Source organism: Leucoraja erinacea, chromosome 3 (assembly GCF_028641065.1).
Source record: "Leucoraja erinacea ecotype New England chromosome 3, Leri_hhj_1, whole genome shotgun sequence".
Classification (NCBI taxonomy): Eukaryota; Metazoa; Chordata; class Chondrichthyes; order Rajiformes; family Rajidae; genus Leucoraja; species Leucoraja erinaceus.
Window position 1 is genome coordinate 90,985,175 of NC_073379.1, and position 72,089 is coordinate 91,057,263.

The 72,089-nt window shown below is 43.6% G+C and overlaps 1 protein-coding gene across 1 annotated transcript; it reads left to right on the top strand.

Moving 5' to 3' along the window:
* The first annotated feature begins 19,054 nt into the window (after positions 1-19,054).
* Positions 19,055-49,999, top strand: LOC129695821 (cysteine dioxygenase type 1-like). Its single transcript, XM_055633172.1, has 5 exons — positions 19,055-19,356; positions 31,784-31,861; positions 34,806-34,960; positions 42,515-42,684; positions 49,355-49,999. The coding sequence occupies exons 1-5, from the start codon at positions 19,187-19,189 to the stop codon at positions 49,382-49,384; spliced, it is 603 nt and encodes a 200-aa protein (XP_055489147.1). The 5' UTR covers positions 19,055-19,186; the 3' UTR covers positions 49,385-49,999.
* Positions 50,000-72,089: the final 22,090 nt, after the last annotated feature.

Below are 72,089 nucleotides of genomic sequence, written 5' to 3' on the forward strand. Positions count from 1 at the left end.
TACTTTTGTGCATACCTTTCATTCTACATCTCTCGTTTTCCTTTCCCCACCTTAAAGCCGCAGGATGGAGATGTCTTCTTTAACACTGTTGCTTATTAAAACAGACCTTCATTCAACCTTCATGAGCGGTTGGCGCAAGAGTAACTCGGGAGAGGAGCTTAGTAACTCAGGAGATAAACTTGGATGTTCGCAGAAATGACAAGTAAACGGCAAACTTAGTCAAACCCGTGGGAACTCGGTTAAACTCTTGATCATATCCTTGGAATCTCGTACACAACCACGAGTCTTTCGCTCGGGGTACCTCATGGGTCAGCTCGCACAGTGTGACAGGGCTATAAGTCAGCGTGTCAGACAGCATCTCTGGAGAAAATGAGGTGACGTTTTACTTTTACTTTCAGTTCCCTCATCCAAATCAGTGATAGGTATTGTGCACAGCTGTGGCCCAAACACGAATCCCTGTGGTACCACAAGATGTAATGCCTGCTTCTGCAAAAGAGGACCAATTTTTGTCCCATAGCCTTACTGTTAATAACATAATACACAGGAAAAATAAGCATAATTTGATTCTAATTGCTACTTATTGCTACTTGTCACAACAAGTCAGCATGCAGGTACAGCAGGCAGTGAAGAAAGCTAACGGCATGTTGGCCTTCGTAACAAGAAGAGTTGAGGATAGGAGAAAATAGGTCCTTCTGCAGTTGTACAGGGCCCTGGTGAGACCATACCTGAAGTATTGTGTGCAGTTTTGGTGTCCAAATTGGAGGAAGGACATTCTTGCTGTAGAGGGAGTGCAGCATAGGATCACGAGGTTAATTCCCAGGGTGGCGGGACTGTCATATGTTGAAAGAATAGAGCGACTAGGCTTGTATACACTGGAATTTAGAACGATGAGAGGGGATCTTATTGAAACAAGATTATTAAGGGATTGGATATGCTAGAGGCAGGAAATATGTTCCCGATGCTCGGGGATTCCAGAACCAGGGGTTTAAGAATAAGGGGCAAGCCATTTAGTAGCAATGTTACAAAATTTTGAGATTTAAAAAATCAAGCCTGCAATTTATCTCATCAGATAAAGCATAAGAAGAAGTTTAATTTGACACCTAATTCACTTTCATATCTTCAGGATTAAAAACGTTATGGCCATTTTCATACTCGGAAATTAGCATCTTGTTCCCTATTGCTTTTCCATTGACTTAACACAAAAGCTGTGATCGAGGACAGTCAAAAGCCCATAACTTTCTTAAAAATTAAGAGAACTGAATGACATTTTCAGTTATTATAGATTGAAGCATTCTGAAACAAATATAAAACATCTTCCTTGGATGACCTGAAATTAAAGCATATAATTAGTTAATTACCTAATTGTAACTAATTACAAAATTGACCGTTGTGACGGAAATAGTAATCAACACCCAGACTGCCTTGAAAATTCATAAATGTGATATTCTCAAGATCACAACGTTAATATTATTGTATAATGTGCTGTAAGTCCATAACAGATAGGTAAATAAATTACAATTTCTAGCAATAGACCAAGTCTTTATGGAGAAGATCAGTTGCTAGCTGGTACATTGGCATAATCAGTAGCATCATCATACTCCTCAGATTATAACCAATAAGCAACTCAGTACACCTTGTTTTTCCTCAACTTTTCAATTTTGACATTGTAAACTACAAGTTCTTGCTCTTCAAACCACACATGACATGCCTTTCTGCCCACTACTTTCCCATTAACAATGTCCTGTAGATTCCATTTCTTAAGAAAAGGATGTTTTTTAAAAATAGCCTAAGTATCCAAATAACAAACTAATCCCATTCACACAAGAATTAACAATATAACATGATATTAAAATCTCACTGTCATGTATTTATATCCCAGATGGAAGGAATTTAATGTTTTTTTTATTTTTATTTATTAGAAGCAGTGTACAAAAATATAAACAGCGGCATATGACATAATACAGTTATTGTACAGATTCACTCTTAATTTTTAGCTTTATGGGAATTTAATGTTTAATTCCCATAAATTAATCTAGAAACATCCACCCAAAATATAATCAAATTATTGTTTTATGCACAATACATGTGACTCAAACTGTTGTGAATATTTAGTTTAAAAATAATGATCATGGAGAGGGAGAATAACACAAAATATAGACAATTTAGATGGCTCCAAAAAAAATGGGCATTTTAATAATCTTGCTTCTGGAACACGATCGATTGGAACGTTGCATTTGCAGTAAAATTGAACCCAATATCGGCAGGAAAAACACTGCCGGTTCGTATCGGGCCCAAATCACATTTTCGCGACGTAAAATTAGAGTAAGGCCATCCCAAGAAGCAAGATTATATGGAAAATATACGACTTACATTTTGTTTCGTCCCCTGCTTGCGATCCCCTTCCTGCGTTAAGGGCGTTCAAAGTCGTTTTTTTATTTTAATACAAATATCAAATTGTCCAGCGATTTAAAAAAAATATATAGCCCGAATGGGAGGCAGATCGATTTTTCTCCAGCAGCTTAGCAGCCCGAGGATGTCCGCCTCCGATAGGCAGTACAAAACGGCATTTTAATATCGCCCCCCCCCAAAGGCGCCAAAAAGTCGCGCACGCGGCCAGTGGCAGAACTGCAGCGCGGCTGAAGGTAAGTATTGTAACATCGCTACATTTAAAGTATAAGATGAGGAAAAACTTTTTCACACAGAGAGTTGTGAATCTGTGGAATTCTCTGCCTCAGAAGGCAGTTGACGCCAATTCTTTGGATGCTTTTGAAAGAGAGCTAGATAAAGCTGGTGGGTGGGTGGCGCCCTTGAGTATGGCTGCCCCACCTGCAGCTGTTCGTCCTTTCGTCCTTTTTAAAAAATTTTAGTCACGAGGTAGACACAAAATGCTGGAGTAACTCAGCGGGGCAGGCAGCATCTCTGGAGAGAAGGAATGGGTGATGTTTTGGGTCGAGACACTTCTTCAGACTGATGTTGTTATTCCGGTCCTAAACTTACCCCCCTTAGTCTGGTTCAGTCAAACACCAAATACGAGCACTGGAAATCCAACTCTCTTTTATTACACAATACCAATGCCAATACAACACGTAATCCAATACTGCGGGTCCGATCCTAGTTTCTACTTATTCGAGCCCAACAGCCTCATGCAAATAGAACAAACAAAATAGAACAACAGAAGATCAGCACACACCAATGTGCTCTCCCAGAAGATCGGCACACCTCAATGTGCTCCCTCCTCTTTTATACCTTTACACACCCTTGGCACACAAATACATGGGGTGGGGGGGGGGCAACCCCTACAAGCCAATTATCGATAAGGGTTACAAAATGCATTGACTGACAGTTCCCTAACCAAATCAAAAAATATTACATAACATAGTTTCAATGTAAAGCACTTAGAAACATAGAAACATAGAAAATAGGTGCCGGTGGAGGCCATTCGGCACTTCGAGCCAGCACCGCTATTCATTGCGATCATGGCTAATTGTCCCCAATCAATAACCCATGCCTGCCTTATCTCCATATCCCTTGATTCCACTAGCCCCTAGAGTCCTATCTAACTCTCTCTTAAATCCATCCAGTGACTTGGCCTCCACTGCTCTCTGTGGCAGGGAATTCCACAAATTCACAACTTTCTAGGTGAAAAGGTGTCTTAAATTGCCTCCCCTTTTTTCTAAAGGGCCTGTCCCACGAGCATGCGACTCCATGCGGCAAGCGCGACCTAACGTTGTCGCTTGAGCCGTACGACCTAGCGAGGCCGGTCCCACTTCGTTTGCCGGAGCCGTATCGAGTTGTGCGGGGCTCCGAAAAACTGACCGTGTTCAAAAATTCCGCGTGGCAACGGCCTGCCGGCCCGCAGCCACCTCGATGCCGTACGCACCGCCTCGACGGGCATGCGCAGCATCTTGACACCGTACGCAGCGTCTTGATGCCGTACGTCATGCGCAAATGTCCCGCGGACTTCACTCGAACTTCACGTCACTCCCTCGACCTCCGCGCGGCCCCCGCTTCCGGTTTGGTCGCGCTCGCCGCATGCAGGCGCGTGCTGGTGGGACCGGCCCTGTACGGGGATCACTCGACCTCCGCGCGGCCCCCGCTTCCGGTTTGGTCGTGCTTGCCGCATGCAGGTCGCATGCTCGTGGGACAGGCCCTTTAGACTGTGGCCCCTGGTTCTGGACTCGCCCAACATTGGAAACATTTTCCCTGCATCTAGCTTGTCCTGTCCTTTTATAATTTTATATGTTTGTATAAGATACTCCCTCATCCTTCTAAACTCCAGTGAAATCTTAGGGAGAAACAATTCTGTTAGGTAAAGAAACATTCTCCCAGGTAAAGTAAACATCTTGGGTAAGGCCCCTCTCCTGGACCAATCATAATTAGCGGCGGGAAGACTATGCAACACAGTCTGCAACATTATTGTAACCCATCATTTCCCATCCAATCCCAAGCATGCATTTGCAACAGGACCTAGCTCCTTCTGCAAAATCTCATACATATTAACAATTAATGACCATCTGGACATCAACCTCAATTCAACCCCCTCCCAGGCCATAGACTCTCTGGAGGCATGATCCTCATGGTCTTTTTTCATATATGATAACAAACAAAGTTATACCATTTAACAATGATGGCAATGTAATTTATCGGAACTCAGTAACTACCTGGGTTTACATAGGCATAGTTTCATGATTTCTGACTGACGAGTCTCCATTTCCCGAGTTTGGGCATGAATCCTCTTTGTCCATCACGTCAACTTAATGTACTCTTGACTCTCGATGGGTACGATGTTCCTATACTAAGAAATTCCTTGAAGAAAACAAGTTAGCAGCTCAAACTCTTCCACTAATACTCTTGCAATGATGAAGATGGACCCACGCAATCCTTTCTTCTACCTTAACAGCAGTTGGGGTCATCAGGAGAACCAGGTAAGATCCCTCCCATCGAGCCTCCAAACCTTCCCTTACCCAATTCTTCACCATCACAAAATCACCAGGCTTGACCTTAATGGATGAAACCAAAGGAGGTAATTCACTATATGCTGCTCGCACCCTAGAATGCAAATCCCTTAGTGCCCGAGTCTAGGTCATCTATGTAGTCATGTGATGGAAACTGATGAACTTTGTGGCATTTTGGTTCCACGGGGTTCTTCAAGGACGTCCATAAACAATTTCAGCTGGGCTTAGTCTCGATTTCCCTGCAGGCAGCATCTGAAACAAAGCTAGAATGTAATTTGATCCAATAATTCCTATCTCCGCCTTTAATTTAGCTAATTTAGTTTTCAGGGTCTGATTTTTCCTTTCGACAAGTCCAGCAGCCTGTGGTCGATAAGCAAGTGCAGTTGCTGCTGGATGCCCAGATGTTCACAGAATTCTTTGTTAATTTGCCCAATGAAATGAGGATCGTTGTCAGAGCTAAGCCTAATTGGAATACCAAATCTAGGGATAATTTCTCGCATAAGCATCTTGACAACAGTAGCCACATTGTTATCAAGTGTTGGATAGGCCTCAATCCATTTGCTGAATACATTGACAATCACAAGTACACACCTATATACTTAGCACTACTCTATCTCGATGTAATGAGCTACAATCACAGCGAGTCGCAAAATGCATACACTCCACAACCCAAACTGCAAGAGGATCTGGTATACAGGTCTGCCCTGCTGGAGTGACCCACAATCCTGGCATGCAATCTATTGTACATCCAATCTGTTTCCATAATCTTATATCCCCTTCAGGAGCTTCTTCCTGCAACTGAATAATTTCCTGGATGGTTGGCATTGGCTTTTCTGAAGGAGACTTGTTCCATGAACTTTTTATCTGCCTCATCATTCTGGGCACCACCACCTTGCATTCCTGGGATACCTCCTTTACTGCTTGGTCAGCACAACAATTCCCTATGACTGTCAGGGTCTGGGCCTTTGTGAGCGCGCTACACTTCATTACCGAAATTTGTCTGGGTAGCAGCAAAGTCTGCAATAAATCAGTCACCAATTGCTTATGAGGTATTTGAGCTCCTGCTGAGGTTAGGAATCCTCTATTCCTCCACAGCTGTCCAAAGTCATGTACCACCCCGAATGCATATCTAGAATCTGTATATGTGTTTACTTTCAGATCTCTTCCGACAATACATGTCTAATTAAAGCGAACAGCTCAGCCTGTTGGGCTGAAAAGGGTGATTCGAAGGCAGCTGCCTCTACACTGTTCCCATCCTGGTCTACAATAGCGTACCCAGAAAGTCTCTCTCCCTGGGGCCCAATGGATGCGTTTCCATCTACATATAGTGTCATATCAGGGTCTACTATCGGAGCGTCCTTTAGATCTTCCCTCACAGATATCTCTTCTTGTATAAATATCATATTTTCTTTGACGAGCCATTGTCAGATGCTGAGTTTACAGTTGTCCCAACAAGGCTGCCACCGAATGGGAACTGTACACTACTATCTCCTGCTGTAAGTTCAGGTTTGCAGCAGATGGTAGACCATTATAGATTGCTGTTAAGATCTGGGTGAACATTGGGTGTCCTCTCGCTACTGAGTCAAGCTTTGAAGAATAATAAGCCACTGGTCTGTGCCAATCCCCATGCTTTTGGGCGAGGACTGCAGTTGAACATTTGGAAAGGATGGTACAGTAAAGTTAGAAGGGTCTATCGTAGAGTGGCCTTCCTAGTGCTGGAGCCTGCATTAAAGATCTCTTTAAATTCTCAAAGCTTTCTGAGCTTCTTTGGACAACTGAAACTCGCCTTCTAGGCTGGTATAAGGAGCCAATTCACTGGTGTCTAGTGCAATATTAGGGATCCATGGTCGGCAGTAGTTCACCATACCGAGCCACTGTCTCATCTGCTTCACCTCTTTTGGAACAGGAAATTTGCAAACTGGTTCAAGTCTACCGCTCTCTAGACGAAATTATCACTCCCAGAAATGTTACTTTTTGGTGAGCCATTAATACTTTGGACTGAGAGACCACATATCGTAAGGTTGCCAATTGGTTCAATAATTGAGCGGTATTCTCATGATTGCTCTGCTTATCTAAACTAGCCATCAACAAGTCGTCCACATATTGAACTTGAGTGGATTTTCTTTTAAAAATTAAGGTGCTTAACTGTCCTTGAAGACATCGGATGGCGCCGTCGCGGCAGCCACGCCAGCAGTTACATAGAAACATAGAAATTAGGTGCAGGAGTAGGCCATTCGGCCCTTCGAGCCTGCACCGCCATTCAATATGATCATGGCTGATCATCATATTGAATGGCGGTGCAGGCTCGAAGGGCCGAATGGTCCGTCCTTTCACCCTTTTTGTTATTTTTAGTCTTAAAGTACGTTTTTGGAGGTTTCTTAGTCTTTTTTTATGTGGGGGAGGTGGGTGGGAAGAGGGGAAACTGTTTCCCAGTCACTTCCTGGTCGAGGATGCGCCTTTTCTCCGAGTCGCATCCACTGCAGAGTAGCGGCGACTGCAGAGGGCTCAAAAGGCCCCGACCACGGGTGAACACGAGGAAGATGACTGAACTTTATTGCCTTCCCTCACAGTGGGAAACATTGATTTCGCTGTGTGGGGATGTTTATGTTAAACTCTATCATGTATTATGTTCTTTTTATTCACATGGCTGCATGGTAACTCAAATCTCACTATACCAATTGGTGCATGTGACAATAAATGAACTTGAACTTGAATTTGAACATCGAGAAAACAAGGTAGGCGCAATAATGAATCCCTGAGGTAGTCTTGTCCATGTATATTGTTGTCCCCTGTAAGTAAAGGCAAATAAATACTGGCTGTTTCTGTGCAGAGGTAATGAGAAGAAGGCATGCTGCAGGTCTACGATTGAAAAAATCTTCCCTTCTGCAGGAATCAAGGCTAAAATATGAGCCGTGTTTGGCACCAAGGCATGGAGCGGTTCCACCACTGCATTGACAAATCTTAAGTCCTGAACCAGTCTGTTCTGGCCCTCTTCCCCGGCCTTGGGCACTGCAAGGATTGGTGTGTTGAAAATAGACTGGCACTTTACTAAGAGGTCTTGTTCCAGCAATTCCTGAATCAGCTTGTCTACACGAGGAATTGCCTGCTGTTTCAATGGGTACTGCTGTATCGAAGGCAGTGTTACCCCTTTCTGGAGAGCTACCTGGATGGGATCAATGCGAACACATCCTACCTGAGTTGCCTCTTCTGCCCATGTTGTGGGTCCACACACTCACATACCTCACTCCCCAGATGCTGGCATAGCTGGGCAACAACTGTCCTCGGGGTCTGATAAAACTCAACAGTACATTGGTTCAACAAGCTCTGTTCTTCATATATATTCGGATCTGCCAGATCAATTACTTTCTTTACCATAGCTCCCGTCCTTCACACTTGCTGGAAAATTCACCTTCCTCGTTATGTGTGGAGCAACATCTGAAGCTCGTTTCCATAAACCTAGGGGTATTTTAATGTACTCTGCAGTTCCTTCTTGTCCTGTTACCCATGCCAAAATATTCACATTCCCTTTTTTTCCTTCTTGAGGTCTGAAAAAGGTTTCTAATTCTTTATTTTTGCCACTTCTATCAAAGGCCAATGTGATATGAATCAGAGGCTCATCTTCTAAGTCTAAGGACCACCATTGGGGTGTCACTGTTAAATAACACTGCTTTGTGGGAGCCCATGGGGTTACTAATATTCCATCGTCGCTGCATTCAATTTTCAATTGAAATGCGCAGAGCAAATTTCTAGCCATTAAATTGCAATTCAATCCAGTTGTTATTACGAATCTATGTTTTATTGCCTTGCTTCGATACACCACTTCAACTGGCTTAGAGATGGGATACTGGCAAACTTGTCCCTGAAACCCAGCCAGGCTCTGAACTTCACAAGACTTGGGAAGGTTATACATGGATGCCCTTGTATCTACCAAAATGGTGCATATCCTTCCTTCTACTTGCAATGATAGTACAGGTTCTTGATCAGATTTGCATCCGTTCACCACCGTTAGCTAATCAGGAACGTGAGAATGGGTTATTTTGCGAGAAGGGTGTTTGTCTTCTCTGTCCCTGATTTATTTGCCAGTCCCCTCTCTGCTCGCTCTATTGGCCCCCTCCTTCCTGTCATTTTCGTGTCAGGCACTCTCTACTCCAGTGACCTTGTCTGATGCAAGTATAACATTGGTCTGGTCCCAATACTCTATTCCCTTTCCAATGGTGTCTTGGAGAAATTGGTTCTCGGGGAGGTGGTTCATCAGGGTAACCGGGATAATCCAGTTCTGGCGCCCTTGTCCAATCTGGTACATCATGCCTTGCTCTTGTCTGAGGACTATTCCATAAGTCTAAATTAGATCTTGGCGCCTCCTTTATCGTTACACTAGACTAAGTGGGACGCGTTGGGTCCCAGCATCACACGGGAGGGCTGGTCACCCAACACAATATTCCACCTCTACACCAATTCCAATATTGCTGGCCAGTGGGGGGGCGGGGTGTGGGCTTTCTGTTGCACTAGTTTGTACTATTTGTTATTTGTTGATCACACACACCCTCACACACACACACACACACACACACACACACACACACACACACACACACACACACACACACACACACACACACACACAAACACACACACACACACACACACACACACACACACACACACACACAATACTAAAATGCCAAATAACATCAGAACGTGTTGAATATAGTGTGTAAAACAAATGTTTAAAGCCTCCTGTAGAGGCTGCTGGCGCTGAAGCAAAAACATGCTTTAAATAACATCCAACAAACACACTTACCATAGACAGAGCAGTCAGCTATCTTGAATTATTCAACGACGCCTGCACTCGGCGCCATCTTGACGTCACCCTCTCGCTTCTCGCCACGAACCGGAAATTACGCACTCAGCGCCAGCATGCCGCTAACCGGAAATGACGTCATCGGCGCCATCTTGCAACTAAGCGAAAATCATAGAATGAGCACCAATTTTGAAATTAAACACAGTCCTGATCTAATAAAATGTTCATTCACGCTTTATCCATCCAAAAACTGTTGCAAGCAAGCCCTTTAAAAACCAAGCTAATTGGACAAAAACACTTTGCAAGCCAACAAAACACGTTTGCTGAAAGCCCTTTAAAAAGCCAACCCAATGTCGTTGGGCCTAACATCGAGGAGCCGGCAGCGGCCTCCGGCCGGAACCAACCTGAGGGCTCCAGTCGCGGAGCCTGTGGACTCGCCATCGTGGAGCTGGTCGACTTCGAAACGGGAAGATCTGTGGTGGCGCGCGCCTGCGACCCAACGTGGGAGCTTCGTAGGCTCCGGCTGCAGGCCCGGTGGACAGGAACATCGGGAGCTCGCAAGTCCCTGGTGGGAAACCGCTTTTCGGAGCTCCCGCAACGGCAACTTCTTCCGCTGAAATCGCAGGGGTTTAAATGACTCGGAGAGGGGCCTAACATTGCCCGGCGCGGCTAAAACGGCTGCAGGACTTACCATCGCTCACCGGGGGCTTTAACATCGTGAGCCCCAGTCGCCTCGATGCTGCAGTTGGACTGCTGGACCGCGGGAGAAGAACAAAGGGAAGAGATAAGACTTTTGCCTTCCATCACAGTGAGGAGGTGTTGGAGATTCACTGTGATGGATGTTAGTGTAAATTGTGTTAAGTGTGGGTCTTGGGTTTTTTTGTAATGTAAAAAACTGTAGAAATGCAATTTTGTTCAAACCTTGTCTGTATGAAAGGCAATAAAAGGCATTCTATTCTATTCTTCTATTCTGATACCCAACTGCATGGGCAATTTGACATGCACTAATCTCTGACCAAACCATGTTGTTTGTCTTGATTGCTTCTGCTACATTAGTTGGCAGACAGTTTAACAAGATTGCACAGTGGTGAGGAGAATTTGTCCCATTCCGAAAATTAAAATCTCCCGACTTATCCATATATCGTTCCGAGAACCTTTCTAAAAACTCATCTGCTCCCTCTCCTTTCTTTGGTCTAACATCCTGAATCCTAACGATGTCTATTAGCTTTTAGAGAGTAGTGACAAGGGCACTTAAAACTGCATTGTCAGTGGCGATTGCATTAGCCAGTGCCTCATGAGTTGGATGTCCTAAAGTGGCTAGCAAGTGGTATGCTCTGTAGGAGTTATGATCTGTTGTATTACAGCCCACAAATCTCTCGAATCCGTGTGATACACACGCATAGTAGTCCGGAGATAGTCCACAAAAGAAGCAGGTGATTTCTTTCTGTCATGTATTTTACTCAGTACTGCCATCATTTCATTTGGTTTCCATGGAGAATAAACATCAATAGTTTGAGGATTGTTGGCACCAACTGCATTAGGCGGATCAAAGGCTGGGTTAGGCCATCTCCCTAACTGGGAGCTGGCGGCGGGATAATTGCTCTGCCTTCATGATTTATCCTATGTCTGACACTCTCAGTGTCCCCAGAGATGACTTCTCCCTTCGATGTATCATCCTCATCACTAGGGGGAAGTCGGTACTTTTTAACGACATATCTTTGCTCTCTGGGTGGTCGTCTTATTCTCCCGGGCTTAGGTGCGTAAGCTGGTTCTGGTTCTTTCACTCCGAATACGGGCACCAATTTCTTTGTCTTGCTCCTTGTACTGAGCGCTACTAGAATACCTGTTAATGCTGGAGTTGTTGGGGTCAAGGAACTCTGTCCTGGTGCTGCTGTCTGGGGAGCAGGTGATACTACAGGATCACCATCTGCAGGGGGTGTGAATGGTGCTGCAGGCACAGGAAGTCTGTGAGGTGCTAGAGGTGGAGGTGGCAAATAGGGAGTGCAAAGGGAATAATGTGGAAACTGCAAACTTCTCTTAATACGAAAACTCTCCCAATCTTCCAAATATTCTTATCTAATATACTATCTAAATGGCGTCAAGTTGGGAAAAGAGGAAGTACAACGGGATCTGGGGGTCCATGTACATCAGTCTATGAAAGTAAGCATTTAGGTACAGCAGGCAGTGAAGAAAGCAAATGGCATGTTGGCCTTTATAACAAGAGAAATCGAATATAGGAGCAAAGAGGTCCTTCTGCTGTTGTACAGAGCCCTAGTGAGACCACACCTGGAGTATTGTGTGCAGTTTTGGTCCCCTAATTTGAGGAAGGACATTCTTGCTATTGAGGGAGTGCAGCGTAGGTTTACAAGGTTAATTCCCGGGATGGCGGGACTGTCATATGCTGAGAGAATGGAGCAGCTGGGCTTGTACACTCTGGAGTTTAGAAGGATGAGAGGGTACCTCATTGAAACATGAGATTGTTAAGGATACTAGTGACCACGAGTTCTGTGCCTCAAAAAATAACGGGTTTGGACACGCTAGGCGGTAGGAAAAGATGTTCCTGATGTTGGGGGCTCCCCCTGAAGCAGTCCCCCAGAACCCTGGGGGGACAGTTTTCAGAATAAGGGTGGTAAGCCATTTGGGGAGAAGAAGGGGCTGCCGGGGGGAGACTAGCGAAACACGCTTTTCTCACAGAGAGTGGTGAGTCCCCCGTGGAATTCCCCTGCCTCAGTGGCCAGGGTGGAGGCAGGCCCCCTTTGCTGCAAGAGAGAGCCCAGATAGGGCTCTTAAACCCCCACCAGGGGGATCCCCAGCTGCAGGAAGGCAAGGAACGGGGGCATTGATTGGGGGATGATCAGCCATGATCGATAGGCATGAATGGCGGTGCCCACTGGCTCTCAAAGGGCCGAAGCCGCACCGTCCCTAGCCGCCTACTCCCCGCCTGAAGCCGGTATTGGCATATTGTCTATTGGCAATAAACCAGGGCACTCAATTTGGTGCTTTGTAATTCTAGCAACACAGAGACCGCAACAACAAGAAAGAATGGACTGAATAAATCAATCAATCAATCAACCTTTATTGTCATCTTGCAAAGCAACAATTGTACAATGCAAAATGAGAAGACGTTTCCCAGGGAATACCAGAGCATCACATATAAAACTTAAACTTAAAACATTTCACACATAATAACAGTAAAAACAATCCAGTCCCTGATGAAACAGTATAGATAGTTAAAAGCTGGTAAAACAGCAACATTAAAATACAGTAAAAACAGCCATTAAAATGTCCAGGGCAGCTGATTTGACTGGCTAGTGCAAGAGTTATTAAATTGTCAGTGCAAAGCAGCAGAATCAGATGGAGTGACAGTTTAGCAGCCTCACAGCCTGTGGCAGGAAGCTGTTTAGCAGTCTGGTAGTATGGGCTTTGATGCTACGGTATCTCTTGCCTGATGGCAGGAGATCCAGATGTGTGTGGAGAGGGTGCAGTTTGTCCTTAGCTATTGTCAGAGCTTTTTTCAGACAGCGGCTCTGGAACAGTTCTTGTACCGAGGGTAGGGAGACGCCAATGAACCTTTCTGCTCCCCTCACTACCCTCTGTAGAGACTTCCTGTATGATCAGTTATAGTTGGAGTACCACGTGTTCATGCAGTACGTGGGTACAGACTCCACCGTGCCCCTGTAAAAAGTCCTGAGGATGTTGGTAGGGAGTGAGGCCTGTTTGAGTTTCCTCAGGTAGTGCAGTCGCTGATGGGCCCGTTTGACAATCCCCGTGTTGTTCCTGGACCAGGTGAGACTGTCTGTGATTTGCACTCCGAGGAACTTTATGCTCTCCACTCTCTCCACTGTGGTGCCACTGATGTTGAGGGGTGTGTGTTTTGGCTGCGCCCTCCTGAAGTCGACAACCATCTCCTTTGTTTTGTCGACATTTAATGCTAGATTGTTGTTGCCGCACCAGTCCACTAGTTGTTTTACTTCCTCCCTGTACATTGATTCGTCATCTCCGCTGATGAGTCCCACCACTGTTGTGTCATCTGCGAATTTTATGATCTTATTGTCCCTGAATCTGGCAGCACAGTCATGTGTGAGCAATGTGAACAACAGCGGGCTGAGCACACAGCCTTGAGGGGAGCCGGTGCTCAGCGTGATCAAGCCTGAAGTGTTCTTGCCAACACGGACTGACTGCAGTCTCTCTGTCAGAAAGTCCAAGATCCAGTGACACAGGGTGGTGTTGAGGCCCAGCAGGGTTAGTTTCTCCACAAGTCTCTGTGGGATGATGGCATTAAACGCTGAGCTGAAGTCAATGTACAGTATTCTGGCGTATGTGTTCTTGTGTTCCAGATGCGCGATTACTGTGTGCAGCGTGGTGGAGATGGCATCCTCTGTAGAGCGGTTGGGGTGATAGGCGAACTGGAGGGGGTCTAACGATGAGGGGAGGCTGGCAGTAATGTGGGGTTTCACCAGGCGTTCAAAACACTTCATTATTATTGGGGTCAGGGCGACAGGGCGGTAGTCATTTAGGCAGGCAACAACTGGTTTCTTTGCTATTGAGATTATTGTGGAAGTTTTGAGGCATGTGGGGACAATGGCCTGACTAAGGGAGATGTTGAAGATGTCTGTTAGCACTTCTGCTAACTCATCAGCACATTCCTTGAGCACACGTCCTGGGATGTTGTCGGGTCCAACTGCTTTCCACGGGTTGACCTTGGACAGGGTTCTCCGTGTGTACATTGAGTCCATGATCAGGACTGGCTGGTCGGTTTGTAAGCAGGGGCTGGCTCTCCCCTTGGGTGTGGTGTTAGCTGCATCAAAACGTGCAAAGAAATTGTTCAGTTTATCTGGAAGAGAAGTGTCGGTGTCAGTTACCTGCTGCCTTGCCTTGTACCCCGTCAATGTTTGGATTCCTTTCCACAACCTCCTGGTGTCTCCTGTGTCACAGAGGTGCGCCTGGATTTTCTCTGCATAGGCACGTTTCGCTGCCTTGATTCCTTTTTCCAGTGCAGCCCTGGTAGATCGAAGAGCGGCTGTGTTACCGGCTCTGTTGGCTGCATCACGAGCCCTCAGCAGCGAGCGCACCTCTGCTGTCATTCATCCATGGCTTTTCATTTCCACGTGCAGTGAAGGTTCTAATGGCAGTGACATCCTCGGTGCACTTGGCAATGTAGCTGGTTACAGTCTCTGCGTACTCCTTGATGTGAATGAGGTCATCATAGAATGCTGCTGTCCTGAACACATCCCAGTCAGTGTGCAGGAAGCAATCCTGCAGTGCTGAGGCTGCCCCCTCTGGCCAGACCCTGGTGTGTTTTCTCTCCGCTCTGACTTGTTTTTGCAGAGGTCTGTAGGCTGGTGTTAAAAACACTGAAATGTTGTCGGAGTGGCCCAGGTGAGGGCGTGGGGCTGCCTTGTAGGCCTCTGGGGTGTTGGTGTGAATTTTGGGAGCACAGTCTTAAGGCTGGTGTGATTAAAATCTCCAGCCACCACAATAAAGCTATCAGGATATTTGGCCTGGAACTCACTGATGGCATCATGCAGGGCTCCCAGTGCTTTGTTGGCCTTAGAATTTACATTTGCACTTGGAGCAACATATACAGCCACAACAAAAACAACGGAGAATTCCCTCGGCAGATAGAAAGGCCGTCATTTCACGATGAGGAATTCTATCAGCGGAGAGCAGTGTTTCCCGGCTATCGTAGCGTTCACACACCAGTCCTTGTTTATGTACAAGCACAGGCTTCCACCTCGGCTCTTACCAGAGCTAGCTGCCTCTCTGTCTGCACGGAACAATGTCATTCCCTCCAGCTGTATCGCCAAGTCCGGGATATTGCCGTGGAGCCATGATTCCGTGAAAACAAACACACAGCAGTCTCTTATATCCCTGTATGTTGTTTTGAGAAGACGCAGTTCGTCAAGTTTGTTGTCCAGGGAGCGGACATTAGAGAGGAGAAGCGAGGGCACTGCAGGTCGGGTGGGGTTAGCTGTTAGCCTAGCGTGAATGCCTGCTCTTTTCCCCCGTCTCCGCCTCGTGTAAGAGCCTGCTCTTTTACCCCATCTCTGCCTCCTCTCCCACCGATTGCGTCTCCTCCTCCTCCTCTCTCTCCTCCTCTCTCCGGTCGTATTCGGCTCTGTGGCCGATATCTTTGGCTTCGCAGCCGGTAGTAGTAGTCCATAGCGGCGTATTTGGTCCATATCGCACCAAAACGCGCCCGTACTACCAACGTAGTTTGCCCTGATGTTTAAGGTCCCTGCTTGCTTCAAAGTCTCCACTATTGTCCCTGTACCCAAAAAGGCAAGGATTAATTGGCTTAATGACTACAGGCCTGTCGCACTGACCTCTGTAGTCATGAAGACAGTCGAAAGGCTTGCGCTGGCCAAGCTGACAAAATATCACAAACTCCCTGCTGGACCCTCTGCAGTTTGTATATTGGGCCAATAGATCTGTGGATGATCTGGGCCTGTACTTCATCCTACAGCACCTAGACCGCCAGGGGACCTATGCGAGGATCCTGTTTGTTGATATTAGCTCTGCATTCAACACCATTGTGCCAGAGCTACTACACTCCAAACTTTCCGAGTTGACTGTGCCTGAACCCCTCTGTCAGTGGATCACCAACTTCCTGACAGACAGGAAGCAGCATGTGAGGCTGGGAAAGCACATCTCGGACCTGCAAATGCTCAGCATAGGAGCACTGCAAGGCTGCATACTCTCTCCTCTCCTCTACTCTCTCTACACCAATGACTGCACCTCCACAGACACCTCTGTCAAGCTTCTCAAGTTTGCGGATGACACAACCCTGATTGGACTGATCCAGGAAGGGGAGGAATCTGCCCACAGACAGGAAGTGTCACAGCTGGCATCCTGGTGCCATCGCAACAACCTAGAGCTCAATGCTCTTAAGACAGTGGAACTGATTGTAGACTTTAGGAGAGCCCCGCGCTCCCCTCTCCCCACTCACCATCAACAACACCAGTCACATCTGTGGAGTCTTTTAAGTTCCTGGGAACCATCATCTCCAAGGACTTTAAGTGGGGGGCTACCATCAACTTCACAGTCAAAAAGGCACAACAGAGGATGTACTTCCTGCGGCAGCTGAGGAAGCACAACCTGCCACAGGCAATGATGGTCCAATTCTACACGGCCATCGTAGAGTCTGTTCTCACCTCCATCATGGTCTGGTTTGGCTCAGCCACCAAGCACGACACCTGGAGGCTGCAGCGAATCGTCCGATCAGCAGAGAATGTTATTGGCTGCAACCTTCCCTCCATTGATGAACTGTACACTGCAAGGGCCAGGAAGCAAGCGGGCAAGATCATCTCTGACCCCTCGCACCCTGGCCACAAACTCTTTGAATCACTTCCCTCTAAAAGGCGACTCCAGACTGTCAAAGCTGCCACAGCCAGACATAAAACGAGTAGTTGCTCTACTCAACAGCCAAAAATCTGTAGCCTCCCTTTGATCTGGTATTTTGTTGGTTCACATGCTTGATCAATGGTATTTTATCATTAAAGGCACATAAAAATGCTGGAGAAACTTAGCGGGTGCAGCAGCATCTATGGAGCGAAGGAAATAGGCAATGTTTCGGGCTGAAACCCTTCTTCAGACTGATAGGGGGTGGCAGGGAGAAGGAAGGAAAAAGGAGGAGGAGGAGCCCGAGGGCGGGGGGATGGGAGGAGACAGCCCGAGGGTTGAGGAAGGGGAGGAGACAGCAAGGGCTAACAAAATTGGGAGAATCCAATGTTCAATCCCGCAGGATGCAGACTCCCCAAGGTGCTGTTCCTCCAATTTCCAGTGTTGTTCACTCTGGCCATGGAGGAGACCCAGGACAGAGAGGTCGGACGGGGAATGGGAGGGGGAGTTGAAGTGCTGAGCCACCGGGAGGTCAGGTAGGTTCTTGCGGACCGAGCGGAGGTGTTCGGCGAAACGGTCGCCCAACCTCCGCTTAGTCTCCCCGATGTAGATCAGCTGACATCTAGAGCAGCGGATGCAGTAGATGAGGTTGGAGGAGATATAGGTGAACCTCTGTCGCACCTGGAATGACTGCTTGGGTCCTTCCTGAATGGAGTCGAGGGGGGAGGTAAAGGGACAGGTGTTGCATTTCTTGCGGTTGCAACGGAAAGTGCCCGGGGAGGGGGTGGTTCGGGAGGGAAGGGAAGAATAGACAAGGGAGTTGCGGAGGGAGCGGTCTTTGCGGAAGGCAGACATGGGGGGAGATGGGAAGATGTGGCGAGTGGTGGAGTCACGTTGGAGGTGGCGAAACTGATGTAGGATTACTTGTTGTATGTGACGGCTGGTGGGGTGAAAGGTGAGGACTAGGGGGACTCTGCCCTTGTTGCGAGTGCGGGAATGGGGAGAGAGAGCAGTGTTGCGGGGTATGGAAGAGACCCTGGTGCGAGCCTCATCTATGGTGGAGGAGGCGTTCCACACCACGAGCCCTGGTGTGGAACGCCATCCTGGGAGCAGATGCGGCATAGACGGAGGAATTGGGAGTAGGGGATGGAGTCCTTACAGGAAGCAGGGTGGGAAGAAATGTAAATCATTTTGTGTTTTATCATTAATGTTTTATTATTATTATTAATATTTAGTGTTTTCTGAGTCATTCATAACTGTCACTGTATGTCATGTTGTTACTTGTGGGCGGAGCACCAAGGCAAATTCCTTGTATGTGAATACTTGGCCAATAAACTTACTTACTTATTTAGAGAAGTCAATGTTCCTACTGCTGGGGTGTAAGCTACCATAGCGAAATATCAATGGTTCATTCCATTTCCTTTTGTATTTTAGTGCAAGACTGAAACATACAACTGTTGACTTTTCCATATTCATTTCATAAATATTAGCCATCATCAATACAGTATCGTTTTTTTTAATTAGGTCGCCAACAAAGCCAACTCACTCCCCCAATCCTTCACTTTCCATTTTAATGCGGAATTCTTTCATGGTGTGGTGATGTCTGTAGACCTTGTGAAAAGTGAGACAAGGATCTACAGATGCTGGAATCATATCAAAAACAAAATGCGGGTGGGAGTCAGCGGACGGGCGGGTTAAGACCTTTCTCCTAACTCAAAACAATCAAAGATCTTAAATACCTCCGAAGGATTTTATTGCATCTCAAGCACGTTAAAAAATATCTTTCATCGCAAATTAAAGGGGGCGGTTATGTTCAAGTTGTTGATTAATTCAGCCAAATAAGATAACTGTTCACTAAATATGCCAGTGCGCACATACATTGTTTATCTGCTTGCAACACTCCTATGCGTTCAAAGTAAAACCCGGAAAATATAAACTGCTCAGGGAACGTAATTTAAGATCCCCCTTACGTGGCTGTTGGTCCTTCCCCGGCGTATTACTCGACTCTATAAATAGCTGGCATTAGGCAGCCGGCGGCTGGGGGAAGGAAGGTGTTTGGTTTGTGTCGCAGTATTGGAGAGCACTGATCATGGAGCGGACAGAAACACACAAATCTCACAGCTTGACGGATGTAATTCAAGGTTTGCACCAGATTTTCGCCGGTGACAAAGTCGATGTGGACGAAGTGCAAGCTTTGATGGAATCCTACCAAAGCGACCCCCGCGAGTGGCTGAAATATGCCAAATTTGACCAATACAGGTGAGAGTTTTGTCGGGTGAGATGTGGATTCCACCGTGGGTAAATAAATCACTGCGCTCGCTGACGGCTGGGTAAAAGGGATAGCCTGTGTTCTGCACACGCAGGGACTGAACAACCCAGTGGACAGTGGGGAAAGAGTCAGCCGTATCGCCCTAGCCTAGTGGGGAGTGAAGCGGCTAGAACAGCTTGTGGTTGTGTATGAACATTGTCCGGGCCACTGGGGCCCCTTGCAGGATTCTTTCCTGCAGTTGTAGAAACATAATCAACTGCTGACCGAATATAAGAACTTAAAATTCTGTCGCTAAAATAGTCGCGTACACAATACATAGCTGGTTCTACTTAATTAACACAAAATTTGTCCCCCTTAAATCGCTTTAAAAAAAAAAATCCTTATATGTTATGTTTCATTAATTTCTAACAAGGATTTAATATCAATGGAGTTTGTTAAAGTTCAATCCAGTTAAAGTTGGTAGAGACGAGTTGGTGTTTTTAAAAAAAAAAAAATCGTGTGCTGAGGTATTTGTGGAACGTATCTAAATTGCTAATACGTTGCTGCCTGGCTCTTGGTAACTGATCGCTTGCAGCTCGCCGGGGACTGGAAGGCTGCTGCAAAATAGAATTTCACAATGTTAGAGTCTTGTATTCAACTTGCCAGCATGCTATGGAAACGGTTCAAAACACTTGGGAAATGTTTAACAAGGCGATAAGCAATGCCAACCCAATTAAAAACAAACCCCGTTTCAAGGTTTTGATCTATTTTGCTTTTTGTAGCTTTTGATCCCATCCCAGCTTTAGCAGCCATTTCCCGGAATTTACTGTAAGAAGGGTAAACTGTATTTCAATTTTGGTGGGGATGATATTCTGACCTGTTTTTTCCACTGCTAGCCAGTAGAAGGGAGGCAAAAGAACGGTTAACGTAAATAATTACGGCAAAAATGGACTACATTTAATTGCAATAGATTAATTTTTTTAACAACATTTCTCCTTGTGAATTTCACTAGATTGAATACTTTAAGGCAAATGTAGGTATTTGATTATATACCAAAAAAGCTTTAAGGCATGATGATGTACCCTAAAAAGTCTAATGTTTCACTTGTAAATACTAACAGAATTGAAGTTACTTTTAAAAACATTGATAGATACCTGATGAACATTTTCAATTAAAAACTATACACTGTGAAAGCTGAAATAAAAAGACTAAAAAAAAAAACAGAAAATGGTGGAATTACTTTGATGACTTGGGGGTGGTGGTGGAACCAGATACAATTGTGGCATTAAGAGACTTTTAGATAGGCACAAGGATATGCAGGGAATGGAGGGATATAAGTAAGTAAGTTTATTGGCCAAGTACTCGCGTACAAGGAATTTGCCTTGGTGCTCCGCCCACAAGTAACAACATGACATACAGAGACGGTTACGAATGACTCCGAAAACATTAATAATAATAAAGCATTAATGATAAAACACCATTGAACAAACATGTGAACCAACAAAATACTAGATCAAAGGGAGGCTACAGATTTTTGGCTGTTGAGTAGAGCAACTACTCGTGGATAAAAACTGTTTTTATGTCTGGCTGTGGCAGCTTTGACAGTCCGGAGTCGCCTTCCAGAGGGAAGTGATTCAAAGAGTTTGTGGCCAGGGTGAGTGGGGTCAGAGATGATCTTGCCCGCTCGCTTCCTGGCCCTTGCAGTGTACAGTTCATCAATGGGGGGAAGGTTGCAGCCAATAACATTCTCTGCTGATCGGACGATTCGCTGCAGCCTCCAGGTGTCGTGCTTGGTGGCTGAGCCAAACCAGACCACGATGAAGGTGAGAACAGACTCTACGATGGCCGTGTAGAATTGGACCATCATTGCCTGGGGCAGATTGTGCTTCCTCAGCTGTAGTAGGAAGTACATCCTACGTTATGTCTTTTTTTGACTGGAGTCGATGGTAGCCCCACACTTAAGGTCCTTGGAGATGATGGTTCCCAGGAACTTAACTCCACAGATGTGACTGTGGTGGTGTTGTTGATGGTGAATGGGGTGAGGGGAGGGGGAGCTTTCCTAAAGTCTACAATCAATTCCACTGTCTTAAGAGCACTGAGCTCTAGGTTGTTGCGACGCACCAGGACGCCAGCTGTGACACTTCCTGTCTGTAGGCAGATTCCTCCCCATCCTGGATCAGTCCAAACAGGGTTGTGACGTCAGAAGCTTGACAGAGGAGTCAGTGGATGTGCAGTCGTTGATGTAGAGGAGAGGAGAGAGTACGTAGCCTTGCGGTGCTCTTATGCTGAGTGTTTGCGGGTCCGAGATGTGCTTTCCCACATAATGTACAGGCAGATAAGGGTTGATCTTGGCATATGTTCTGCACAGACCTACTGGGCTGAAGAGCCTATTCCCTTCCTGTAGTTTTGTATGTTCCATTTTTTTCAACAAACGCTATGCTTTTCATGGCAAAGTTTCAAAGTGAAACAAATTTGGTAGTTGTGATATATTAACACTTGCAATACATTAACACTTGCAATACAGGAAACACAACTACTTTGAGCTCTACAAGCTCCCAGACAGAACAGTGAAATTTGCACCGTGATGCTCTGGACACTGGAAGTAAATTCCTACCCATAGTGGAGCCCAGCTACCTAATACCAGCTGATGAACTTTGCATCTAACTTCAACCCAACACCTTGTATGCATTGCCAGAGAATTTGGGGTGTGATCAAGTAAGGTGATCTTTCTTTCCTGCTTTTATACAAAGGACAATAGATTACATATGTAAGAAGGAACTGCAGATGCTGGTTTACACCGAAGATAGACACAAAATGCTGGAGTAGCTCAGCGGGCCGGGCATCATCTCTGGAGAGAAGGAATAGGTGATGTTTTGGGTCGACCCTTCTTCAGACTTTAGATCACGCTGGATCTGTGGAGAAGTTGTGTGTAGGGAGGCACAGAGACAGACTACTTGAGTCATGTTCAGGTTGGATTTTAACTTTGTACCTTTAACTTTGTCTCGTCTACCAATGAGGCTAGCCAAAGCCATGGGTTAATGTCTGAAAGATGGCAACGCAACATTACAACAGTGTGGCACTTACAATCTATATTTTTGCATTCACATCTTTAGGACAGGATATGCTGACTGAGGAGAGGACGCTGCACATTGATCCACTGATGAAATTGTGTATTAATAACTCTAGAATCTTGTAGTGGGATGGATTTGGGTCAAATAAATCATAGAAACATAGAAAATAGTTGCAGGAGTAGGCCTTTTGGCCCTTCGAGCCTGCACCGTCTTTCAATATCATCATGGCTGATCATCCAACTCGGTATCCTGTACCTGCTTTCTATCCATACCCCCTGATCCCTTTAGCCCAAGGGCCACATCTAACTCCCTCTTAAATATAGCCAATGAACTGGCCTCAACTACATTCTGTGGCAGAGAATTCCAGAGATTCACCACTCACTGTGTAAAAAATGTTTTTCTCATCTCAGTCCTAAAAGATTTCCCCTTTATCCTTAAACTGTGACCCCTTGTTCTGGACTTCCCCAACATCGGGAACAATCTTCTTCCATCTAGCCTGTCCAACCACTTAAGAATTTTGTAAGTTTCTATAAGATCCCCTCTTCTAAATTCTAGCGAGTACAAGCCGAGTCTATCAAGTCTTTCTTCATATGAAAGTCCTGACATCCCAGGAATCAGTCGGGTAAACCTTCTCTGTACTCCCACTATGGCAAGAATGTCCTTCCTCAGATTAGGAGGAAGGAATGGAATGAAAAGATTTTTAGAAGTGGAATGCATAAACATGATTTAAAGGGACAATTAAATACTGAATAAGAACAAGAACAGCCATGAAGGTATACAAGAACAAATTCAGTTCTAGCAAAAATGTTCTCTTTATCTTTCAGTGCACCAGTTGTAACTCTATTCTTTGTTTCTAAACAAGTTGTGTATTTCCTAATTATTCAAAAATCTATTTTGGAGTTTTGATCTCACCCCATTAAGTTTTCTCAACTTCATTTCGAGTGCATTCACAAAAGTTGCACAGCATTTACAACTAAATAATATCAAATCTTGAACAATTATAGTATTACGAGAAGCTAAACATATTTTGAACAAAGGCAACATATATTCACATCCCAATTTAAATGTTAACAGGAAGCATTGGATTGAGATGTTGTGGCAATTTAAATTGAGTTGTATCAAGAATCTTCTTTAAAAATGTACTGTTTCCTCGTTCATTCCTTCCCCATTCCTGCACCTCAATCCCCATCCCTACCGGCATGGCCCAGCAGAAAAAAAAACTGCCTTAGACTTATTAGATTTGGCACATTAAGAATGAAACACAGTATTTTCTGACCTAACCTCCCATATTCAGAAATAAATCTGTCCACCATGGCCCTGAAAATACCCAGTATTTTCCTACCCTACTTGCTGGCTAGGCTAGGCATGAGGCAGAAGGATTGGAACTGAAATATGTTCAGGCAGTCGGAAAAAAGGTTCTGACCCGAAATGTCACCCATTCCTTTCTCCGGAGATGCTGCCTGGCCCACTGAGTTAACCCAGCACTTTGAGTCTATGTTCAGACTCTAGGTTCTTGAACTTGTATATTTTTAGGATTTGGATTGGTATATTTTAGGTTGCCTTATGGGATCTTGCAGCCTGAAATTGGGGGGGGGGGGGAATGAGGTTAAAGCAGGGAAACGGTTTACAGTTTAGTTAATTGTCAAGTGTACAGATGTACTGTGAACAGCTTTTGTTGTGTGCTTTCCAGTCAGCAGGAAGACTATACATGGTTACAATCAAACCATTTACACTATGTAGATACATGACAAGCAATGTGTAGGAAGGAACTGCAGATGCAGGTTTACACTGAAGATAGACACAAAATGCTGGACTAACTTATTCGGTCTTAAGAAAGATCTCAACCCAAAATGTCACCCATTCCTTCTATCCAGTGATGCTGCCTGTTCCGTTGAGTTACTTCAGCATTTTGTGTCTATCTTAATGAAAAGGGAATAATGTTTAGTGCAAGGTAAAGCCAGCAAAGTCCGATCAAGGATAGTTCAAGGGTCACCAAAGAGGTAGATAGTAGTTCAGCACTGCTCTCCGGTTGTGGTAGGATGATTCAGTTGCCTGATAACAGCTGGGAAGAAACTGTCCCTGAATCTGGAGGTACGCGTTTTCACACTTCTATACCTTTTGCCTGATGGGAGAGGGGGAGAAGAGGGAGTGGCCATTGTCCTTGATTATGTTGCTGGCCTTGTTGAGTCACCATGAGGGATAAATGGAGTCAATAGAAGGGGAGGTTGGTTTGTGTGATGATCTTGGCTTGTGGTATTGGATGGAGCTGTTCCCAAACCAAGTTGTGATGCATCCTGATAAAATCCTGAAGACTGTGGAGGCCAAGTCAGTGAATATTTTATAGGCAGAGATAGATAGATTCTTGATTAGTACAGGTGCCAGAGATTATGGGGAGAAGGCAGGAGAATGGGGTTAGGAGGGAGAGATAGATCAGCCATGATTGAATGGCCGTGTAGACTTGGCCTAATTCTCCTCCTATCACTTATGACACTTAACATTGCCTTTTGCAAGAGGATTAATGGAACATCTGATTAAGTTGTAATCAATGTTTAGGGTGTCTGATCATCTGTTTTTCAATCTTTGAGATCTGAACAAGTAAACATACCAGGACATCTGCCAATCTTTATACCCTTGTCTGAGAACTGTTTTTGCAAATGTTATGGAAGCAAGAAGTGTTATAGCAACCGTTCCTCAAATGTTACCATTCAAGGATTATGCAAACATTTAACATTTTTTGATAGCTGGGACGATTATGATAACATCTCCTGTGGTTCAATGTATGGAATGTTTTATGAACGATTTGTAATCAATTGTCTTAACATTCGCTATGCATTAATTTGTGCAGTTTCTCTTCATTCTTTCACTTTAGCCCTATTAAGGAGGTGGCGAGGGGTAGCGTGGGAGAGGGAGGGAACACAAACGCAGTTCAGGGCAGCTTTAAGGTGAAGGGGACGATTTGGTAGGAACCTGAGGGGTTACTTTTTTACACGAAGGGTGGTGGGTGAATGGAAAGAGCTGCTGGAGGAGGTAGTTGAGGGAGGTACTATTGCAACATTTAAGAAACATTTTACACAGGTACATGGATAGGATAGGTGTAGAGGGATATGGGCCAAACGCAGGCAGGTTGGACTGATGTAGATGGGACATGTTGGTCGGTATGGACTAGTTAGGCCAAAGGGCCTGTTTCCATGCTCTGAGTCTATACAGGAAATGTAGTAGAATTTTGATGAGGTGGTGGAAAAATACACGGTTGACTAATTCTTGCACACTAGGGTTAGTACAAAGGGAAGGACATGCTGTAATCAATTGTGACAGCACTGGTTGTGGTGCAGGAATTTTAGCTTTAACAATCAATGTATCACTGAGTCATTTACTGAGTAAACACGGTTCTGCCTCGTTGGGGTGGTGATCCTGGGCAACCCCACTTATCTCATGTACAAAGTTCCAGTCTCACCAAATTGGCAAAACACAAGCAAAGCATCACAGGCACTTCAGCTCAAATCACCACCAGATGCTAGAATTGAAACAATGGCATGTTGATCAGCATTTGTAAAGAAGTATCGTCTGTAGGTGGATACCATAAATGGATAGATAAAGGATGAGTACTCAATGTCAAAAATTAAACAGGAGGAAAACAAAAATAAAAAAATGCTGGAAATCTGAAGTAAAAACAGAGGGCTAAAAATACTCAGCAGGTCCATAAGAAAGATAATTGACCTGAAATATGAACCCTCTTGCTACAGATGATGCCAGACCCATGCCTTTCACAGCATTTTCTGTTTTCATTTCTGATTCACTATCTTCAGTTTATTTGCTTTTCAATTAAATGAAAGTCTTTAATCTGACTAATTGTTTAAGGCAGTTTGAAAATCCATGAATATTTTCCATTGCCCTGTACAATCTTTCTAGTACTTTATAAAATAGTTTATTAAAGTTAAATATACCTGACATTTCATAGTATTGCGTAGGTTTAGTTGCTTGTATTTTCAAAGTCTATTGATTTATACAAATCACAATGAAAGAATAAACATTGAAAAATAACTGTGAGGCAGTTGTCTTCAATATGTTGGCAGGTCAGTCCCTTCAGCCAAATGCCTTCAAAATATTTTGGATTGAACACTTGACATTCTTTTATGTGGCAATTTTGGAGGATGAGCAGATGAGGATTGTGCCACATACTTGGAAGTGGTTACCATTGTGTGGTAATTTTAATTATATGGCCTCGGATGACAATTGTAGTTTATTACCTTCAGACGTGTTATGCAATATTTGGGTATTCTACAAATGTAAAGAAAGGCAAATTTACTCTGGAGAGAAGGAATGAGTAACATTTTGGGTCAAGACACTTCAGACCAGTCTGAAGAAGGTCTTGACATGAAACATCTCCCATTCGTTCTCTCCAGAGATGCTGCCTGCCTATCTTCGGCTTAAACCAGCATTGCAGTCCTTCCTGTAAACAAGAGCCAGAGTCAGTGTGTGATTTAAACACATCTTTAATGAGCACTTAGCAGCGTTGAGGACAACTGGTTATGCTGGGAACGGGTGTTAGTATTAAGTGTTATAGAGGGGTGGAGTTAGTGATGCTGGCTTGTGTGTGATTGACTCACATGCATCATCAATCTGCACTTCCTACACGAATACCAATTACAAATGCTTTGCATTGAGAAAAGTTGGAACCACCATTATAATCGGATGCGTCATCTGTAGACTGGTGCCTTATGCTGGCGTGTTTTATGTAAGGTGCTGCCTAAGCTTAAAGGCTGGCCCTGGCTAAAAGACACCACCAGAGCCCTAAGAGTACAGAAAATCAGAACGGAAATATACATCTGATGCTTCAAATTTCCTTTGAACTTCTGAGAATCAATCTTCTCAAATACCAGGAAGCAGTAAAGTCTGTGAGAACACAATACTTTTCCACCCTTATTTCCAAAAACACCCATGACTCCAAGGTCCCTTTTAATACCATTACCTCTATTATATGTCCTGCCCCCAATACCAGCTTAACTGGGTCCCCTGCTAAGTGCAAATAATTTACTACATTTTTCACGAGCAAAGTTAAGAACATCAGAACAAATATTTCCCCTCCCATCTGTGACCTGGCTGTCTCATTGGTCTGTTCTTCAAAATTAGACTGTTTCCAACCCGTTACTCTACCCTCCCTTGTAAAGCTGGTCACCACCATGAAACCTACCACCTGCCCCCTCGACGTTGTTCCCCTCTGTTCTTCTGAAGGATGTCATTGCAATAGCCGGTCCCAGCATCCTCGCCATCTTCAACTGTTCTCTGGCCACTGGCACTGTTCCTACCTGCTTCAAGCATGCGGTGGTCTAGCCCCTCCTGAAAAAACCTAACCTAGACCCCACCTTACCAAGCAACTACAGACCTATTTCTAAACTGCTTTCAAAAGTCCTTGAAAAGGTAATTTTAAGCCTTACCTTCACCAAAATACCATCCTGGAAACTTTCCAATCAGGTTTCAGGGTTCCACAAGGCTTCATCCTAGGCCTCATTCTCTTCTCCCTATATATGCTCCCCTTAGGCCAAGTCATTCAAAGGCACGGCATTTCCTTCTACTGCTGTGCAGACGATACACAACTCTATCTCCCCCTGAAACCTAACAACCGATCAAATCTACTTAACCTTATCCACTGCCTCGAGGATATAAAGTGCTGGATGACCAATAACTTCCTCCAACTAAACAAGAGTAAGTCTGAGGTCATCCTACTCGGCCCCTGGGACTCCATCAAAATGATAGCAGGCAGCCTTGGAAGCCTTACCCTATTACTCAAACCTCACGCCAAAACCGTGGCATGATATTTGACTCTGCGTTGAAATTTGACAAACAAGTCAATGTTGTGGCAAAAGCCAGCTTCCAGCTTCAGACGATAGCTAAAATAAAACCGTTCCTCCAATTTGACGACCTCGAAAAGATCATCCACTCATTTATCTCCTCCCGTCTTGATTACTGCAACTCCCTTTTCACTGGCATCAGCCAATCATCTCTTTCCCGCCTGCAACTGGTCCAAAACGCTGCAGTGAGACTCCTGATGGGCACCCGAAAAAGGGACCACATCACCCTGATTCTGGCCTCTCTCCACTGGCTCCCTGTGCGGTTCCGGATCAACTTCAAGCTCCTTCTTTATGTTTACAAAGCCCTTAACGGGCTTGCCCCCACTTACATCAAAAATCTGCTAACCCATAACACCACCTCCTGGTCCCTTAGATCAGCGGACTTGGGGTTACTGACCATCCTGCGGTCTAGGCATAAGCTCAGGGGTGACCACGCTTTTGCGGTTGCAGCACCTAGACTATGGAACAGCATCCCTCTTCCCATCAGAACTGCCCCCTCCATCAACTCTTTTAAGTCTAGACTTAAAACATATTTCTACTCTCAAGCCTTTCTTGAGGTCCTCTGAGGGAGCGCTGTATGTATGTATTGTTGATCTATATACCACTGTTTGTAGCACGCTGGTACCTGCACTAATGTAAAGCACTTTGGTCAACGAGAGTTGTTTTTAAATGTGCTTTAGAAATAAAATTGACTTGACTAACAGGTAAAATTCCATTGACAAATGAAAGGTGGTGAAAAAACAACTCTGGTTAATTAAGGAGCCAGTCCTGGCACATTCTCACTCTCTCCCTACGCTGGTGAACCTGCTGGGTATCTCTTCAGCATTTGCTCTTTTTTCTCGGTTCACTAACTGAACACTGGTCAAGGATTCTTTCTGCTTGGCTGCAGAAATTTGTTGTGCGTAGCAAATGGAAGCAGGTGCAGGTCATGTAGTCTGAAATCTGCTCTGCCAGGACTGATCTGTTCTTGGTCTCAAATGCACCTGGTTGTTCCCCGTAACCTAATCTCCCCTTTTGAAAAATCATTTGACTACCTCAGCTTTGAATATAATCAGTGACCGCTTCTGAAGATCTTTGGTTTATTGAATTCCAAAGATGGTCCTCAGAAGAAATTGCTTGTCCTGTCTTAAATGGGTAACCTCTTATTCTGAAGCTCCATTGCCTAGTTCTAGATTCTCCCATGTGGGATGATAACTGCACAGCGACCACCATGTCAGCTGTCGTGGGGTCTTCTAGGGTTCCATAAGCATTGTGCAAATCAAGGGCATAATGGAATGTACTTCACTTACCCAGATGAGTAAGGCAGCAGCAACATTCAGAGTTTAGGGCCGTCTGGTACAAAGCAGCTGAATTGTGTGGGACCCATTTACACCCTAAATATTCATTTCCTGCACTACTGAATGCACTGTTGTTGTAGACTGTGCCTGCGACAAAATGCATTACAGTTACTCACTTTCTTCTTCTTGCATATGGTGTGCACAGCCTTAAGTTGTAGGACATCTTGTTCTATTCAATCTTATTTAATTGTGCACGCTGGGTGATTGCATTCGTCGAAGCAGGGTGGACCACGTGACCGTTGCAATCTTCCACCCTGTTACTCACTTTGATTTAGCACTTCCAAATATGTGATCTCCACACTCAAGGGAAGATGCATGAAAAGCAGGAAGCAGGAGCGGGGTACTGATTGGGGATGATCAGCCATGATCACATTGAATGGCGGTGCTGGCTCGAAGGGCCAAATGGTCTACTCCTGCACCTTTTGTCTATTGTTTAAAACGGCACCCCCTGCAGATTCCTCTCTAATTTACATATTAACTCGACTTAGAAAAACATATCAGTGTTTCCTCTTTGTTGGGTCTTCATCCTGAAACTTGTCACTCAACAGTACTGGGAGTACCTTCACCTGTAGGGTAACAGCAGTTCAAGAAAGTGGCGCACCGCCATCTTCTCGAGGGTAAATGGTGATGGCAAATAAGTATTGTCATTGCAAACAACATCCATGTTCCCAAAAATGAATAAGCTCAACAAAAAAAAAAAATCACTTTGAAACTTCAATTCTGGTTCAGGCCAGACTTGCTCACCTTTTGTAGATGAATAAACATTGCTGTTTTGTTTAAGCTTTCATTGGAAATAATTCAGAGAAATTAAAAACTGCAGGTTTTATCCTGATATTACTGAAGTATTTTGCAGTTGTCACAGGACTTCTCCACCTGATTAATTTTACCGACGAGGTAAAATATATAAAATGAACTGCAATGCGGGCAGGTAGGCTTGGTAATTCTACTCTGTATGTTGATTTTCACATCTATCCGCATCTTTTTATTTTGCTACTTGTGTTTCCATTATCTGGTTTATTTTTAGTGCACTTATTGTCTATTGTAAAGGTGCATGGTCTACATCTTTAAGGGCCAGTCTCATTTGCGCGACTTAATTTACGCGTCGTGATGCGCATGTGTTGCGCGCATTATGCAAGCGTGGTGCGTAGGCACGCGCCGCCCCAAGATTTTGGGATGTACAAAATCTTTGTGTGCCATCTGTGTGACGCGCAAATGACGCCCAAGTGGGACGGGCCCTTTGCTACTCCCTTATGTTCTAAGAAATTTCTTTTTAGATTGGGGGAGGCGCCCCAATATATTTAGCTTTTCCAAATGAGTTAATTTCCTAATATTGTCATACATGCAAATTTTATTTGACTTTCTATAGTGTTTGTTTTCTTTTATATTGATTGTTGAACCGTAGACCGTTTGAAGAAACCCAACTTTTTAATTCCATTCTTTTAGGTTAAACTTAACAGTTGTTTATGAAATTTAGCTTTATTGACCTGTGATGGTATGTTTAGTAACTTAGAATGTAGAAACAAATAACGGTGGATGCTGGTTTATACCAAAGATAGATGCAATTGCTAGAGTAATTCAGTGGGTCAGGCAGCATCTCTGGAGAAAATGGATGGGTTATGTTTTGGGTCAGGACCCTTGTTAGACTCAAATCGTGACATTATGAAGAACTGTTCCAACCCAAAACGCCACCCATCTTTTTTTGCCTGGGCTGCTGAGTTACTCCAGTACTTTGTGTCCGTCTTTCTATGTGTAGTAACCTGTTTATCCATTTTCCTTCTTCCTCATTTAGATTTATTTATTCATTCTTCTTCCTTTTTCTTCTTCTTTTTCTTTTTCTTCTTCTTTTTCTTCTTCAGATAATACCCAGGTTGCTCTTGTACATATTGACAATGTTTTAATTTGGTGTCCTGTGAGAGGATTGGGACACTTCCCCTGGTATAGGACCTCCAAGCACAATTATGAGAAATGTTATTGGCATCTGATTTAACAGCATTTAAAGCCAAGACTCTTTCTAATCTTTTTTTTAATCACTTCTCCAACAAAATGATGGTAGTTGGGTTTAATGTCTGTTGGTGATCTTTTTTTGCCTTATCATGCTTCTCTGTAAATACCTTTTATTGTTCTGGCTTGGATATTTGGTTCAAGCAGAATAATTGGACCACCTGTGCTCTCTCTTTGCAGATACACTAGAAATCTTGTTGATGAAGGAAATGGAAAGTTTAATTTGATGATACTGTGCTGGGGTGAAGGCCATGGCAGGTGAGGTATTCATCCAAAGAATTCCTTGTATCAATATTTCAACAGATATGTTTTCTCTGTGCTTATAGTTTGCAATTTTAAGTTGACAAAATAAAAACTCTGCTTTCAAAAAACTTATCACTAATCTTGACATCACAAATAAAGATAGATTTTAATAGATTAGTTGAAGTTATAAATAAATCATCTGAATGCTAGATTTAAAATATAATTACAATGCTCAGCAAAATTGTACATTGCTCTGTTAAATGCCATTTCTCTCCTAATATTTGAAATGTGATTCAGTCACAATAAAACCGTGACTTTGGAAAAGTGGCTTGAGTAGTTTGGTTAGCTGGTGGTCTGCCTTCTGACCAATTCGTCCCTCAAAAAGATGTACAAATATGGGTCTTGCATTGTTATTTTTTTCCTATCTTTTCAAATCATGTGAACATATGAGCGAGGAGCAGGAGTTGGCCATTGGTGTTTGGGTATGCGCCATCATTTAATATGATGTGATAATAGCCTTCAGTTTGCATTTCTGCCAGTTGTATTAAAGATGCACCCACATTTTGGATATTAATATATTCAACATCCATTGAGGACCAGATTCCAAAAAAGTCTAACTCCTCGTAGGGAAAAAAAGCCCTTATCTGTCTAAAATTTGTGACTTTTTTTAAACACTAATGCCCTGTTCTCGATTTCCCAAGTAGGAAGCATCCTGGCAACATACTTCATAATGTTTTGATAGTGATGTGCGTGGATTTGAAGCATTGTAGGCATTTTACTGTTGATATTAATATGCTAAATTATATATACCACATGATCAATCATTTTTACGTGATTAAGATGCAACCTTAAGGACCTTCGCATCCCCTATTCCCTAATTAGCAGATAATTTGCTTACTCTAGTTTCATTTTGTGATTATTATTATTGCGTGTACTGAGGGCTTCAAACATCTGTACATGTTGCCTGGTGAAAGAGGGGAGAAGAGGGAGTGACTGGGGTGAGACTAGTTATTGATTATTAGGTGTCCTTGAGACTCTTGAAAGGCGCCCATAAATAAAATTTATTATTATTATTATTATACTGGATGCCTTGCAGCGGCAGCATGAACTGTAGATGGAGTCAATGGAAGGGAGGTTGTTTGGGTGGTGGACTGGACTGCGTCCACAACTCTACAATTTCTTGTGGTTTTGGAGCTATTCCAAAACCATGCTGTAATGCATCTCAATAAAATGCTTTTGACACCATCAATGTATGCCAAGGTATTTGTGCCACTTTGCTTCCTGAAGTCGATCTCAATCTCCTTTGCCTTGCTGATGTTGAGGGCAAGGTTGTTGTCTTGGCACCAAGTTACGAAGTTCTCAACTCCTTTCTCTACTCTATCTCATCATTATTTGATATCTGGACCATAACGGTGGTGTTGTCTGTGAATTTGAAGTCTGAAGAAGGGTCTTGACCCGAAACCCCACCCTTCCTTCTCTCCAGAGATACTGCCTGTCCCGCTGAGTTACAGCAGCATTTTGTGTCTATCTTCGGTTTAAACCAGCATCTGCAGTTCCTTCCTACACAATTTGAAAATGTAGTTGGATTTGCATTTGGCAGCACAGTTGTGGGAGCATAGGGAGTATAGAAAGGGGCTGAGAACGCATCACTGCAGGGCACTAGTGTTGAGAACTATCGTATAAGATGATTTATCGCCTATCTTCATTGATTGGGGTCTGTTGATATTATTCCTTTAATGATATCAAACTTCAATCAAATCCTGAAATACTTTCTGAATTCTGGTCTAGTTTCCATCATCTCTTTGTGTGATTTAACTGTGGTGTCTAGGTATCCTTCTGTTAAATGACCAATTTTTCAGGTTACGTTGAATAAAAAATGCTGGTGGGACAACAGGTCAGACACCAACTCTGGAGGACCTGGGTAGGTGATGTTTCTGGTCGGGATCCTTCTTCGGATGTTACGACCTGAAGCCGCCTATCCATATCCTACAGTGATGCTGCCTGACATGCTGAGTTACTCCAGCACTTTGGAGTCTACACAAGATGCCAGTATCTGCAGTTCTTTGTGTTTACGGGTTCCTGGAACTGTTTGCATTTCCTCAGGTTTTGTCTAAATAGGACCTTTTCCAGTTTACCAAGGATAGATTGCTGCGTTACAGAGTTTGTATTTCTAGAATATTGTCCATATTGTGATTTTTTAAAAAAAAATGTCATAACGTGAATTATTGACTAAATTTGTTTCTGTTGCATTTTGTTTATTTAGCTTTTTCCCCTCAAACTGAAATAATTTTTTTATTCCATATCTCAAATATTTTGGTAGTGATTTGTGCATTCTGTACAAACGAATTTCAATAAACCAAACGGCTGTAACATGGGGGTTAACGTTTACCACTACAGCACTGTTTCTAGCGTCTTGTCTACTGTAACCAGCATTCTATTAGGCCTTTTGATGATTTTCTGTAGCTAGCCATAACATTGCAATGATCGATGTTCTTTTAGGGCGTTCTTATAGGAAGGAGATGAGGAAAAATTAATTTAGTCAGTGGGTGGTGAATCTGTCGAATTCTTTGCCACAGAAGACTGTAGAGGCCAAGTCAATTGATATTTTTTTTATAGCAGAGAGAGACAGATAGTTTCTTGATTAGCACAGGTGTCAGAGGTTATGTGGAATAGGCAGGAGAATGGGGTTAGGAGGGGGAGATGGATCAGCCATGTTTGAATGGCGCAGTAGTCTTGATGACCGAATGGCCCAATTCTACTATCACTATGACCTTGTACACATGGACCCCAGTTTCTTTAGACAAATATTTTCTGCCATTGTTCTAACTTTGATTTCAAGTGGATGATCACATACACCCACTTTTAATGTTAATGGATTTGTCCAAAGTATTTTTAATCGTGCTGTAAAACACAACCTGTTTTCGAGACTTGACTTTTTTCTTGTCTTTCCACATTGTAGCAGTATTCATGATCACGCTGATTCCCATTGCTTCTTAAAAATGCTTCAGGGACAGTTAAAAGAAACTATCTTCAATTGGCCTGGTGATGGAAAAAAAGAACTTACCAAGAACAATGAGACCATCCTTCAAGAAAACCAGTGTACTTACATCTGTGGTAAGTTTTCCATGTTCAAATAAACCAAAGAAGGAAATAGTGATTGAAGATTGCATTTTTAGTTGTTGCTCTATGTCCACCTACTTTCTGTGGTAATCTCTATTCTATCTTTATTTCTTATTTTCCATTCACATATTAAGTGAAATTCCATGTTTTCAAAGAAAATTTTGGTGTCCTTGAATGTGAGAGATTCCAAATTGTTTTGGAGTTATTGCAATAATTTGTAAAATAAGAAATGTGCATGGCAAGCTCTGAAATATGTTGTTGATTAAGGGATAACTATTGAACAGGATGCTCCCTTTTCCTGTGAAATATACTGTAACAAAAGGGATACTTTCTATGCGCTTGGAGGCAAAGTGGGAGCCTCTGTTTAACAACGCATATCTGAGTATCAGCCTAGATTTTGTGCTCAAGATTTGGAGTGCAACTTGAAACGACTCAAAACCATCTGACCTCGGCACGATTTCTGCCCAACTGAACCACAGCTGATAACTTTCCCTCACTAATACCATTTGGAAAGAACAATCTCAATTCACTCCACTGCTTTCATCTTCATTTGAATGGTGGACGTCAAATTAACTTGGTACAATGTGTGTGTGTGTGTGTGTGTGTGTGTGTGACTAGCTCCAATTTGTGGCTCTTAATGGTGCATTTTGTTCAGCCACTTGCCACAGATTAATGAACCGTAGAAAGCTGCTTGCATTTTACATTTTTAATTTTCTACCTGTATGCAACCTTTGAATTAATTGATTACATAATCTTTAATTTCTTTTTGGTACTGAATGACATTGCCTGTGTCTTGATCTATCCTTGACAATTCAGTCATTTCTTACGTATCTCTTGCAATGGTTTTTTCATCCCTCCTGTAAGAATCTATTATTGGGCTCTTATTCTAGTCAACATTGATACAATCAATGCCTCGGTTTGATAGGCTATTTGACTAATGTACTGACACTTCCAGTTAACTAAAGATCAAAGCATGGAGATAGATTGTACCATCCTTTTTTTTAAAGCGTGGTACAATGGTGCAGCAGTAGTTGGTGTCTTTTAGAATCAGGGATCCACGTTCGATTCTGACTACAGGTGCTGTCAGTAGGGAGTTTGTATGTTCTCCCCGTGACTGGGTTTTCTCCAGCTGCTCGGCTTTCCTCCCACATTCGAAAGATGAGCACGTTTGTAGGTTAATTGGCTTCTGTAAATTGTCTCAAAGAGTGTAGGATAGAACCAGTGTACAGGTGATCGTTGGTTGTCGTGTTCTCGGTGGGCCAAAGGGCCTCTGCACACGGTATCTCTCAACTAAACTATACTATTGTCTTTAAGGTTGCATTTTATTTACTAGCTCCCTTACTTCCATGTCTGAATTATCACCTGCCTTGCTTCGTGCCCTGAGTTCATCAGCTGCTGAAATCCCTGCATTGGGGAATCTACAGACAATGTTATTTCAATACTTTTATCAGGCACTCTAAATATGAATGTATTCAAATCTCTGCTGCTAATATTCCTCAGTCTTCCAATCACGTTCAACTATTGGCCTTTGTTTTCTTACCTATATGGAAATTACACATGACAATTTTGAGTTTCTCTTTTGTACTTTTATACTTGATTTTCCCTACCCTTAAATGAATGGCTTTAATTTTAATGGTTTTGTCGAAATATTCCATTGGTAACTGAATATTCAGACCCCATTTTGAAACTTATTCTCCATAGGAATGGATTATGTAATGTGAATATTAATTGAATGGTATATTCTCTTTAAAGCTCAGACATCAAATATTAAATGTTAGTGCCGTAGGTGGCTGCTATTTGTATACATTGTGTTTCCAAGCAAAGAATCTCACTGTGACAAAAACAGGGAAGTAGACCTGAATGGTGGCCGATTAGGAAAAGGGGAGATGCAACGAGACCTGGGGGTCATGGTACACCAGTCATTGAAAGTAGGCATGCAGGTGCAGCAGGCAGTGAAGAAAGCGAATGGTATGTTAGCATTCATAGCAAAAGGATTTGAGTATAGGAGCTGGGAGGTTCTACTCAAGTTGTACAGGGTCTTGGTAAGACCACACCTGAAGTATTGCATACAGTTTTGGTCTCCTAATCTGAGGAAAGACATTCTTGCCATAGAGGGAGTACAGAGAAGGTTCACCAGACTGATTCCTGGGATGTCAGGACTTTCATATGAAGAAAGACTGGATAGACTCTGCTTGTACTCACTAGAATTTAGAAGATTGAGGGGGGATCTTGTAGAAACTTACAAAATTCTTAAGGGGTTGAACCGGCTAGATGCAGGAAGATTGTTCCCGATGTTGGGGAAGTCCAGAACAAGGGGGTCACAGTTTAAGGATAAGGGGGAAATCTTTTAGGACCGAGATGAGAAAAACATTTTTCACACAGAATGGTGAATCTCTGGAATTCTCTGCCACATAAGGTAGTTGAGGCCAGTTCATTGGCTATATTTAAGAGGGAGTTGGATGTGGCCCTTGTGGCTAAAGAGATCAGGGGGTATGGAGAGAAGGATACAGGATAGGCAGTACAGGATACTGAGTTGGATGACCAGCCATAATCATATTGAATGGCAGTGCATGCTCGAAGGGTCAAATGACCTACTCCTGCACCTATTTTCTATGTGCCTAGTCACATGTGACAATAAAGTATTCCTGTTCCTAACAACATTTTTTGTTTTTATGTAGGACAGGTGATTGCAAGGCTTTGTAGAAGCCTGATGTTAAGGCAGATGTTGCAAGTGCTTGCCATAACCTTCAGTCTGGGAAAGGAAAAATATTGTCTTTTTTAATTTATGGTCTTCTCAACTTTGCTTTGGAATTTGTCTTCTGGAATAGTTTTGTATTATTTTTGCCAGTAGTTCAGTATCCATTTTTAAAGTGTACATTGGCTGCAGTCCCTGATATTATAGATAAGAGTTCAGCTGGAATTATGCTCCCACGAGAGGAGGTAGTATTGTAGTTTGTTTACCCAACCCCCAACCTTTGGAATGCTAACTCTTGTTAATTCACCTTCTGCAGTTTAATACAGGTAGCAATAAAAACTGTTCATGAGTAAGCTTTAAAATTGCAACTATAGATGGGATTGTTCATTTGTTTTATAACTTGGCTTGTGTAGAATGATTGATTTTTTTTCATGTATGCTGTTGTGACAGAATTAATACCTGGACAGGTTCCCAAAACTGCTTTGCTTCCTGAAAGGGATGAGGTTTTAACATTGTTTGGAACATTGGTATCAAAATAGACAATAGGTGCAGGAGTAGGCCATTCGGCCCTTCGAGACAGCCGGGTCCCATTCAATGTGATCATGGCTGATCATCCCCAATCAGTACCCCGTTCCTGCATTCTCCCCATATGCCCTGACTCCGCTATTTTAAGAGCTCTATCTAGCTCTCTTGAAAGCATCCAGTGAACCTGCCTCCACCTGGGGCAGAGAATTCCACAGACTCGCCACTCTCTGTGAGAAAAAGTGTTTCCTCGTCTCCATTCTAAATGGCTTACTCCTTATTCTTAAACTATGGCCCCTGGTTCTGGACTCCCCCAACATCGGGAACATGTTTCCTGCCTCTAGCGTGTCCTAACCCTTAACAATCTTACGTTTCAATGAGATTCCCTCCCATCCTTCTAAACTCCGGAGTGTACAAGCCCAGCTGCTCCATTCTCTCAGCATATGACAGTCCCGCCATCCCGGAAATTAACCTTGTAAACCTACGCTGCACTCCTTCAAGAGCAAGAATGTCATTCCTCAAAGTAGGGGACCAAAACTGCACACAAGACTCCAGGTGTGGTCTCACTAGGACTCTGTACATCTGCAGAAGGACCTCTTTGCTCCTATATTGGATTCCTCCTGTTATAAAGGCCAACATGCCATTCGCTTTCTTCACTGCCTGCTGTACCTGTATGCTTACTTTCATAGACTGATTTACAAGAACCCCCAGATCCCGTTGTACTTCCCCTTTTCCCAACTTGACGCCATTTAGATAGCAAAAACAGGAGGGCAGATTTTGCTATCAAAGTGGATATCCTCACATTTATCCGCATTAAACTTCATCTGCCATGCATCTGCCCACTCCCCCAACCTGTCCAAGTCATCCTGCATTCTCATAGCATCCTCCTCACAGTTCACACCGCCACCCAGCTTTGTGTCATCTGCAAATTTGCTAGTTACTGAATCCCTTCATCCAAATCTTTGATGTATATTGTAAATAGCTGCGGTCCCAGCACCGAGCCTTGCGGTACCCCACCAGTCACTGCCTGCTATTCTGAAAGGGACCCGTTAATCCCTACACATTGTAGACTGGTGGAGATGGACTATAACCAACACCGGCACTTTATCACTTCCTAGCTTCCCTGACAATAAGCGAGTTTGGTATTACAACTGCGCATGACCAGGTCATTGGTCATTCGGGATAAACATTCTCGCCAACTGAGCTACTGTGTGTGTACGGACCTGCGTATTCATTTCAATGAGATGTATCTATCAAATATGTCAGCAGTCGGCCACAACGTACTACAGGCTGCACAAATCCACAATTGTATCTATTTAAATTATTAACTCAATACAGCACCAGCCTTAAATGCAAGAATGCCTGCAACGAACCTGTCAAACATCAAATCCTTGGCATTAGCTTAAGTCACAGCCATTCAAATTCAATATTGATTTGCATGAATTACAAGTTGTGTGGTCAACCAATTTGAGACAGTCCTTGCTGTCATGACGATGAGTCATGATGATGATATGCAAATGTCATGACCTTTGTATCAGCTGATTTGGAGGTCAGATCGCATGTGCACTGTGTAAGCCGAGGCAGGAGGCCATGGCTGGGTGAGATAATAAACATGGAGATCAAGGAATGTAACCTCTGAATATTGTGTCAGTATCATTATTATTCCGCATCTGAGGCCAAGATGTGACATTGGCGATGAGGATATTGTGGAGATTTTGGATTCTGAATCCGTGGCTTCGAGCTGGAATTTTCTTTTTTTAATGGCAGTCGCTGGAGCTGATTTCTTAGCACTTCGGAGTTCCACAATTTGATCCGACGGGTGATGCGAGTACCGTCAGCATGAAGTGGAATGCTTGGCTGGAAGAATTTGAGGCTTACTCCGACAGTTGAGGGCTCTTTCTTGAGCAGAGTACGCTGGGGCATAACGCGCAGCGGAGAACGTTACTTTTTTTCTCCGTAGGGCTAGCAGTTCGAGAAATTTTTAAAACACTCCCTGCCTGATACTGGAATGAAGGAAGACTAAGAAAGCCGTTGATGCTTTGAACAGTCATTATGTGGTGGTGCCGAATGCTACATTTCAACGCCATTTATTCCAAGTCAAGTCAAGTTTATTTGTCACATACACATACGAGATTTGCAGTGAAATAAAAAGTGGCAATGCTCACGGATTGTGCAAAAAACAAAACAAACAAACAAACTACAAACAGGATGGAACAGAATCACATATTACATATTTGTGGGAGGAAAGAAAAAGGAAAAAAATAGCAATTAAAAAAAAAAAACAAAAAAAAAACAGTGAAATGGTACAGTAAAGTTAGTCCCCGGTGAGATAGGAGTTTACAGTCCTAATGGCCTCTGGGAAGAAACTCCTTCTCATCCTCTCTGTTCTCACAGCATGGGAACGGAGGCGTTTGCTTGACCGTAGCAGCTGGAACAGTCCGTGGAAGGGGTCTCCCATGATCTTGTTGGCTCTTCTGATGTAAGGAGTTGCACCTTCTGATGTAAAGTTCCTGCAGAGGGGCGAGTGAAGTTCCCATAGTGCGTTCGGCCTAACGCACTACTCTCTGCAGAGCCTTCTTGTCCTGGGCAGAGCTGTTCCCAAACCGTAAAACAATGCAGGAAGAGGGCGAGACTGTTGCTCAATTTGTGCTGAGACTCAGACGGGTGTCTGTAAGATGCAAATATGTGGCTGCTGATGTGGAGAACCAGATATTGGATCAGGTTGTCCAGCATTGCAGATCAGACCAGCTCAAGAGAAGGCTGCTAGAGAAAGTGGGTAAACATTAATGATGCTTTGTCGATTGCAGCAGCACTGGAAGCTGTCGAGGGACAATTTCACGGCATGAAATTGAAAGATTCCAAGACTGGGCAAGTTAACCAGCTGTCCTACAGTGGACCAAGAAGCATGCCTGAATATGAGATCGAGTGTTACAGGTGTGGCAACAAGGGTCACATAGGGAAAGATGCATGTTGTCCAGCAAAAGGTAGAACGTAGAAAATGTGGAGATACTAAACTCGCTTATTGAGGCATGAGTACTTAAAACGCAGGAGATGCTGATGCCCAGTTGATTCATTCTCACGAACCTCGAGTTAAAGTGCGGGGGCTTTTGGAAATTTTGGATCTGCAGTCCAACAGGACTAGCAAATTGGACTGCAAATTAACTTTAATTGGATTACTATGTGTCTACAAGTCATGCAATTTTTTTTTGAGTCTTTGCTCTTGAACTCCTTAACTCTATTTGCTGTTCAACAAGAGTGCTTCTATAAAATATTTAAGCATGGTTGACATTTTGAGTCCTTAATCAAAACGCTGCAGCCTCTTGTGTCTCCAGCTGCTTGCTGCTTGAAACTTCCAATCCAGCCATGAAACAAAGGGGATAGGAACATTGTATTTGAGAGAGGTTAATATATACTTGGTTCAAAAGAAACAGACTAGTACCACACAGGAGCAGGTCCTTCGGCCCACAATGTCCGTGCTGAACGTGGCTCCAAGTTAAACTAATCTCCTCTGCTGGTACATGGTCCATATAGCTCAATTCCCTGCATATCCATGTGCATATGCCTGATTGCCTCTACCATAACCTCATTCACAAACTGACACTCACCTCTTGTATCCCCTATTCTTCCACCATCACCCTCTGGCAGTTTAAAGTTTCAGGCATCCACTGCACTATTCTTCTCTGTGTGAAAATAAAAAACTAGTAAATCCCCTCTGTACTCTCTCTATTTTGTTGACATCCTTCCTATAATTGTGCAACCAAAATTGTACACCACACATCTCCCATACCAAAAGCTTTCTTTACCACTATTTTTATGCCTCTCACCTTGAATTTGTCCTGCCAAGGTGTCCACCTCTTTATCAGCATTAAGTCTGACATTTATCCACCCTCTTCTGTGTGAAAGGTCCCTCCTACCTGTGTCTACCCTGGGAAAAGGTTCTACCTGTCTACCCTACCTTTGTCTCTATACTTTTATATACTTCAATCATGTTTCCATCAACTCCTGACACTCGAGAGAAACCAGTCCAATCCACAAAAAATTGGGGATATTTTGCTATTGTTTCAGTTAGTGAGCCTATTTGATTATTTATTTTCTTAATTTTTTTTCAAGTAATACTCATAAACAAATGTACTATGCAGATATTTGTTTTTTGCTCAGCTTGGGATTCTTTAGAAAATCATATCTTGAGTTTTACTATAAAGTATAAAGGCTCTACGATATCATTCTAGGGCCTGACAATAAATTCAATGTATGTTTGTTTCTGGATCTGGAGTAAATTGTGTGATTTTCATCAGTAATGCATGTGATCAAATACTTTATTTTACAAATAGATTCAATCGGGGTACACAGAGTTGAAAATGTGAGTCACACAGAGGTGGCCGTCAGCCTTCACTTGTATATTCCTCCCTTTGATTCTTGCCACTGCATTGATGAAAGAAGTGGACATAAAAAGAAAGTGAGAGTTACTTTCACAAGCAAATATGGAGAGAAAGTTCCTCTTGTGAGTACAACTATTGTGTTTTCTCTTTTAATTTTGCAAAAGGTGCGTAGTGTACAATGGAAACTTGAGTAGCATTTCCTGTCCGTTTGCACAAGTAATACTGATATAAAGCAAAATCTGACTTTAAAATCAAAAGTTTGGATGTAATTTTACCCCATGGAATTTCATCACAAGAGCATGTTTGTAATGGTTCTACTCCTAAAATAAGGATTGTACATTAAAATTCCTTCATTAATACAAACTAAAAAATATGTAAAATTTAGGAGCAGTATTTTAGATTTGGGATGAGAGTTCATTTTGTGTTAAATCTCTCACACATACTTCTAAGTACTGTATACTTTGAAAAATGTGCAACTATAATTGTGTTTTCTTTGTCAATCTAACCCCCTTTTTTTTTTTTTTTTTAAAGCAATCGTTCCAATTGGCTTTAGATTTTGTTTGTATTGAAGGTTTTATATGGGAACATGCTTGATAATTGTGGTTAGAAATGGTGTTGGATTTGGTGTGCAGGGAAAGAAACATCAAAACTTTATTCACTGGGAATTTAGCAAGTTGAGTTTCTTCATTTGCTTTTGTGAATAATGCTGTAAAAAATCCCCAAACATTCCCCAACCACAACTATGTTACCCAGTAGTAGTCTGGAGCAGGAAATAAAAAATGGAACAATCTTCTTGCAATTGTATTTTCCTCCATAAATTTAGATCCTTTTCAATGCCAGATCCAGCTACTTTCCGTAAAAAGAAAAAGGAATGATGTAATTTAATTGTTGGGAAATACACTGTTGCACAATCTTGGCACATCTGATTTCTGTGGTAGTGCATATTTCACTCTGCTTGAAATGATTTGTGGAGCTGTAGGGCCAAAAGAGGAAAGTGACTCTTGTTTTTGTAGATAGTACTAAAATTGTTGCCAATTCTCTATTTTAAAACAAATTGATTTACACCAGAAGTTCCAGTTTTCTTTTTAAAGGTTGAGGAAGGAGGAAAAATACAACTATACCCTACCATAGAAACATAGAAAATAGGTGCAGGAGTAGGCCATTCGGCCCTTTGAGCCTGCACCGCCATTCAATATGATCATGGCTGATCATCCAATTCTGTATCCTGTACCTGCTTTCTCTCCATATCCCCTGATCCCTTTAGCCACAAGGGCCACATCTAACTCGCTTTATATGAATTTGAAATTTTAATGTTTTATTCCAGCATCTGCAGTTCCCGGTGTTAATCTAGTTGTTTTTCCCTGTTATTTATCAACCTGGACAAGAATGCTGTGTTGCTACTTGAAATATGCCAAACACTGAGATCCCTGGGACAACATACAGCAAGCAGTCCATATCTTGAATGAGCTGCCAGATAAACGGATACAGTTATAAAATATAAAGGACATTGGACGGATATAGAAACATAGAAAAATAGGTGCAAGAGTAGGCCATTCGTCCCTTCGAAATAACACTATTCAATATGATCATCTAAAATCAATACCCTGTTTATTATTGGGCAGTGCATATTAAGATTATAATTTATTGGTAGGACAGCTCTTCCCAACAGACAGAATGGATAACAATCGAGAAAAAGGATTGTTCTCCTTGTAATATAGGAGCGATCCTCTTCTCCCCTATAAAACTGAACAACACAATATATAAGAATAACCCAATTATCCATAATACAATAAGAATTTGGAAACAAATAAAATTAACTTTAAAATTAAGAAACTATCAGTGTTAACGCCAATAGTGAATAATCCTTCATTTAAACCCTCTCGTATTGATAAAACATATAACCAATGGGAAAGAATGGGAATTAAAAGGATCGGCGATATGTCTGAAATGGGAAAACTTATCATTCCAACAATTACAATTAACCATATAAACCATATAACAATTACAGCACGGAAACAGGCCATCTCGGCCCTACAAGTCCATGCCGAACAATTTTTTTTTTCCCCTTAGTCCCACCTGCCTGTACTCGTACCATAACCCTCCATTCCCTTCTCATCCATATGCCTATCCAATTTATTTTTAAATGATACCAATGAACCCGCCTCCACCACTTCCACTGGAAGCTCATTCCACACCACTACCACTCTCTGAGTAAAGAAGTTCCCCCTCATATTACCCCTAAACTTCTGTCCCTTAATTCTGAAGTCATGTCCTCTTGTTTGAATCTTCCCTATTCTCAAAGGGAAAAGCTTGTCCACATCAACTCGGTCTATCCCTCTCATCATTTTAAAGACCTCTATCAGGTCCCCCCCTTAACCTTCTGCACTCCAGAGAATAAAGACCTAACTTATTCAACCTATCTCTGTAACTTAGTTGTTGAAACCCAGGCAACATTCTAGTAAATCTCCTCTGTACTCTCTCTATTTTGTTGACATCCTTCCTATAATTGGGCGACCAAAATTGTACACCATACTCCAGATTTGGTCTCACCAATGCCTTGTACAATTTTAACATTACATCCCAGCTTCTATACTCAATGCTCTGATTTATAAAGGCCAGCATACCAAAAGCTTTCTTTACCACCCTATCTATATGAGATTCCACCTTCAAGGAACTATGCACGGTTATACCCAGATCCCTCTGTTCAACTGTATTCTTCAATTCCCTACCATTTACCATGTACGTCCTATTTTGATTTGTCCTGCCAAGGTGTAGCACCTCACATTTATCAGCATTAAACTCCATCTGCCATCTTTCAGCCCATTTTTCCAAATGGCCTAAATCACTCTGTAGACTTTGGAAATCCTCTTCATTATCCACAACACCCCCTATCTTGGTATCATCTGCATACTTACTAATCCAATTTACCACACCTTCATCCAGATCATTGATGTACATGACAAACAACAAAGGACCCAACACAGATCCCTGAGGCACCCCACTAGTCACCTGCCTCCAACCCGATAAACAGCCATCCACCATTACCCTCTGGCTTCTCCCATTCAGCCACTGTTGAATCCATCTTGCTATTCCTGCATTTATACCCAACAGTTGAAACTTCTTAACCAACCTTCCATGAGGAACCTTGTCAAAGGCCTTACTAAAGTCCATATAGACAGCATCCACAGCTTTACCCTCGTCAATTTCCCTAGTAACCTCTTCAAAAAATTCAAGAAGATTAGTCAAACATGACCTTCCAGGCACAAATCCATGTTGACTGTTCCTAATCAGACCCTGTTTATCTAGATGCTTATATATATTATCTCTAAGTATCTTTTCCATTAATTTGCCCACCACTGAAGTCACCTTTGAGCAATTAACATTTAAGTTGAAAAATAACCAATATTTTAAATATCTTCAGATTTGCGATTTCATGAAGAAATATATACATCAAACTATAATTTTAGACCCACTGGAATGCAATGAATATTAAGGCTCTCACAGAAATTAATATCATATTTATATAATAGTATTTTAAATGTAGAGCTACCATCGACAGAGGCACTTAGAGAAGATTGGGAACGAGAATTAATGATAAAAATCACAAAAGAAACACGGGAAAAGTATTTGATACATGTACACAAATGTTCGATTAATGTAAGATAACTTAATTCAATTAAAAATTTTACATAGATTATATTATTCAAAAACTAGACTGAATACATTTTATCCAAATACTTCTCCCATTTGTGATAAATGTGTATCTCAAAATGCCACTATAACACACTCTTTCGTTTCCTGCATAAAATTTCATAAATTCTGGAGCGATATCTTTGAAATATCCACAAAATTATTCAAGATAAAAATGGAGCCTAACACTGAAATGATTGTACTTGGAGTAACGGGAGACGGGAACAAACTGAACACATTTCAAAATTCATTTTTTAATTATGGGTTAATAATGGCAAAAAACATACTTAAATTTTGGAAAAATACACCCATACCAACGCTTAAAATGTGGATTATAAACATGTTGGACACAGCACATCTTGAAGAAATGCGATTCCTCCTAACAGATAAACCAGACCAATTCTTAACGAGTTGGTCTCCATTTATCGACTTCTTGGAAGCATACGGTGCAACAAAATCATTTCAAAACCAATTGTTTCAGGACTGGGTGAAAGATAGTCAAGAATATAAATACCCATCTCCTACTTTCTCCTCTCTCCTTTTTAAAAACATTTTTTCTTTTCTCTTTTTTTTCTCTCATTCACTCTTCCCTTTTGTTTTTCACACACCATCACACTTTTTTCTATTTTCTATTATCTATTCTCTCTTTCTCTCTTTTATTTTTTATTTTTTAAATGAAGCTGTACGTAAAATGTAACATGTCAATATATATTTGGCACCTTGGTGCAACATTACCGTACTTCTAATAATTATAAATAAATAAATACATTTTTTTTTTTTAAATCAGACGTTCCAGTTTTTATCCCATATCCCTTGATTCCATTAGCCCAATGAGCTTAATATAACTCTTGAAAACATTCAGTGAATTGGCCTCCACAGCCTTCTGTGGCAGAGAATTCCACAGATTCACAACTCTCTGGATGAAAAGATTTATCTGTATCTCAGTCCTAAATTATTCCTAAACTGGTAGAAAGTTTGTAGAACTTGGGTAGAAAGAATGGCCTACCCCTTATTCTGGAACTGGTTCTAGACCCCCCAACATCGGGAACACTTTTTCCTGCATCTAGCCTGTCTAATCCTTAAATAATTTTATGTTTCCATAAGATCCCTTCTCATCCTTCTAAATTCTAGCGAATACAAGCCCAGTCAACCCATTCTTTCATCATATGTCATTCCAGCCATCCTAGGAATTAACCTGGTGAACCTACGCTGCACTCCCTCAATAGCAACAATGTCCTTCCTCAAATTAGGAGACCCAAATACACACAATACTCCAGGTGCGGTCTCAACAGGACCCTGTACAACTGCAGTAGGCCCTCCTTGCTCCTAAACTCAAATCCTCTTGCAATGAAGGTCAACATGCCATTAGCTTTCTTCACTGTCTGCTGTACCTGCATGCTTACTTTCAGCAGCTGATGTACAAGCACACCCAGGTCTTGTTTCACTTCTCCTTTTCCTAATCTGACACCATTCAGATGATAATCTGCCTTCCTGTTCTTTCCATCAAAGTGGATAATCTCACATTTATCCACATTCTACTGCATCTGCCATGTATCTGGCCACTCATCCAACCTATCCAAGTCACCCTGCAGCGTCATAGCAACCTCATCGCAGCTAACACTGCCACCCAGCTTTGTGTCATCCACAAACTTGGAGATGTTGCATTTAATTCCCTTGTCTACTCTAAATCATTAAAATATATATTGTAAATAACTGGGGTCCCAGCACCAAGCTTTGTGCCATCCCACTAGTCACTGCCTGCCATTCTGAAAAAGGCCCATTAATTCCTGCTCTTTGCTTCCTGTCTGCCAACCAATTCTCTATCCATGTCAATACCCTACCCCCACTGCCATGTGCTTTAATTTTGCGCAATATATATTTATGTGTGTGCGTGCATGCGTGTGGTATTTTTACGTGCACAAAAGGCAAATATCTGAGCCTCCCGGTGAATTGTTCACTAATTGTTTGCTCGTGTCAATTTGAGTTGTCCCTGCAGTCAGCAGATCTGAATTCTTTCCTACTAAATCTATAGTATACTCTTTCTTCCACAGTGTCTATGAATAATCGGAAAATGCGCCAGGTGGGGGAGGGGGATGTAAAGTATATTTTTTCTGTGAAGAGTTTACAGTACTTCACATAAACCGGAGTTGTTTTAATATCTATTCACATATCTATTAGTATCTGGTTTGCTATCAGTGCTGTACTCTTCATACTATTCTATTGATTCTCTCTCTCTAAATAATTCTTCATTGAATGATTCCCAATAATTTTTTTTTCCACAAGTGATGCTCCTGAAAGATTTGGGACTGAGCCCACATTCCTGGTGAATTTATTTTAAAGGCTCTACATTTGCCACTTTAAATCACTGTGAATTTTCATTTATTGTGGTTCCTATGGTGTGTTAGTGTCTAGCCAAGCCTCTAAAATTTGGATTATTTAATAATCTGACCTGTGTGACCATTGCATTCCACCCCTCACCCACAACTTTCTTCCTCAAAGGACCTTGACACTGGATTTTAATGATTTCGTAGGAGACTGACTGGAAATTGGTTTGCATTACATGTCATGCTGGATTTGGGGCATGACTCAGCACTGACTCGCACTTGCCCCGCTGGATGTGAGAGCCAAATTAACTGGTCGTATTCACATATCCCAGCTGGAAAGGGCTTACATTTTTAAACATTATTGTTGAAGACTTGAAAAAACTCAATGGGATTAATTTAAAAGTAGGTTTCAAAATATAAAATAAGCTCCAAAACATAAATATAAAATATTAAAATAACTAAAGCACTAGTATTTCCTGGAGGGCCAATACCCCATTTAGATGAATATGGTTGTTATTTTGTGTGGTGTTATACCTGGAGATGAAATGGCTCCCATTTCTGAGGCTCGCTGCACTCTTGACTGGGCACAGAGCACATAGACATGGTGGTATATGATAATGGGGACAACTGAGGCAATTCATTTGTTTGTGTATGTGCAGAAGTTCAATGTATTGGAATCATGGCACTCGGGTCAACACAGTTCACAGTAGTGTAAATTAAAACTGTGTAAATTAGTGTAAGTTAATACTTTCGCTGCTTAATTTCCTTTTTGACGTAGGCAAATGCTGTTTCTGAAGAAAACAACTGATTCCTTGAATTGCAACATCACCTTGCTGGAATTTGAGATGCCAATTTAACGTTGATATGAAGCCAGAGATGCTTTCGTGCTTTGAGTGGAAGGATGGAAAACGCCATTTTGATGGAACTATTACAGATGGAGCAAAATTAAATAATTGCCAGACGAAAGATTTTTAGATGGTCTGATTAGGCAAATATGAATAATCTTAATAAAGGCAGTGTTGTGATTTCCCTTTGGAGTTTTAATTTCCTATCGATCGGCATGAATGATTCAATGTCTTCAACTGTAACAAATTATGTAATTTATCTGAAGATTATGTTCTTAATACTAAGTAAATATCAGTATTGACTATTGTTGTAATCTTAAATTTAAAAATAAATGCCATAATCATTGCTTAATATTTGGATACTTATTATAGGTACTGACAAGTTGTAATATGAATTTTGATTAACAAAATATATTTTCCTGCAACAAGACAAGGTGTAAATGTACTGATTTTATTACAGGTCTCTTGATGCTTCATTTAACAATTTCTAATGTGATTTAAAAAAAATGTCTGTACTTGTATATATGAAAAACTAGATTTTCTTTTAGATATTACAATAATAAACTGAATTTGTGAAATGCTTGTGTGCAAAGTATGTTCATTTTTACACAGTGGATAACTATTCTGTTCATGCAGTGTAATTTATGGGAAGAGTACCAGTTAAGAGTACCAGTGTTACTGGTTGTAACATTTCATCATAAGAAGTTAATGCTTCCACTCCAGTCTGGCGGATTCTAATATGGCTAATTTAGGAGCTGCAGTCATTGTAACAAGTAGGTGTTTGACTGAATGGGTAATTTAGTTTAGAGATACAGTGCGGAAACAGGCCCTTCCGCCCACCGAGTCTGCACCAACCAGTGATCCCTGCACATTAAAACTATACTACACACACTAGGAACAACTTACACTTCTACAAAGCCAATTAACCTACAAACCTATACGTCTTTGGAGTGTGAGAGGAAACCAAAGATATCGGAGAAAACCCACGTGGTCACTGGGAGAAGAATAAGTGGTGGGTTTCTTAAATGTGTGAGCAGAGAGACAGAGGGGTGTAAAATGAGGCGAGAAGCAATAGGTAGCAAGGTGAAAAGTATAAGTGGCAGGCAGCCAAATCCAGGGCAAAAATCAAAAAGGGCTTTTCAACATAATTGTATAAGGGGTAAGAGTGTTGTAAAAACAAGCCTGAAGGCTTTATGTCTCAATGCAAGGAGCATTCATAATAAGGTGGATGAGTTGAATGTGCAGATAGTTATTAATGAATATGATATAGTTGGGATCACGGAGACATGGCTCCAGGGTGACCAAGGCTGGGAGCTGAACATCCAGGGATATTCAATATTCAGGAGGGATAGACAGAAAGGAAAAGGAGGTGGGGTAGCGTTGCTGGTTAGAACTGAGATTAATGCAATAGAAAGGAAGGACATTAGCTTGGAGGATGTGGAATCGATATGGGTAGAGCTGCAAAACACTAAGGGGCAGAAAACGCTAGTGGGAGTTGTGTACAGGCCACTTAACAGGTAGTGGAGTTGGGGATGGCATCAAACAGGAAATTAGAAATGCGTGCAACAAAGGTAAAACAGTGATAATGGGTGACTTCAATCTACATGTAGATTGGGTGAATCAAATTTGCAGGGGTGCTGAGGAAGAGGATTTCTTGGCATGTATGCGGGATAGTTTTCTAAACTAACATGTAGAGGAACCAACGAGAGAGCAGGCTATTCTAGACTGGGCATTGAGTAATGAGGAAGGGTTAGTTAACAGTCTTGTTGTGCGTGGCCCCTTGGGCAAGAGTGACCATAATATGGTTGAGTTCTTCATTAGGATGGAGAGTGTCATAATTAATTCAGAAACAAGGGTTCTGAACTTAAAGAAAGGTAACTGAGGGTATGAGATGTGAATTGGCCAAGATAGACTGGCAATTGATTCTCAAAGGGTTGACGGTGGATAGGCAATGGAAGGCATTTAAAGACTGCATGGATGAACCACAAAAATTGTTCATCCCAGTTTGGCAAAAGAATAAATCAGGGAAGGTTGTGCATCTGTGGATAACAAGGGCAATCGGGGATAGCATCAAAACAATAGATGAAGCATACAAATTGTAAAATGACTTACTGCACACACAAGTCTTTTACTGTAACTATTTATTTAGGTAACTGTTTATCACTATGCTGTAGCTGTCCGTGGTCATCACTGGAGCTAGAGAGCGAGCTAGAGGTGGGGACACTACAATTATACTGGAGACAATGGGGAGTGGTTAGTAATACGGGAGGTCACTATGGTTAAGGGAACATGCACTGATCTACATCCTTCCTCTTGGAAACAAAAGCGTGGCAGGTACTATACAGAGTGACCACGGCTCATACGCTACGAACACCAACCGCACCGGCAACAGTACAATACTATGCGAGTTCCCCGTAGCGGACAGGCGGCCTGACCAGCCGGCCAGAGCGGGTGCGTAAACCGCCCTCCTCCTCATCGTCGGGAACAGAAGGGACGGCAGCCGGGGGATGGGCAGGGGAGGCGGGCGGAGGAGAATGCGGGGCTGCGGGTGGAGAAAGAGGCTTGGCAGGGGAGGGAGGTTTTGCGGGCGATGCTGGCTTGACAGGCGAGGCAGGGGAACGGGCGGACAGTTGTGAAGGTAGGGTGCGTGGCATGCGAGGTGTAGACGGGGCGTGAGGGGCAACGGGAGGTCGAGAAGAGATGGGGGGGTGAGAAGGATCCGCGGGAGGCGGAGCGGGCTCATTCACAAGGAGTAAGTGCTGGCGGGAGCGACGGTAGATAGCCCCCTCGTAGTCGACGAAGTAGGAGCGCGGAGAACCGGCGTCGCCGACTACGACGGCCAGGCGGTAGTGGCCAGTGGGGGATTGCATCCGGACAACCTGCCCCGGGAGCAGACGTGGAAGTAGCCGGGCAGATTTGTCGAAGGAGCGCTTCTGGGTGTCCTGTTTTTTGGCAATGCGCTCAGTGACAGTGGCAGGATTTTGTACTGAGGGCTTGAGGGACTGCTGGGAGACCGGCAGGGGAGGTCTGGTGGTGCGTGACATAAGGCGCTGGGCAGGGGAACCGAGCGCGGGGTCGCGGGAAATGTTACGGAGGTTGAGCAGGGCAAGGTGGAAATCGGCACGGAACAGGCGGCAGTGTTCAAGCAGCTCCTTGGCGCTACGTACGGCCCGCTCAGCAAGTCCGTTGCTTTGAGGAAACTCGGGGCTGCTGGTGATGTGGTGAAAGTTCCAACGGGCAGCAAAGGTCTTGAACTCGTCGCTGGAGAATTGGCTGCCGTTGTCGGACCGGAGGGTCACCGGGGAGCCGAAGGTGGAGAAGTGGCGGCGAAGTTTCCCGATGACGGCGGCAGAGGTGATGGAGGTCAGCTGGTCGACCTCGAACCAGCTAGAATAGGAGTCCACGAGGACCAGGAAGTGCTTTCCGCGCCACTCAAAGAGGTCGGTGGCAACGGCCATCCATGGGAGCTCTGGAGCCGGCGGCTGCAGGAGAGGCTGGCGCTGCTGATGGGGGTGCAGGGTGTTGCAAGCAGCGCAGGCGGAGACCCTGTCACGGATGTCCTGAGCCATGCCAGGCCAGTAGAATTGGCTTTGGGCATGGGATAGAGTAGCTTCCACCCCAGGGTGGCCGCTGTGAGCAGTCTGGAAATAATGATCCCGCAGTGCGGCAGGCACCACGACTTTGTGACCCTTTACCACCACGCCGGCGTGAAGCACCAGTTCGTCGCGAACGAGGAAATATGGTGCAGCGCCAGCAGGCAGTTCGGAGCGACGGTCAGGCCAACCACGGCGGATAACGTCCGCAAGTTGTTGCAGGGCAGGATCATCAGCAGTGTGTTGGACCAGGGACTGCATTTGCTGCGAAGGAACAATGTTGACGTTTAGTACCAGAAGGTCGGAGGATTCGTACGGGTGGCGGACAACGGAAGGCAGCGGAGCACGAGACAGGGTGTCAGCTACAAACATGTCTTTGCCCTTACGGTAGACGATCTGGAACGTGAAACGTTGGAGCTGCAGCATCATGCGCTGCAACCGGGAAGAAGCAACATGGATGGGTTTATTCAGGATTGTCACCAACGGCTGGTGGTCAGTCTCGATGGTGAAAGAGTTGCCGAGGATGTAGTCTTTAAACTTGGAGCAAGCGAAGACCACGGCAAGCAGCTCTTTTTCAATCTGGGCATAACGTTGCTCGGCAGGGGTCATGGTGCGAGAAGCGTAGGAGACGGGCAGCTGAAGGTTGTCATAAAGCTGCAGACAAGCGGCACGGAGACCAAACTTGGAGGCATCGCAAGTGAGGATAATGGGTCGGTGCAGGTCGAAAAATTTCAAAGTCGGGGTAGCGGCAAGCTTCAACTTCAGAGTCACGAAAGCCGACTGGTGGTGCGGGAGCCAGACCCACGCGGAGTCCTTTTTGATTAGTTCCCGCAGGGGGGCACTCAGTTCACTGAGGTCGGGTATGAACTTACCCAGGTAATTGACCATGCCCAGGAAGCGCTGCAGGCCAGGGACGTCGGTAGGAGCGGGCATGTCAGTGACCGCTGACGTTTTCTGGGGGTCGGGCTTGAGACCCCCTGCCGTGAAGACATGGCCAACGTAAGTGACTTCTGGGACCCGGAATCGGCATTTCTTCGGGTTCAGCTTGAGGTTTATCACCCGCGCCCTGTCCAGGACTTTGCGGAGGTTCAGGTCGTGCTCAGCGACGTCCCTCCCGTACACCAGAATGTCATCCACGATGATGGCGCACGGTAAGCCGGCAAACAGTTGCTCCATGGTGCGCTGGAAAACCTCGCTGGCAGAGTTGATTCCAAACGGCATGCGGAGGAAACGGAACCGGCCGAAGGGAGTGCTGAAAGTGGTGAGGAATGAGGAGCGTTCGTCCAGAGGGATTTGCCAGAAGGAGCTCTTGGCGTCTAGGACTGAGAAGACAGTAGCAGGGCCGACCTGTGCAGCAACGTCCTCTACCGTCCGCATGGGGTAGTGGGGGCGCTTGATGGCAAGGTTGAGGTCCTTGGGGTTGATGCAGATCCGGATCTCGCTTTTGTCCTTCTTGGCTGCGACGACCATGGTGGAGACCCACCTGGTGGGAGCGCTCACCTCCTTGAGGATGCCCATGGTCACCATATCGCGCAGAGTAGACTCCACGCGGCCCTTCATGGCAAAGGAGACGCGGTGTGCCGGCCGAATCACCGGGTCGACGCTCGGGTCGACAACAATCTTATAGTCGCAGGGCAGCTTGCCCAGAACGTCATCAAAACGGTCGGGGTATTCAATAAGTGGGTCCATGGGAGCCTGCACTAGGTGAATGCTGTGGTGGAATGAGACTAGCCCCAAGTCCTGACACGCACGGGCACCCAGCAGGGTGACGTTGTCAGAGTCCAGAAGGTGGAAAGTGAGGGGCCGAGAGGTCTCTAGAGTTGCCTTACCCACGGGAACCAGGACGCCCCCCCCCGTAGGCATGGAGGCAGGTGTCGCCAGGAAGAACTTTCTCACCAGATCTGATCTGCTTGAAAAGGCTTATTGACATAACATTGGCGAAAGCGCCAGTATCGACCTTGGCTGAAAAGGAATGGCCATTCACAGTAACATGCACAGAGGGATCCGTAATCAGAGCAGGTGTACCCAAGAGTGAAAAAATAGTTGGATCTTCACGAGAGGGGAGTGCATCAGAGTCTGGGAGCTCCTCCAGCTCGTACTGAGGAAGCAGAGCGCTATCAGGGAGTGCAATGTTGTTTAGTTCGGCGAGGTTGTTTAGACTCCTTCTTGGAGCAGGGACTGGCTTCCCACGGGAACGGCAGGCGGCAGAAAAGTGGCCGAGTTTGCCACAGGAAAGACAGGTCTTGCCCTGTGCGGGGCAAATGTTTGAGGGATGAGCCGTAAAAAAACAGTTAGGGCAGCGTCGCGGGACAGTCGAGGTGGCGACCTTCATGGGGAGAGCCGCGGGGTTGCGTCGCGTAGTCAGGCGACCGGCTTGACCGGTGAAGTTAATGTCCTGGGGAGCCTGTCTGGACACGGAACCAACGGCTTCGGACATGCGGGCAGAATACATAGCATCCCGCAGTGTCAGATCGGGTTTCACTAAGAGCTGCTCATGCAGTCTATCGTTGCGGAGACCATTGACCAGGACGTCCCTAATTAATTCGTCAGGGGTGATTGTGTCAAGGCGGCAGCGCTGAGCCAGGTGATGCAAGGCGGCAATGTAAGTGTCGACAGGCTCGCCTGGCAGCTGCTGCCTCTGGAAGAATTTGAAGCGTTCGATGATGTTGTTGCCACAGCAGGAGTGGCATCAGGATGGGCGATAGCAATGTAATGCTCGTAATCGCGCTGGAACACGGTCCAGCGATGGACAATGTCCGTGTCGAACACCAACGTGTCTGGTCGACGACAGTGGTGGGACATGATAAAAAGAACGGAGGGAAGTACTGGGAGAAAGAAATAATAAAATAAAAACCGATGAACAGGAGATGCAAGTCTACCGCTCTGACACCATGTAAAATGACTTACTGCACACACAAGTCTTTTACTGTAACTATTTATTTAGGTAACTGTTTATCACTATGCTGTAGCTGTCCGTGGTCATCACTGGAGCTAGAGAGCGAGCTAGAGGTGGGGACACTACAATTATACTGGAGACAATGGGGAGTGGTTAGTAATACGGGAGGTCACTATGGTTAAAGGAACATGCACTGATCTACACAAATTAGCCAGAAAAAGCAGCCTACCAGAGGACTGGGAGAAATTCAGTCCAGTAGAGGAGGACAAGGGGATAAATTAGGAAAGGGAATATAGATTATGAAAGAAAACTGGCAATAAATATTAAAACTGACTGCAAAAGTTTTTATAGATATGTGAAGAGAAAAAGATTAGTTAAAAACAAATGTAGGTCCCTTGCAGTCAGAAACGGATGAATTGATCATAGGGAACAAGACCAATTGAATAACTACTTTGGTTCTGTCTTCACTAAGGAAGACATAAATAATCTGCTGGAAATAGCAGGGGACCGGGGGTCAAATGAGATGGAACTAAGTGAAATCCAGGTTAGCCGGGAAGTGGTGTTAGATAAATTGAATGGATTAAAGGCTGACACCACAGTGGTGGGACTCATCAGTGGAGATGATGAAACAATGTAGTGGGAGGAAGTGAAACAACTAATGGACTGGCAACAACAATTTAGCGTTAAACGTCGACAAAACAAAGGAGATAATTGTCGACTTCAGGAGGTCGCAGCCAAAACACTCACCCCTCAACATCAGTGGCACCACGGTGGAGAGCATAAAGTTCCTCAGAGTGTAAATTATAGACAGTCTCACCTGGTCCAGGAACAACACTGGGATTGTCAAACGGGCCCATCAGCGACTGCACTACCTGAGGAAACTCAAACAGGCCTCACTCCCCACCAACAACCTCAGGACTTTTTACAGGGGCACGGTGGAGTCTGTACCCGTGTACTGTATGAACACATGGTACTCCAACAGTAACTGCTCAGACAGGAAGTCTCTGCAGAGGGTAGTGAGGGGAGCAGAGAGGATCATTGGCGTCTCCCTACCCTCGGTATAAGAACTGTTCCAGAGCCGTGGAGCTTCCTACCACAGGCTGTGAGGCTGCTAAATAGTCACTCCACCTGATTCTACTGCTTTGTACTGACAATTTAATAACTCTGGCACTGGCCACTCAAATCAGCTGCCCTGGACATTTTATGACTGTTTTTACTGTATTTTAATGTTGCTGTTTATACCGGAACTTTTTAACTATTCGTAATGTTTTATCACGGACTGGAATGTTTTTATTGTTTTTATTATGTGTGAAATGTTTAAGTTTTATGTGCGATGCTCTGGTATTCCCTGGGAAACGTCTTCTCATTTTGCACTGTACAATTGTTGCTTGCAAGATGACAATAAAGGTTGAATGAATAAAGGATAAATCCCCAGGGCCAGATAGGCTGCATCCCAGAGTACTTAAGGAAGTAGCCCCAGAAATAGTGGATGTATTAGTGATAATTTTTCAAAACTCTTTCGATTCTGGAGTAGTTCCTGAGGATTGGAGGGTAGCTAATGTAACCGCACTTTTTAAAAAGGGAGGGAGAGAGAAAACGGGGAATTACAGACCAGTCAGTCTAACATCGGTAGTGGGGAAACTGCTAGAGTCAGTTATTAAGGATGGGATAGCAGCACATTTGGAAAGTGGTGAAATCATTGGACAAAGTCAGCATGGATTTATGAAAGGTAAATCATGTCTGACGAATCTTATAGAATTTTTCGAGGATGTAACTAGTAGAGTGGATAAGGGAGAACCAGTGGATGTGTTATATCTGGACTTTCAGAAGGCTTTCGACAAGGTTCCACATAAGAGATTAGTATGCAAACTTAAAGTACACAGTATTGGGGGTTCAGTATTGATGTGGATAGAGAACTGGCTGGCAGACAGGAAGCAAAGAGTAGGAGTAAACGGGTCCTTTTCAAAATGGCAGGCAGTGACTAAAGGGGTACCGCAAGGCTCAGTGCTGGGACCCCAGCTATTTACAATATATATTAATGATTTGGACGAGGGAATTGAATGCAACATCTTCAAATTTGCGGATGACAGTGTTAGCTGTGAGGAGGATGCTAGGAGGTTGCAAGGTGACTTGGATAGGTTGGGTGAGTGGGCAAATGCATGGCAGATGCAGTATAATGTGGATAAATGTGAGGTTATCCACTTTGGTGGCAAAAACAGGAAATTATCTGAATGGTGGCCGATTAGATAAAGGGGAGATGCAACGAGACCTGGGTGTCATGGTACACCAGTCATTGAAAGTAGGCATGCAGGTGCAGCGGGCAGTGAAGAAAGCGAATGGTATGTTAACATTCATAGCAAAAGGATTTGAGTATAGGAGCAGGTAGGTTCTACTGCAGTTGTACAGGGTCTTAGTGAGACCACACCTGGAGTATTGCGTACAGTTTTGGTCTCCTATTCCGAGGAAAGACATTCTTACCATAGAGGGAGTGCAGTGAAGGTTCACCAGACTGATTCCTGGGATGTCAGGACTTTCATATGAAGAAATGATAGGATATGGATAGACTCGGCTTGTACTCGCTAGAATTTAGAAGATTGAGGGGGGATCTGATAGAAACTTACAAAATTCTTAAGAGGTCGGACAGGCTAGATGCAGGAAGATTGTTCCCGATGCTGGGGAAGTCCAGGACAAGGGGTCACAGTTTAAGGATAAGGGGGAAATCTTTTAGGACCGAGATGAGAAAAACATTTTTCACACAGAGAGTGGTGAATCTCTGGAATTCTCTGCCACAGAAGGTAGTTGAGGCCAGTTTATTGGCTATATTTAAGGAGTTAGATGTGGCCCTTGAGCTAAAGGGACCGAAGGCAGGTACGGGATACTGAGTTGGATGATCCGCCATGATCATATTGAATGGCGGTGCAGGCTCGAAGGGCCGAATGGCCTACTCCTGCACCTATTTTCTATGTTTCAATGTAAACGACTAGAAAACGGTTTCCCCCTTACCCCTCCCCCACATAGAAAAACTAAAGAATCCCCAAAACAAAACTGTTAGACAAACTAAAATTTTAAAAAAGATAGGAAAAAACGGACAGGCTGTATGTAGGCAGATGCGCCTTCAATGCAGCGCCCCTAGTGGACCTAGAGGCAGACAAAGGAATATATAACCAAAAGATACTAAAGCAATGGTGTTGTCTTAGTGGGTGACTTTAACCATCCAATATTGACTGGAACTTGCTCAGTGCCAAAGAATCAAGCGTGGCGGGTGTTGAGGAGTATTGAGAGGGTTTCTTAAAACAGTACGTGGACAGGCAAACCCGAGATGGGAACACGCTGGACCTTGTTTTGACAAATGAGCCCAGCCTGGTGATTCAGTGGAAGTGGATTTTGGGGATAGTGATCATAAGTTTATGATTGCTTTGAATAGGGAGAAGGGTGAACCTTGCAGGAAAGCACAAAATTGGAGAGTGGCAAACTACATCAAACAACAAATTGAAATCCTTTGAAACCGAGATGAGAAGAACTTTTTTCACACAGAGAGTGGTGAATCTCTGGAACTCTCTGCCACAGAGGGTAGTTGAGGCCAGTTCATTGGCTATATTTAAGAGGGAGTTAGATGTGGCCCTTGTGGCTAAGGGGATTAGGGGGTATGGAGAGAAGGCAGGTACGGGATACTGAGTTGGATGATCAGCCATGATCATATTGAATGGCGGTGCAGGCTCGAAGGGTCGAATGGCCTACTCCTGCACCTAATTTCTATGTTTCTACATTCATGTTACCAAAGAAAAAGTTTTCATTTGCATATTGTTGTTGTGATATAGGGCATTAGAACTGCTATTCTAAAGCTAAACAATGCTTGTTTACCTTTGAAAATGTGCAATTTAAAGTGCAATATAATACAACTAAACTAAAGGCAACATGGCAAATCAGATAAATTAACTTGTGGTCTGAAAATATTATTTTTGAGTATAACTTCATTTTTCGACTTTTTTTATTGCCTAATTTATTGCAGGAAGCTAACTATTTGTGCTGCAACTATTTTAGTTGGCAACAGCAGGGTTGCCGTTACGATTGAAGTCAGTGAAAGTAAGAGCCAATAATTAGACTGGAAACAGAACCCATCAGTGCCATTTGGAAACTAAAAGGCTGGAATTTTAATTAGTTGCAGCGGTCTTACTGTGAAACAATTTTCACTTCACAGCAAACAAAACTTATGACCTCAAATGTTATACTCATTCTCCAGATGGTGTCATGTATCGGGAAAGGACAAAGTTACCTCCTAGGATCACATTCCTTTGGTATTACTTTGTAATTTTGCTCCTTGTTCACATGAGTAAGGATGTAACTATGGGGCAGATTTGGAGGGGCCTCAGACCCACCTTTTGTGCAACAAAAGCAGATGTTTTTCAGCCTATTGTTACTGGAGGAAAGCAAACTGACCATGGGACTATAGTACATAGGGCCATTTAAACTGACATAGAAGCAAATGCAGAAGTGGCCAGGGACACAGTTAGTGGAATAGTTTGTTTTCTGCAACCAGGAGTGTGAATTCGGAAGGTTGTGTTGTCTGCCTATTGCTAGGATTAACAACATCCCCATGGGGTTGTAGAACAACAACAAAAAGATCCAGTTATCCTGATCCATAGAGCTATCAAACACTTTAGCAGGACCTGACCCATGTGCAAATTGGCCAAGTTCAATAAGATCAGACAGCTGAAGGTATGGAATGAAATAAATGTGTTTTAGTTTATAGGTCATTGACACAGTACTGGGAAACGGGGACAACAGTCACTTGAAGGAGGCAGCAATTAGTGTCCCAGTGAATCAAATAACTTCAGCTAGTCTCAGGGTCTTGGTGAGACCACACCTGGAGTATTGCGTGCAGTTTTGGTTTCCTAATCTGAGGAAAGACATTATTGCCATAGAGGGAGTACAGAGAAGGTTCACCAGACTGATTCCTGGGATGACAGGACTTTCATATGAAGAAAGACTGGATAGACTCGGCTTGTACACGCTAGAATTCAGAAGATTGAGGGGGGGATCTTATAGAAACTTACAAAATTCTTAAGGGGTTGGACAGGCTAGATGCAGGAAGATTATTCCTGATGTTGGGGAAGTCCAGAACTAGGAGTCACAGTTTAAGGATAAGAGGGAATTCTTTTAGGACCGAGATGAGAAAATCATTTTTTACACAGTGGTGAATCTGTGGAATTCTCTCCCACAGAAGGTAGTTGAGGCCAGTTCATTGGCTATATTTAAGAGGGAGTTAGATGTGGCCTTGTGGCTAAAGGGATCAGGGGGTATGGAGAGAAGGCTGGTACAGGATACTGAGTTGGATGATCAGCCATGATCATATTGAATGGCGGTGCAGGCTCGAAGGGCCGAATGGCCTACTCCTGCACCTATTTTCTATGTTTCTATTGTTCGGGATTTAAGTTAAATAGTTGAAGCAATATTGGGAATGAAGGAAGGTTCAGGTGAGGGGAAATTAAGGGTATGGTGCAGAGTAGTAGTGGGGTAACAATAACTAGATTGTCAAGGAAGGATAATGTGTATAAACTAGATCACAGCTGTAAATTTGACAGTGGCAAATAGTAAGACAAAATTAAGGCTCTTTGAGTGCACACAGAATTTACAACAGGACAGATAAACTGACAGCACAACTGGAAATGATCTGATAACTGTTACAGATACATGGTTGCGAGGTGACCAAGGTTGAATGCTCTAGCGAACTTGCGTTTCATGAGGTGAGGCAGAAATGAAATGGAGGTGGCCAAACCTGTTAATGAAAGGTAAAATTCATATCGTAGTGAAAGCTGACATGGGCTCAAAAGATCAGGATAAAGACTCAAAGGTACACAAAAATTCTGGAGAAACTCAGCGGGTGCAGCAGCATCTAAGGAGCGAAGGAAATTGGTAATGTTTCGGGCCGAAACCCTTCTTCAGACTGATAGGGGGTGGCGGTGAGAAGGAAGGAAAAAGGAGAAGGAGGAGCCCGAGGGCTGGGGGATGGAAGGAGACAGCTTGAGGGCAAAGGAAGGGGAGGAGACAGCAAGGGCTAACAAAATTGGGAAAATTCAATGTTCATGCTCGCAGGATGCAGACTCCCCAAGCGGAATATGAGGTGCTGTTCCTCCAATTTCCGGTGTTGTTCACTCTGGGAATGGAGGAGACCCAGGACAGAGAGGTCGGATTGGGAATGGGAGGGGGAGTTGAAGTGCTGAGCCACCGGGAGGTCAGGTAGGTTCTTGCGGACCGAGCGGAGGTGTTCGGCGAAACGATCGCCCAACCTCCGCTTAGTCTCACCGATGTAGATCAGCTGACATATAGAGCAGTGGATGCAGTAGATGAGGTTGAAGGAGATACAGGTGAACCTCTGCTTGGGTCCTACAGGTGTTGAGGGTGGAGGTAAAGGGACAGGTGTTGCATTTCTTGCGGTTGCAACGGAAAGTGCCCGGGGAGGGGGTGGTACGGGAGGGAAGGGAAGTATTGACAAGGGAGTTACGGAGGGAGCGGTCTTTGCGGAAGGCAGACAAGGGGGGAGATGGGAAGATGTGGCGAGTGGTGGGGTCACGTTGGAGGTGGCGAAAATGACGGAGGATTATTTGTTGTATGTGACGGCTGGTGGGGTGAATGATTATTTGTTGTATGTGACGGCTGGGTCTCCTCCATTGCCAGAGTGAGCAACACCGCAGGAACAGCACCTTGGGGATTCTCCATCCTGCGGGCATGAACATTGTATTCTCCCAATTTTGTTAGTCCTTGCTGTCTCCTCCCCTTCCTCAGCCCTCGGGCTGTCTCCTCCCATCCGCCAGCCCTCGGGCTCCTCCTCCTCCTTTTTCCTTCCTTCTTACCTCCAGAATTTTTATGTACCTTCGATTTTCCAGCATCTGCAGTTCCTTCTTGAACAGGATATAGTTTGAGTGGAGGTGAGAATTAAAGGGAAAGTGCCTTCTGGAATAATCTCCAGCTCTACCCCCGACCCACCTTCATTGTACGCACGCACACACCTAACCATAACTATGCTGAGGCACAGCATACAGGTCAGGTAATAGTGAGAGCCTGCAGGAACGCTATTGTAATAATCCTGTGTGACTATAAATTCAGAGAATGGCCAATTCTAGTTGGATAAAGTAGTTTATAGAATTTAGTTTGGAGAGATACATTGTGGTACTGCCCAGGTGTTAAACTGAGTTATTTTGTCAATCTAAAGTCAACTTGACTCAAAACGCTTGGAGCTGTTGAAATCGATTCTTTATTCAGCTGAGACTAGTCTCTGAACCTTCCAATCAGAGCTGATGCTCTGGGGCGGGTCCAGAGAGGAGTAACTTTGATAGAACTCATGTCATTTATATAGGTATTAGACATTTCAAATACAGAGGGTATGACAAGCTAGTAACCAATCATCTGAGTCCTTCTAGTGATTTACAACATCAGTCACATGATCCCCCTTCCCTGGCCTCACAACCTTTGTTTGCCTGTGATATGACTTTGCTTATTTTATTTCAACACAGCAAAACCTCTGTAGGCTCAATTATCAAAGACCACTCCTCAAAATATAAGATACATATGTAATAAAATGATCACACAAGTCATACACACTTTCCATACCAAGAAGAAAGATATTTCATAAATCTAAACAAAGTCTAATGTTTACAGTCCTACTAAGACAATACATTTCATAAATTGTTTCATTACAATTTTACACAGTTTACAATACTATTACATATGTATTTAAAACATTAATTACTCGAAAAACGAAGCGGTACAACAAATGTAATAAGATATATCTGATGTGTATTATTGTAATTTACTGTACTTCTAATAAAAATATTAAAAAATAAAAAAAAATAAAAAAAATAATTATATGAATATTGCCAAATTACAGTTTCTAAGTTCAAAACCCACACACACCTCCCAAACCCAGCATACATGGGTCGTAAATCTGTCAATTTAATTAATAAGGTTTTGGTGCCAGGATACAACTTCAGACCATTACATCAGAATTACATCTGCTTCTTCGACTTTCTATAAACATATCCATCAATCTAATTCTCTTCCTTTCCAAGCAACTACTACCCTTCATATACATCCTACACCTTATATCAATCTCATTATAATTTAACATAGCCAAGGCAAACTACAGGGTCTATTATCGCTCAGCCTTGAATTCTCTCAAACTCAGCATAACCCTCACAGCTCAAGAATGTGCCATAGAGAAAGAGCAGATGACCACTGGTCTAAGAAGAGGCCCTATTCAGCTATCCATTCTCCAACACACCAAATACAATTTCCTCCAGCGATACAATTGCCTCAAAGCAATAAATTAAGCTATGTAGGTTCAGATTCAGGTTTCTATGTCTTGATTCATCTTTCCCTATGTGTATGTTTCATTGTACTTTATTTTGTTAGGAGATATATGTTTCTGAAAACCTTAAGCTTTTATTTTGCAAATTACCTAGCTTATATAAAAGTCACTATCCGAGCGGTTCTATTATATAATATTTCCTCAAAGGGAATAGGCTATTGTAGATCTAGCCATGCATAATGAAGTGGAATCAATGAATGATCCCACGGTAAAGATTAATTGAGAAAAGAGTTACTATACCACGTTAAAATTTCATTTTCAATTAAAAAATGAGAAATACGAGTCTGAAACTAATCCCTGAAATTAAGTAATAAAGGTAAGAAGGAAATGTTGCTGAAAACAGACTGAGATGTCAACCAGACGATGAGCAATGAGAACGAGATGCTTCAATATTTTTTAATCAACGTATTTATTGAAGAATAACAACATGGGAATTATGATTCTGCTTGGTGAAAACAGATCCAAAGTGATCATTTGGTATCTCATAGATACATTCTGTAGATACATAGATAATAGGTTGAGGAGTAGGCTATTCGGCCATTCGAGCCAGCACCGCCATTCAATGTGATCATCCACAATCAGTACCCCGTTCCTGCCTTCTCCCCATATCCCTTGATTCAGCTGGCCCTAAGAGCTCTTTCTAACTCTCTTTTGAATGCATCCAGTGAATCGGCCCCCACAACTCTCTGTGTGAAAAAGCTTTTCCTCATCTCAGTTTAAAATGGCCTACCCCTTGTTCTTAAACTGGCCCCTGGTTCTGGACTGCCCTAACATTGGGAACATGTTTTCTGCATCTAGCGTGTCCAATCCCTTAATAATTTTATATGTTTCTATAAGATATCCTCTCATCCTTCTAAATTCCAGTGAATACAAGCCCAGTCGCTCCATTCTTTCATCATATGACCGTCCCGCCATCACGGGAATTAACCTCCTGAACCTACGCTGCACTCCCTCAAGAGCAAGAATGGCCTTCCTCAAATTAGGGGACCAAAACTGCACACAATACTCCAGGTGTAGTCTCACCAGAGCCCTGTACAACTGCAGAAGGACCGCTTTGCTCCTATACGCAACTCCTCTCGTTATGTAGGCCAACATGCCATTAGCTTTCTTCATTGCCTTTCTTCATTGACTGTGTAAGCACCTGTATGCTTACTTTCAGTGATTGATGTACGACACCCAGGTCTCGTTGCACTTCTCCTTTTCCTAACCTGACACCATTCAGATAATAATCTGCCTTCCCGTTCTTGCCTCCAAAGTGCCTCACATTTATTCACATTATACTTCATCTGCCCACTCACCCAACCTGTCCAAGTCACATTGCATCATAGCATCCTCTTCATAGTTCACACTGCCACCCAGCTTTGCGTCATCTGCAAATTTTAATTCCTTCATCTAAATCATTAATGTATATTGTAAATAGCTGCGGTCCCAGCACCTAGCCTTGAGGCACCCCACTAGTCACTGCCTGCCTTTCTGAAAGGGACCCGTTAATCCCTACTCTTTGTTCCCTGTCTGCCAACCAATTTTCAATCCATGATAATATCCTACCCCCAATACCATGTGTTCTAATTTTGCCCACTAATCTCCTATGTGGGACCTTATCAAAGGCTTTCTGAAAGCCCAGGTACACTACATCCACTGGCGCTCCCTTGTCCATTTTACTTGTTTCATTCTCAAAAAATTCCAGAAGATTAGTCAAGCATGATTTTCCCTTCGTAAATCCATGCTAACTTGGACCGATCCTGTTACTGCTATCCAAATGTGCCTCGATTTCATCTTTTATAATCGACTCCAGCACCTTCCCCACCACCGATGTCAGGCTAATTCACCGCTTTCTCTCTCCCTCCTTTCTTGAACAGTGGGATAACATTAGCTACCCTCCAATCCCCAGGAACTGATCCAGAATCTAAAAAACATTGGAAAATGATCACCAATGCGTCCACGATTTCTAGAGCCACCTCCTTGAGTACCCTGGGATGCAGACCATCAGGCCCTGGGGATTTATCAGCCATGAGTCTACCCAACACCATTTTCTGACTAATGTGAATTTTCTTCAGTTCCTCTGTCACTCTAGATCCTCTGTCCCCTAGTACATCTGGGAGATTGTTTGTGTCGTCCTCAGTGAAGACAGAACCAAAGTATCTGTTCAACTCGTCTGCCATTTCCTTGTTCCCCATAATAAATTCACCTGTTTCTGTCTTCAAGGGACGCACATTTGTCTTTACTAATTGTTTCCACTACACATACCTAAAGAAGCTTTTACTACCCTCCTTTATATTCCTGGCTAGCTTACCTTCATACTTCATCTTTTCTCCCCATATTGCCTTTTTAGTTACCTTCTAGTGATCTTTAAGTTTCCCATTCCTCTGGCTTCCCGCTCATCTTTGCTATGTTATATGTCTTCTCTTTTATTTTTATACTGTCCTTGACTTTCTTGTCAGCCACGGTCGCCTCTTACTCCCCTTAGATTCTTTCTTCCTCTTTGGAATGAAATGACCCTGCATCTCCTGGATTATTCCCAGAAACACCTTCCATTGCTGTTCCACCATTATCCCTGCTAGGGTCCCTTTCCAGTCAACTTTGGCCAGCTTCTCCCTAATGCCACCATAGTCCCCTTTGTTCAACTGCAATACTGACACTTCCGATATTACCTTCTCCCTCTCAAATTGCAGATTAAAACTTATCATATTATGGTCACTAACTCCTAATGATTCCTTTACCTTGAGTTCCCTTATCAAATCCGGTTCATTACACAATACTAAATCCAGAATGGCCTTCTCCCTGGTAGGCTCCAGTACAAGCTGCTCAAGGAATAGTTCTCGGAGGCACTCTACAAACTTCCTTTCTTGGGGTCCAGTATCAACCTGATTTTCCCAGTCTACCTGCATGTTGAAATCTCCCATAACCACCATAACATTACCTTTGTTACATGCTAATTTTAACTCCTGATGCAACTTGCGCCCTATGTCCAGGCTACTGTTTGGGGGCCTTTAGTCAAAGTCAAAGTCAAAGTAGCCTTTATTGTCATTCAGACCTTGCGGTCTGAACGAAATTTTGTTGCCTTGCAGTCCTACATATAGTACCAAAATGACAAAAACACACAATAAACACAAATTAACATCCACCACAGTGAGCTCACCAGGCACCTCCTCACTGTGATGGAAGGCAAAAGTCTGAAGTCTTAACTCCCATTAGGGTCTTTTTACCCTTACAATTCCTCTGTTCTATCCACAATGATTCTACATTTCTGATTCTGTCACCCCTCGCTAGGGACTGAATTTCATTCATTACCAATGGACACGCCAACCCCTCAGCCCACCTGTCTGTCTTTTCAATAGGATGTATACCCCAGAATATTCAGTTCCCAGCTCTGATCCTCTTGCAGCCATGTCTCTGCAATTCCCACAACATCATACTAACAGATTTCTAACTGAGCCTCAAGCTCATCCACTTTATTTCTTGTACTTCGTGCGTTCATATATAACACTTTTAATATGGTATTCACCTCCCCTCTCACACCGGTTCCTATTTCACCTGACCTTACTCTCTAATCCCTTCTTGCACTTTCCATCCCATTAATTCGGGTGTCTTTCGTAACGTTTCCTGTGTTCTCTTCCCCTTTAACACCCATACTTATACTCCCGATTTGTCAACTCCTACCCCCTGCTGTTTAGTTTAAACCCACCCGTGTAGCACTTGCAACCCTGCCTGCCAGAATGTCAGTCCCCCTCTAGTTATGGTGTACTGTAACCCGTCCCTTTTGTACAGGTCACCCCTACCCCAGAATAGTTTCCAGTGGTCTATAAATCTAAATCTCTGCCCACTGCGCCAGCCCCTCAGCCACACATTCAGATCCCCTATCTCCCTGTTCCTGCCCTCACCAGCACGATGTACTGGAAGCAATCCGGAGATCCCTAAGGGGATCAGGGGGTATGGAGAGAAGGCAGGTACGGGACACTGAGTTGGATGATCAGCCATGATCATATTGAATGGCGGTGCAGGCTCGAAGGGCCGAATGGCCTACTCCTGCACCTAATTTCTATGTTTCTATAACCAAGCCAGAAATCCTGCTTTTCAGCTTTCTTCCTCAACTCTCTAAACTCACATTGCAGAATCTCCTTCCTCTTCTTCCCGACGTCGTCTGTGCCCACATGCACATCCACTTCCGGCTGCTCACCCACCCTCGTGAGGATGTTCTGAAGTCGGTCCGAGATATCTTGAACCCTGGCACCAGGGAGGCAACAGACCATCCTCGAATCTCGCCTGCTGCCACAGAATCTCGGACAATGGAGTCACCCGCCACTGTACGACTTCGGTCTCGCCAGTCGAGTCTCATCGCTACGATTGGAGCCACCGACCTGTTCGTCGCTCGGACTGGAAGCGTCTTCTGCCCCGACAGCTCCCAAGAGGGTGTACCTGTTTTCATTAGGTACAGCCACCGGGGTTTCCTGCACTCCACGTTTACTCCTCTTTCTCATAGTCACCCACCTTCGCTCTTCCGGTGGCCTTGGTGTGACAATCTCACTGTAGGTCCTGTCCAGGAAATTCTTGTTTTCCTGGATGTCCCTGAGGTCGTCCAGCTGCTGCTCCAGTTCCTCAACACGTTCATTCAAGAGCTGCACTTGGACAGGGGTAGTTTCTGCAGGTGTAGTTGTCTGAAGTGCCAACGGTGTCCCAACCATCTCCCTGGTTACCCTGTAGTTTTGAATGTAGGTATAAAAAGCTTTGGGATTTTCTTTAATTCCGTGCCTCTTCTGGAACCAACCAAACACCTGTTTTTTAGAAGTTCCTCCTTTGCTTGAATAAAACCTCATTCCAATTATAAGCAGTTCTTTCTCTCACCACTCCCACTAAATTTTCAAAGAGGCAATCTCTCCTGTCAAAATGGGTGCTCACCAACTCTCAAATTTTGAAAATAAACGGCAATTCCCCACAGTTCTGCACCTTTTTGGCCGCAATGCTTCTCCCTGAGCCCATCAAACACCTGCTTTTAAAACGTCCTTCATGGTTTGGTTTGGTTATTCAACTGCTCAAGAATGAAGGGGTCTCCAGGCAGTGTTGATGTTGCCCACTCCACTACAGATACTGACTTCCCACCATTGAAACCATCTACTGGAAGCTCTGGCCCAAGGTGATCAAAAACCCACACCAACCTGGCCAGGTTGTCTTTTCACTGCTATTGTCAAGAAGATGATACAGGAGCCTGCGGATCATTACCTTCATTACCAAGGGCAGCTTCTTCCCTTCAACAATCAGCTTTTTGAACCACCCTGCGCAACCTTAACCACACCCCTACCACAGCACCAAAACGCTATGGACTTTGCACTATTGCGGTTGCTCTATGTACTTGAGTGTTTGCACTATCATGGTTTGGCTTACACAGCATAAATGTAGTGTATTTATAGGCTGGATGAGTGGGAAAATGTATGGCAGATGCAGTATAATGTGGATAAATGTGAGGTTATCCACTTTGGTGGCAAAAACAGGAAAGCAGACTATTAGGAAAAGGGGAGATGCAATGAGACCTGGGTGTCATGGTACACCAGTCATTGAAAGAACCTCCCTGCATGCAGGTGCAGCAGGCAGGATGGTTCTACTGCAGATGTACAGGGTCTTGGTGAGACCACACCTGGAGTATTGCGTACAGTTTTGGTCTCCAAGTCCAAGGAAGGACATTATTGCCATAGAGGGAGTGCAGAGAAGGTTCACCAGACTGATTCCTGGGATGTCAGGACTTTCATATGAGGAAAGACTGGATAGACTCAGCTTATACTCGCTAGAATTTAGGAGATTGAGGGGGGGATCTTATAGAAATTTACAAAATTCTTAACGGGTTGGACAGGCTAGATGCAGGAAGATTGTTCCCGATGTTGGGGAAGTTCAGGACAAGGGGTCACAGCTTAAGGGTAAGGGGGAAATCCTTTAAGACCGAGATGAGAAAAACATTTTTCACACAGAGAGTGGTGAATCTCTGGAACTCTCTGCCACAGAGGGCAGTTGAGGCCAGTCCATTGGCTATATTTAAGAGGGAGTTAGACGTGGCCCTTGTGGCTAAAGGGATCAGGGGGTATGGAGAGAAGGCAGGTACAGGATACTGAGTTGGATGATCAGCCATGATCATATTGAATGGCGGTGCAGGCTCGAAGGGCCGAATAGCCTACTCCTGCACCTATTTTCTATGTTTCTATGTATTGTTGTTGTTGATGCATCAAATGTTCCTGTAAGGCTGCAACGAGCTAGAATAGCATTGTTCCGGTTTATATATGGTGCTTATGACAAATAAACAATCTTCTCTCTCTTGAACTTCAGCCTGTTGTTTGCTTAAATGTTTTCTTCTATTTCTTTATTAGGGGCTGAAGGTTAATTGTTGATATGAAAATTATTGGATCAAAATTTATTACCAAATTGATGGCACTCGGGTTATTATTGTACACATCATCCAGCATCACATGCTAATGGCTTACTCTACAGCTAATTGCCCACAAACTACTTGATGATTCTGGCACGAGCCTTACGAAAAGATCTCGCAGATAATGCTGCATGAATTTCAATAAATTGTTGTGCCTGCACATTAATTTCTGGTTAAACTGACTGTGGACAGGTGGTCAACAGAGTCTGAGGAAGCGACCTGACCCGAAATGTCACCTATCCATATTCTGCAGTAATGCTGTCTGACCAGTTGTTACACCAGCACTTTGTACACTTTTTTGTGAACCTGGTGTATGTACCCTTTTCATTGCTAGATTTCCTTTCATAAATTACCTATCCACCGTGGAGATATATGATAAATTCTTAGAAATTAAAAAAAAAACTATTTTGTAGTTTGTATCATTTTCTGTTTTCCTTTTTTCTTATAACCAAATTATTATTTTCCGTCTTCTTCTCTTGGTGATGTGGTAAACCTGCTCCAGCAAATTCAACACGATTTTCTACAGTTGAGTCCAGCTAATTAGCTTCTGATCCCTAGATAATTGGACAGTGCTCACTATATTCCTTTCAATCCATTGTAAACTCATTTATTTAGCAGTGCTACTGTATCTGGGAGGCTGCTCGATTATTTGAGTGCAGATTGTTATGTAGTTTTTAATTCAGATGAATGTTTGTTGTCTGGGAGTATAGAAAGCGAGTGCGGGCACGTGATTTGACCACGATGCCCACCTCATCTCGTTTTGATCTTGCCATCATCTCCGAGCTGCTCTTGTGCTTTCAAGCATAATAGGCCATTCTCACGTTGCGAGTTGAGACAAGAGGTACCCCGAGTGAAAGACTCGTGGTTGTGTACGAGATTGCAAGTGTATGATCAAGAGTTTAACCGAGTTCCCACGGGTATGACAAGTTTGCCGTTTACTTGTCATTTCTGCGATGTTCCAAGTTCGTCTCCCGAGTTACTCTTGAGCCAATCCTGATTGAAGGTTTGTTTTAATAAGCAACAGTGTTATGTTTTAATAAGCAACAATGTTATGTTTTAATAAGCAACAGTGTTATGTTTTAATAAGCAACAGTGTTAAAGAAGACCTCTCCATCCTGTGGCTTTGTTTTAAAGATATAATTCAGCGCGGCCGCATCTATTGATGTGACCTACAAAGGGAAAATGCGCACCATCCAGTGCCAGAGCAGATATACTTATGATTTGTTTGAAACACACAGGTTTGATATGTTTTAATTGAATTTACTGCCATGTCTACACACTGCGGGGTGACGGGAGATTAAATCTTTGAATGTGGACGGATGTGCACATCTGATTGTTGTGAGACGGAGCTCAGGGTTCGCCTCCCGAGTTGCTTCGGTGCCCAGGCATGAGTTGAGATGGAGAG

What these genes read in the sequence shown, in the direction of transcription:
- LOC129695821 (XM_055633172.1), top strand. Translation starts at nt 19,187, where the DNA reads ATGGAGCGGACAGAAACACACAAATCTCACAGCTTGACGGATGTAATT. An exon ending in GCCAAATTTGACCAATACAG is followed by an intron (nt 19,357 to 31,783) that starts GTGAGAGTTTTG and finishes CTCTCTTTGCAG; the next exon opens with ATACACTAGAAATCTTGTTG. An exon ending in CCAGTGTACTTACATCTGTG is followed by an intron (nt 34,961 to 42,514) that starts GTAAGTTTTCCA and finishes TTTTACAAATAG; the next exon opens with ATTCAATCGGGGTACACAGA.